Raw genomic sequence first — 72,089 nt, forward strand, 5'->3', positions numbered from 1 at the left:
ATTATCCATTTTTCTTTGAAAAATTGGTGGAGCTGTCTTTAATCCAAATGACATTACTAACCATTCGAAATGTCCTTCGTATGTGAATGCAGTCCATTCTATACTTTCTTCATGCATTCGTACTCGCCAATATCCTGATTTACAATCAAATTTGCTAAATATTTTCTTTCCTTGTATTCTATTTATTAATTTCGTTTTGTCCGGTAACTTATATCCGTCTGTTCTAGTGTTATCATTAAGTCTTTATAATTAATTACCATTCTCTCTTTTTCCTCTTACTATTTCGCTATGGTTTCTTACCATAAATCCCAGATCTATGTTTAGAAGTAGATCTACGTATTACTCCTAAATCTAATAGTTCTTTTATTTGTACTTTAAAATCTTCTACGTCTTGATTTGTTGCTTCAATCGAGGCTGTTTTAATTATATAGTCTGGATTTATTATATCTAATTTACATACAATTCTATTATTTTTCCAATGTTTTAATGGTTTTTCTCCTATAATTTCTATTTCGTCTAGTATTTTTATTATATTGTCTAGGTCTTTCTGATTCTTTATTATTCCTATTCTTTCTATTCCTGTTTTAAAATTATATAACTCTGTCTCTATGTCTATTAAAGTATAATCCTTTTCTAACAAATCTTCTTCTCCTAGAATTTCTTCTTCTTCTAGAGTTAAATTTTTTATTTCTGGCTTATCTTTACAGCATGTATTGTTTTCTTGACACTCTTTACAACAACTATCTTTTTTTCTTATGCGGTCTATGGTAGGGATCTTCTTATGACGGATCCTAGTTTCAGTCTTAAGAACTTGTACTGGCGTATGAGTAATATTTTTTAAGAAAATTACCCCATCTCTAGTAATCATACAGCTGCCATTATTATGTAACATAAAATCCAATCCTATGACAAAGTCTACATTGATATTAAGGTCTCTTACCCATATTTTATCCATTTTATAGCTTGGTTTGTAAAATTCTGAACATGTATTTATAAAGCTAATATAGGCTTTGTGAACATAATGTCTATATATGTTATGGGTTCCATCCATTTGCATTGCTGCAACTGGTTTTTCTAGAATTTTTATTAAATTAGGTGGAACTATTCTTTTATTTATTATGCACTTTGTGCACCCTGAATCTACTAATGCTAACGTTTCTATCTCATAATCATCTATTTTAATTCTGGCAAGTATCTTTATTGTTCCTAATTTTTTGTCTTCATTACATACTAATGCCTCATGGTCTTCTATACTCATTAATTCTCGCTTGCGATTCTTTCCGGTATGATTCTTAATGGTTTCATCATAGGTTGTATATTTGATAATCTTATTTCTTCGTCTTCACTCTCCATTTCTCTATGTTTTCCTTTTTCTAGGTTACATAATCTAGTTTCTAGTTCATTGATTCTTGTTTCTAATGTTATTATTCTTAGATTAATAGTAGGGTCTTCAATTTTCTTATGAGTTGTCTCTTTATTTATTTTTGTTTTGAATTCTTTTTCTATACACATTATACATCCTTCTATATAACAATTTTTGCATTTAGCTCTTTTGTCTCTACTAGGATACCATTTACAAAAGAAACAAGAATTACTATCCAATCCTTTATTTCGTTCGAACTCATGGTTACAGTCTTCGGCTATATTTGCTAAATTATCTATTACTCCTAGGTCTAGATTTTCCAATCCTATTTCATTAATTAATTCATCCGCTTTCGAATACGAGTCCGTTTTGATTTTTTCTTCGGTGTCTACACTCACTATAGAATATATACTCTCGTATCTGACATATATTCGTCTACGTTTATTAATGTTTCTTGGAAATCTTCAATTAGCTGTGAATTTCTTGTCTTATTATTTATTCTTTTTGGACATGTATTGGCTAAGTGCTCTACACTTCCACAAGTGAAGCATTCTAACTTATTTCTATAATTTCTTTCTCGTTCGATATTTTCTTACATGTCTATTTTTGTCTAAATAAGGCTTTCTGGCCGCTGATTTTCTAAGATAATATTTCTTTCTATTATATTGAGGATAGTTTCTATTATATTGTGTCTTGTACTTTTTATGCTTTTTCTTTTTATAATTGTCTTTATCATAGCTTTGTGTAGTGTAAACTACGCTTTTACAAAAGTTCATTTCATTTTGTTTTAGCTGTTTTTGTATCTGTATATGGGTACATTTTTCTTGTAGTATATCCATTATATGTCCTATAGACCATTTTAAATTAGGGTTCTGCACTACTCCGTCTCTCTTATTCCATCTATCTTCTATTTCTCTTCCTAGGGCTTGGTAGTTTGTTAAATAATTTTTTACCTAGTTCTTGATCAAATGCATTTCCACTAATAGTACAATAGTAAAAATAATCGTTTAAAAATTTCTTAATATAAAACCAACTACTTATGCTTAGTTGTTCTAATTTTATTACTGCATTTCTTTGTAGCACTAATAAGCCACTGTTTGGGTCGTCCCCTGTAATTAAAGTATGTATTTTATTAGTAAAATTATATGGGTTTGCTCCCATGGATACTAACTGTTGAAATTCCATTGGAAAATTTTCTTTATAAGCTTCCCATAAAGCTTTGGCTGATTCTCCTAAAAAGGTTTCTAAATATTTATACATTGTTTCTGCGTCTGTATCACTATACGTTTTTATATAGTCTGCTACTACTATTCCTTTCCAAAGGTCTATTACTGAATTCCATCTTTGTGGATCATGTGCTGCTATATTTAATATTTTACCCTTATTACCTCCTTCTTGAAGAATAATAGGTTCTTCTATAGGCATTCTTTTTCCTGATGGTTTAATATTGTCTAAGGGTTCTCCTCCTGTTCTAAAAACTCTTCTTCTAGGTACATTTCCTGTGCTCGTGTCTATAGTGTATTGTTCTCCTGTTGTTCTCTGAAATGGGCTAGAGCTAGATGCGCTAGATTCCATTAATTCTTTTTGACTTATTATTGAGTCTATCTCTATTTCTTCGTCACTATATTGCATTTCTTCTAATATTTTATCAAAATCGTCTGATTTCTTTTGGTATATCTGCTCTACTCTATATCCCCAATTATCGTTGGCTTCACATAATTTGAAATGACTTATGGCTTCTTCTATTGTTAATTCTCCTAACTTACATCCTTTGCATCTAAAAAGCATATTTTTGTTTTCTTTTTGAAGTCTTTTTGCTTCTTCTATAGCTATGTCTACCGCAAACTCGTCTTGTATTAATTCTATATTCATAAAAGTTGTTTCGCAATTTCGTTTTCGTCTAAAGTACTTTCTTCCTCTATGTCTTTTTGTGGCGTATAATTATAATTAGTAAAACGCACGATGTCTCTCCTTAGAATTAGTATACATTAAGTGGGATTCGTCGTAGAATCTTTTTCCTATTAAATTCTTCTAGATTCCATTCCATCCCTGCATATTCTTCAGATTTATTTTAATGGGTTTTATTAGTCTTATTCCTCTATTTCCCATTACTTCTACTACATCTTCTACCTTAATTTTAAATTTGGTATTACTAGTATTAGTCATTTTTCCTAGATATATATATATATATATATATATATATATAATATATAACTGTTAAAATCAATCAACACCTAGTCATTAAATTCTTTCAAACATTTATGAAGCATTGCACCATCCCATACTTTTTCAGTTTATTTATGACTAAATTCTTTTACGCAAAAAATTATAATTTTCTACAAATCTTATTTTTAATAGCATCATTATATTTCTATTTATAACCTTAACAATATTTACAAACTATTTTTCTATAATATTACATTTACACTTAGCCTAACTAATTCTAAATTCGGTCGGTTAACCGTCTTTTAACGGATCTTAAAGGGTGCTTGATACCTTCCCTTTAGATTAATAGAACCCTTACCTAGAATCATTTGGTTTCGTAGACTTTAATAAAATCAACTTTAGATAATTACTTTAATTAACCTTAGGTGTCCTAATTCACCGTAAATAATTAGGTGGCGACTCCTTAACTTTAATTAACCCCGGAATTACCGAGATGTTGTAAACTATTTTGACTTCGGTTAAAATAGGGTATAACAGGCAAAAGGCTACAGATTTAGCATGCTTATACTTAGGCACAAGGCCACAGATTTAGCATGCTCATACATAGGCACAAGGCCACATATTTAGCATGCTCATACTTAGGCACAAGACCACAGATTTAGCATGCTCATACTTGGGGCACAAGGCCACAGATTATGTATGCACATATATATCGGGCCTAAGGCCACAGACCATGATTTTCAGCTAAATAGGTGGTTCTTCATTCAGAACAGGGAGTATTCATATATTTACTTCCTTTGTTCATTTCGCTTATCGCCTATCGATGTCGGGCTCGGCCAAAGACTCTTTACATGTTTATTGATTTGGGCTACCTTTTCCCCGAGCACCCCATTTACAGTTCTTTCTTTCGGTTGCTTTACATACCAGTGCAATTCAAATATACTGACGTCCCCTTTTATTACCTGAGATCTTACATTTCACGATGCAGGTAATGATTTGTGTTGACGATTCAGAGCGCTAGGATTATCGTACCAGCTATTTGATGATTCCCAGTTCCCTCGCGGTGTTATCACACTTTACAGTCTTTTCAATATTTCTAGTCAGTCAGGTATGTCGGGAGCCTTGTTTTGGTAAACGATCAGACTTTATTATTCTTAGAGGCTTCGTAGACTATAGTTGTTGTGAGTCAGATATTTAGCAGGCTTTTGTGTTAGCCTTGTCAGCCACTAATTCAGACTTTCAGGCTTATTCAGTATTTCCGCATTTATGATATTTCAGACAGACTCTTAGTAGATCAGCATGTGTTAGTATTATTACCATTTAGTATGTTTTGATGTCACATGTTGATTCAGCCAGCCAGTTGGTTCGCTTGGTCACATGCAGTCAGGCACCGAGTGTCGTGTTACGCCCAGGCTATGGTTGGGGCGTGACACTTATTCCATGTGACGAATTCATAAATTCACCGGCCGAGTTTACACATGAAAACTTGTAAGCTTCTCAAAAAAGTGTATCATCAATCTCTATATCGAGACATGGATTCCATCAACTAACTTATTATGTCACCGATATATATTATTATCATCCAATCTACCAAGCATATTGACCCATCTCCGGATCTCACCTTTTAATAAATCAAAATGACAATTAATATACACAGCTCATAATAGCTATATCAAGATTAGGAATATAAGTACATTTAATATTTTAGAGAATATGTTTTTGCCAGTCAGTCTAAAACATCTATCTCTACTTGGTTCACTTCAATGCATTCAAAACGCACTAGCACGAGAAGTTAGAACTACACCATCCTCATAATCAAGATAAATTACATTTAATCTCGTGCTACAAATCATTCTGATGGTTTGTCCAAATTTCCATCTATGATTGTGAACTATAACTTTGAACTTATAAGAACCGGTGATTTAATCTTCTGTGTATAAGCTTAAACTCTATACACTAAATCATCTACTATATAAGTTGAGGACGCATATATGACAAAATGATCTATTTAATGCAACATTTTATTGAATTGAATAAATAAATAAACAGTTGTTCCATAAGAAAATACTATATCTAAATGCATGGTTAATACTATATCCTAACAATATATACTGACACAAAAAATTATAGAATTGTAATATAGAAATAAAAAAAGACAGAGTCTACCCCATGGTTGCCATAAGAAGAATAGAGAACATGAGGTCAACCTTTAACAACACCATGCTAGGAATGAAACAACTCATAGTATAGTTTGTGAACATGTCATGGCTTTTAAGAAGCCCTAGTTATTTTTTTTAAAAGACGAGTATTTCCCTTCATACCAAAGACACCGGGAGAACAACCTTAATATTTGCAAGTTACCTTTACATCAGAAGGGCATAGATTAAGTCAAATATAAAACATAGTATGGTATTTTTTTTTCTATCCATCATAATGTAGCACTTTGAGTACAACTAAAGCACAACATTAATATGCTCATACAACTAATTGAATTCATTAACTAATTAAAGGGACAAACAATACTAACACAATCCTTGGAAAAAGATGCCATTGGATCTCCATTGCAAATCTGCCTCGTGCTACTTGACCCGGAATTCTTCAACATATTGCCTTCCTATCGTAGGGCACACAATGTTGATCATCTAAGGATAATACCGAACTGACATCACTGCCACATGAAAAGCTATTCGATCACTCACCAACTTAAGAGAGGCCATTATTAATTCTTCGGGAGCTTGAAGAAGAAACACCACGAATTTTCCATCTTCGGGGAAGCCAACCAAAACGGTAGAAATGAGCTATGGGGACAGGATCAATTCTGGGGAATTCCTATTTAAGATTTTGTGATTGAAACCATCTTTTAGCCTTAAGATCATATGCATACAAGTACAAGTCAAAGGTGAACTAATAGAATGTGTCATTAGTAAACGGTTCTGGTAACACGGTCTAATATAATAAAATTATTACACTTTTCGAGACCTGGTGGAGGAGAAGGAGGACGCCCAGTATGTTTCCACAGAGTAAAGTGATCTTGGTCTTTAAGATGGTTCACTATAACACCCGTAGATTATAGTCCCATCTAGATGGATTGAAGAACAATATAAAACCCTCGTCCAAGGAATAAAACACGATTTGCGTTGGCTGTTGCCTTTTTTCCTTTTTCAATGGGAAAAGCAAGAGTTTTGAAATTGACAGCTAGGTACGTCCATTTATCACAGTCCATGTCATAAATTTCACCACAACTCGTCTATTTTGCAGTGCGTTGCCACCCACAACACATACCTTTTTTCTACCAACAGCCGCAACAATGGGTGACCTACGAGGAATGTTCATGGAAGAAGATGCAATATCCCAAACACTAGGGTTAGCGGCCTGTATGTTATGCTTAATTAAAACTTTACAAAGGGTACGCTTTTTTAGAGCATTCTAGAAGTTCCTAAAGAAGGAATGAGAGCTATTGAAGGCAAAATGGAAGCTTCAAGCAATTTCAAAGTCATAATTGCTAAAGCGGTAGTAAAAGATGCAGGTGCAAGGTCAAGACTCAACAAGAAAAAGCTAAAACCAGAGTACCAACTCTTATTTGAACTGGTCAACAAAGTACTGCTTCCCAGGACTGAGGGTTGCACCATTGCAGACGTGGTGCTTATAGGGCATTGGCTAATTTCAAATCCATAAACATTCATGCAATCATGATTGAGCACATAATCAAAGTGGTGAATGCACCAGAAGGAAAACATGGGCTTCCCTACGGATTCTTTCTAACCAAAGTGTTTGCACACTTCAAGGTTAAGACTGACAAAGCTACAAAGCGATCCAAGAAGCATATGTTCTCCATGGCCACCTTAGAAGAATGTGATTGTGTACCTAGGAAAGATGGCATTGGAAGTACTTCCACAGTCTCACCTCTGCTTAAGGCACATGAGAGGATCACTACTGAATTGTAAAAAATCAAGGCCGAGAATGCTCTTCTTCAGGCTCAACTAACGAAGAAAGAGAAAGCTACTAGCTCTCAAAGTGCTTTAGAGGATATAAGAAGTGAGATTGAGAAGCTCACAGCAGAAAATAAGAGATTGACGCAGAAAATAGATAAGCTCAAGGACTAGATGCTCCGGGACCAGGTGTCCATAGTGAACACGTGGATCGCTTCGATTCAATGCTTTTAAGATGTCCAGTTTCCCTAGTTTCCTTATGTCAGAATCTCTCCTCCCTGTTTTATGTCTATTTTGATTTGACAATTGGCACCTATGACAATCCGTATTTTCATACACTTTCTGACCTGCCTACTATGCCGTGCTTGATTATTTGATTGACTAGTTTTCTTACATCTTATGTTGTGTTGACCTTGTACCTCTAAGTTAGCGATGCTGTAACTTTGTTTTACTTACTTTTCGATGAGGCCAAAAGAGGTAATAATTGGTAAAGAGGGATTGGATTGATAATGTGTACAATTGATGGGATTGATAATTTAATCATTGCTGCTTCTTTGGTTGCTACTATGGCTTGGTTCTCAGAGGGAACAAGTGGGAATCTGGTCCTTAGGGGGAATACAACTTATGTGTTTGTCATCATCAAAAAGGGAGAATTGATAAGCCATGCTACCTTGTGTTTTGGCGTTCTGATGATTTGACAAACCTACTCGAGGAACCTGTTATGATAATAGAGAGACCAGGTCTCCTGAAGTGTTGTACAGTCAACTCTACAGCTGTAAAGCTGCTGTCACTATAGCAGTACAACAGAGCAGCATATAGCAGCAGAGTTGCTTTATGGGCTGTCACTTTCACTCTCCCTCTACATATTCAAACATCATGCTAAAGTGAAGATTTGATTTTTGCAAAATTCAAAAATTGTTCAGATCTAAAAATGCAAGTCTCCACCTATCAAGGTGCGTTCAAGAACAAAGTTTCAACAAATCCAAGAACCTGTTCTCCTATAACTGAAGTTGTGTTAAGTCCTAGGAGTGTTAAGATTCTGTTCTTTTGTTCTTAAACCTGTAAACCGACTCTTTTCAAAAGAAAGTTGTTGTAGGTACACTGAATTCTCAGTAGTCATGCATAGGTAGTTTACCTTCATTCTATTGAGTGGTACCCTTAGCTAGAGTTAGTCAAGGTATATTAGTATGTTTGGCTGGAAGTAGTCAAACAGTGTTGAACTCTTAAAGGCTGCTTGTAGGAAGTGCATCTTCACAAGCATTTGAGTGGTACACTAGGCTAGAGTTAGTCTAGGTGTATTAGTTGGCTTGGCTAGAGGTAGTCAAGAGTTCCTTTCAGTAGGCGTATGTAAGGATGGAGGGATTATGTGAGTTAATTCCTAAATTGCAAGAGTTGTAATCTGAAGTTGCTCGGTGTAGTGGAGTTGAAATCCTACGTGGTAGGTCATGATTTTTAATCCCTTGAGCAATGAGTTTTCCATGGTAATATCCTATGTTATTTACTTACTGCACTGCATCAGGGAACTGGTAAACAACCAGGTCTCTTATATACTGTTTGGTGGACGCACATCTTTTAACAAAACCTATTTCCAATTCCGTGTAAATAGACTTACAACCGGCGAGCCTAAAGATTTTGCTCGAAGCCTCCATCACTTTTCAGATTTAGGGTTCTGTAAATCTAAGAAGCCCAAATTTATAGACCTTGTATTATAGTTATTTTATTTTTATTTTTTTGGCTAAATACCAAGATAGCCTTAAACTTCGCACTCTTTGTCACATAGACACTCAAACTTAGGGAGTTGAGATACTATCAACCACTCCTCTAGGCCATATCAAGGATATTTGGGCATCATGATTTTCTCATTTTGCTTTGAACGTTATTTTGTGAATAATAAGAATGACTTTTTATAAAGTGGAGAAAAAAGTCATGAACTATTGAACAATATAGTCAATTTTTTCAATATATTACAAATTGTGATAAATTTACACGATAGGTAGATCGAATAGTTTTAAGCCTGACCCATCCATCATAATTTATAAACTATTGAGCAATACACGCAATTTTTATATACATTGTAGAATTGGTGGCCAGTTGAGCAAATTAACTTTTTATGACTTATTAAAAAGTCTCAAACTTTTGCATCATAAGTAAAACTGGCTTATCCTAGTTAAGATGAGAGCATTTTGAATAGTACTGCTCCCTCTATTTCAATTTGATTGTCTTACTTTCATTTTTGGTCCGTTGCAAAAAAATGGCTCTTTCTTTTTTTTTGACAATTCTTTAATTCCAACTTTGCACATGACATGTTTAACACAATAATATTAAAAGATATTTTGGTACATTTTACATATCTTTAGTTCAAGAACACAAGATTCAAAAATCTTTTTTACTTTATTAAACTCCATGTAAAGTTAAAATCAAACAAACAAATTGGGATAGACCGAGTATAATATTGTGTCAAGTCAATAACAAACAAACAAATTAACTCCGCCTAACTCCATCTCACCCAAAACCAATTCCCCAATAAAAAAATATCCTTTTTCAAAATTTTGTTGTTTCAATATTTGGTTTTTTGACTAACAAAGACAAAACTAATCTAGAAAGCAAATAAAATGATCAATGGCCACAAGAATGAATACAAAAGAAATTACTCTCAAGTAAAGATCCAATATATTTCATGAATTTACAAGTAAGAGCGAGTGTATGTTAACAGATAATGATTTTTAAAATCTCATTAAAAATCTTCCAACCAAATCAATGAATTTCACTCTAAGCTTTTCCAAGCCTTAAAGTATGATATTAAGCACAACCAATAATATCACAAGTTAACTATCCTATTTCTAGCTCAAGTTATTAGATGGGGTTTAAAACCCCAAATCCTTGTTAATTAATCTTTCTCAACCTCAATTTTCTTCTTTCGAGCTCAAATCGAAGTAAACGAGAGGGTCTTAGGGTTAGCTAATCCTTAGGAAACATGAAAGAACAAGATTAATTAAAGAAACAATGACCCACTTCATTAGGGAAAAAAAGTCATTTAATACATAAGCATTACAAGAATTTTAATCCAAAACTTGGACAATGAATATTTCATAAACAAGATTCAAGTAATGGAATGGATTACTGCACACTTAGATATTCAATACATAACATGCAATTGAAGAAAGGATTAAGAATGTACTCATTAAAGTGCTCCAATCTTCTCTTCCAAATTATTGGTGATGAAACCCTAACTCTCCAAGCTTGAAAATGGCCAAAGATGAGAATAATTGCTCCCAAATCATGCTCTTGTAGCTCCTCAATTTTCTCAAGTCAAAATATGACAAAATAAGCCCCTATCTTTCAATTTTGCAAGTCTGATCCATTGTCGCATTTTTAGCCACTTTTTTCGTTTTCTTCAATTTGGCCTCTTTTGACTTTTTTCACTTGTTTTCTATTCCGATCACTTGTAAATCACATAAACATGTAAAATAGAAGTAAACGACATTAAATGTACTACTTTATCAATCAAACATAACAAAAATTTAAGATTAAAGAAGAAATAAGTTGATAAAATACCAACTTATCACATGTTAATAATTGCAAAAAGAACGGCGACAAGCCCACGTAATCAGAAATCATACTAACCTAGTGGATTTAACACCACATCCATGCTCGAAAGCCAATCATGCTTTCCCCATCAACAACTACATAACACATTAGATTTGCTAATCAAAGTCTAAGAAGATAAGCCGTCACCAACCTCGAAGCTGAGCACGAGCCTCGAACTCCTCAAATATGGGCCTTTCCCATGCGGATTGCCTCCGAACACTTAAAGTCTAGAAATTAAATGATCTACATTAGACAACGAATCTAACGAGATAAATATTACTATGCTTTCGAAAAATTCAAAAATAACCCTAACAAGCGACGCCTGGCCCTCAGGGGTAAATTGGGAAACTACGAGTTGCAAAATGTCAATCTGAAGTTCAAGAAATTTAATTACTAAGCATCAACATTAATAAGTCCCCAATTAGCATTAATTTCATCGATAATAGAAACCCCCAAATTCCATATATTCAAACCCTAGAAATTAATAAGAGATTTAACTTCGCATCTAAATCCCCAATGAGAAGCTTAGAAATTAAGAAACCTTGCCATAAAACTCATTAGAGAATTGAAAGGAAATCATAAAAACAATTTAGGGTTCCTAACCCATCTTTCCCAACTCAAATCATAAACTAGCATGAAATCCAATCCTAAACCATAATTAAATTACAAGAGAAAGTAAAGGAACTTACCTCAAGATGAAATCACCCAAAGGTTCTTCAATTTTGCCCACAACACTCTCTAGGATATGAATTTGGTGAATGGAAGGAATGATTTGAAATTGGGAAATAAAAAGGGTTTTCTAATTCAGCGATTTTCGCATCCGCGGTCACCTTGTATGCAGATGCGGACTCACCTCGGCCTAGAGGACTTTGCATCCGCAGAGTCACTTACCATATCACCACTTCGCGTCTGCGGGCCAAGTCCCCCATGGGCAGACCCGCAGAAGCAAATACATGCCCGCAGAGGCGAGACATCAGAAATGAGCAAAAATCTTGTTTTTCACCAAGTCCAACCCAAAAGCCGACACTCGTCCGAGACCCCTGGGATACAAACCAAATATGCATATCAGCATAAAAACATGCTACAAATTCACCCGCACCCTCAGAAATCTCAACGGAGGTCATTTTGACTCGATCAACCCCCAAAATCTCCAAAGTCAAGTTTCCAACCAAAGACCCAAAACGCTCCCGAGTACCTCAGGAACCGAACCAATCACCCCACCATTTTATAAACGACTCTGCGAATCTCATGGAATTGACGGAATTCCCAAAAAGGTTCGTTTACCCAATAATCAACTATTGGTCAATGAATTTTCACTTTAAGCCTCTAATTCCCTCAAAACAATCCGGATCGCCTGGGGAACCGTGCTACCCATCCCTGTAAGTCAAACATTCTCTAACGGAGCTAGGGAAGCGTCAAAAAGGGTAAAATGGGTGTAACGACCAAAAGGGTTGTTACACATATACTATAAGTCGTTTGGTATGAGAGGTAAAGGATTAATCACGAAATATATCCAAAATTCGCTTATTCCACATTTGTGGTATTATTTTTGCCACAAATGTCACGATCCAACTGGAGGGCCGCGACGGGCACCCGGTGCTAACCCACCCGGGCACTTCTTAACATACTTTCACATTATATCTAGGTGAGCCACATAGTTAAATCATACTTTGCATTCATCATCGTACTAATCCCATTGGGCAACAATTCACTTATATCATCATTAACAACTATGCCCATATGAATGTACATAAGCCGACGGGGCTAACAAAATAATATTCCAAAATATAGGCCGACAAGGCCAAACACATCTAATCATATACACATGTCTACGAGCCTCTAAGAAGAGTATATCATATCATATAGGCGGGACAGGACCCCGCCGTGCCCATAATTATGTACACAAAAGAATCAATACCAAAAGTTGTAGCTCCGAATGAAATGGAGCTCCGCTATGTAGTCCCTGAGAAATATAGCTATGGATCAAGTCTGTCTCCCTGGCCACCAAGGCATGACGCAATATTCACAAACAAAAGGACGTCGCATAAAGAATATACCGAGTATGTAAAGCATGATCAACATCAATATGAAAGCGTAATAGACAACATTTGAGACAGCATAAGATGGGAGATAATAGTATCATCATTATAGCACTTACTTGCTTTTCATAGGGACATTCCATTCTATTGCGTATCCGTGTACATACATCCATATCCGTATCCGTATACATATCCGTACTCATTTACCTTTCATATCCATTTTCGTATTCGTATTCATATTTCCATTCATACTCATATTCATATCATATACATATCATTTACATATCATATACATTGCATATACATAGCCTTTACATAGCATACCCGACCACGAAGGTTCTGTGATTTCACATACCCGGCCCTACCAAGGCTCGTGGTTATCCGTACCTGTTGCGGTGGTGTGCGCGCGCATTATATATACATATCTACTATATTCTACCCGGCCATATAAGCTCGGGGTTTCATAATAGACATACATAGGCACATATACATATAAGCTCATAAGCATCTTTAGCATCATTACTATCGTCGTTCATTACATCTATCCCTAAAGGATTACTCGTCGTATAAGGAATTTAGTACAATCGTATCATAGCGAGGATCATGAGTTAGTAGCTTTTTAGAGATAGAATCATTGGAGAATATCATAGGCTCATAGAAGAATAGATATCTGGCCAAAGAACCATGCCTTATGAAAGAAGGATTAGCCTTACATACCTTTCCGTTCAACTATGCTATCACTTGCACGTTCTTCTTCAATGCTCACGTTTCTACCTTCATTTGAGTACATACTAACATTAGAAAATCGATGGCTTAGTATGCATGACTAAAGCTAGAGAAGATTGGACAGCATCTCCTTTATTTATACGACTTCCTCCATATCATGTATCAACTCCCAAACATCAATAATAACACTCCCAACATCATAACAATAGCCTTTATTCACCTACATCATCCTTACTTCTTAATTCACTTCCGATCACCCATATTCATGGTCATAAAACACAATTACGTTCATTCATATACAACGTCTATCTCATGTTCTCAATATCATTTATAACATGATTATAATCATAATGTATCAAAAATCATGACTCAATCCAACTATTACTCAAAAGTGACACTATTCCCACATTCATGACCCATTTTCTATTTCCTTTTATAATCCAACTGTTTCAACTTTCAAATACCTTAAACAACATGGATATACCATAAAAATTACCTTAGATGGTGTAGGAATGAACCTTGGGTGGAAACACCTCACTTGAACAAAACCCTAGTTTCACCTTCACTTGGATTTCTTGTAGTCTTCTAACCCTTGGAAGCTTTCTAACACATAAACACTTGATTCTAGCCTTTTGATCTTTGTGTTCTTTTGGACTTGAGTGGAATATGCTTAGAGAAGGGTTTTGAGCTCTCAATACTTGTAAAAGATGAAAAATGAAGTAAAAGAACCCAAGGCATCTATTTATATAAAAACTAAAAATCACTTCGTCGGTACTATACTTGACACTTAAACGGTCCGTACAATATTGTACGGCCCGTATAAGTGGCCGTGGTTCACCAACCGTAAATTATCTCTCCCTGGGGAGTTATACGGACCCCTTATACGGACCGTATAAGTGGTCGTATAACTCCATTTCCCTGAAATGGATTCCGTCGTTTCGTTCGATCTCCAATTCTTATGGAACCTTCTTAACACTTGTTTATCACCTCGTTAACAATCTAAGGGACGTTATAACTCTTCTCCAAAACATCAGTAAGTCGTCGTTAACTTGTTACTCATAAATCCTTTCCGATACACATCGTATGCCTTGTCTTCTCTTGGCAAACTTTCTTGTCTAACATCGAATGTCTTTGAAATCTTAATTAGGGTCATCAAATGCTATTTCCCACTTATCGAAACATCGTACACTTCGTGCCCTTCATTAGTCTATTCACTGTGCATCAACGGAAAATTTTCTGAGGTGTAACAACGAATGACACGTTTTCCCTCTCCAAAATTCTTTTCCCCAGGTCCTTTGAAAAAGTTAAGGTTAAAACTGGAAATAAAAAAAAATTATTCCACTTTTTCTAATATAAACCAAACACATGTTTTATATTACGCACTATATATCTCATTATTAGTCTAATAAACCAAAAATCTACAGATAAAAATATGTCCACCAAATAATATTAATTCTATCATTATTTATCCTGGGAGAATTTGTTCACCAACCAAACGATCCTAAAATAATTAAGTTTTATACAACCGTCGGTATATATAAGTCATAATTAAAACCATTGTTGAAAGAGTATTTACTAGGACATATATGAATTGATCATAAGTCCAGCTATGATCCATGAGTTGATTCTTGGATTTCACATTTGCGAGTTGCTTTTCCAACACATCTAAGTTAAGAGATTGCTTAAATTTACAAACAAAAGATGCCAATTAATAAGTTCCAAGCAACAATTTTGCACAAAAAATTATAATGAACGACATCATCCAACCTTTTTTCCTTCACAATTCCTTTTCACGAAGAAGAGAACAAAACTATGATGGCTTTCAAAAAAGAGTACCTTGATTTGTTCTTGGTACCAAGTGGTCTAATTATTATGATTGGTTATCATCTCTATTTGCTCTATAGATACCTTAAAGTTCCACATACTACTGTCATGGGGTTTGAAAACAATGACAAAAGAGCTTGGGTTGAAAAAATTATGTTGGTAAGTTGTATAACTATCAATATATTCTCTTAATTAATTTTATGTCACAAAAATGTCTTGAAATAACATGTTTCAATTTTAGCTCTTTGACTCTCTCTTTTCACTATATGTTTGTATTAACACCGATGTGCTCTGCTTGTTTAATTTGAAAGCTTACTGACTATTATCAATAAGATCTTTATATTAGCTTTTGTTTCTTAATTTGTTGTCATATGTTAAAACTTTTTATGATTACGCTACTAGTGCCTTGTTCTTCGAAAAGTAAGGGTATTAAATTGGTGGGTATATGCTAAATTTGGACGGATTAAAATAGACTAAGTTAGTAAATGGGCGGATTGTTAATCCACCCAAGGCAACTTGGCTGAAATGGGCAGAGCCAAAAGAGGCTAGCTAAACAATTGGTCATAGTCCAACTTGCCTAACATTTACTAAGTTACAATTTCTTTGTTTGGTTTCTTCTAATTTCTTTAACTGCCTAATAAACATTTTTCCTTTTATTATGACTATATATAACATATCAAAATAAGGAAAAATATCTTTTTAAAATATTTTGACAAGGTTTCTCCAGGTCAATTTGAGTTACATACCAACCCAACTTTTAGATAAACTGAATTGGGCATGTCAAAATGAGTTGAGCTAATTCTTTCATTCCTAACCGTAAATTTTTGAGTTTTAGCCTCCACGGTAAATGGCGAAGCTAAATGAAAGGGAGGGGATTTCAGTCGAATCCCATTAGTTCATAAATCACATATTGCAAGTAGGAAAAATAACTTATGTTTCATATATATGAATTGTTGAATGCCCTCAACACAAGGGCAACTTCTTGCTATAACATTTTTTTGCATTTTTTTCTAAATTTCCTAATTAGAATTTCTGGTTTCATCACTGTCCACAGTAACTATCAATATGTTCAATGTTTAACTCGAACGTGTTTTGAATTAACATTTAATTAAACTTTATGAGGAATGTTTGCAGGATGATAAAAAGAATATTGATACAGCTCTAACTGTTCTAGGATCTAGTCTCTCTGGAGCAACATTCTTGGCATCTGTTTCACTAAGTTTGAGTTTTCTCATTGGAGCTTGGATGGCCAACAAGAATGTTTTTAGCAGTGAATTAATATATGGCGACACAAGATTAGAAACTATGTCCATCAAATTCATTAGCCTGCTACTTTGCTTCATGCTGGCGTTTTCGTGCTTTGTTCAATCTTCGAGGTGCTTCATTCACGCGAATTACCTAATTAGCACGCCTGATACTGATATACCGATTAGCTATGTTGAATTGGCTGTTATTAAGGGAGGTGATTTTTGGTCGCTAGGACTTAGAGCACTTTATTTTGCTACGCCTTTGTTGTTGTGGTTTTTTGGCCCGATTCCTATGTTTGCTACGTCGATTGGAATGGTATTCCTACTCCATTACCTTGACAAGAACACGAAACAATTGCATAGACATCGGTCTTCTGTAAAAGGAAAGCAGCCATACGAGAGACTCGAGTAGGAAAGCTGATATCGAGCGTTTAGTTATGTGAAATTTCTGTGTAGTGTGAGAGATATGCCCGTGAAGCTTGTCAAGATATAGACTGTTCATATCATAGAATGAGCCACGTATATAAGTGTACGAAATATGGATTATATTCTATGGTTATCTGAAGTAATGTAAGCAATTATACACCCTTCGTCCCAATTTATGTAAAGGTGTTTGATTGGGCACGAAGTTTAAGAATGAAAAGAAGACTTTTGAAATTTATGGTCTGAAATAAGCTATAGATATTTGTGTGGTTATAAATTAGTTCATTAAGGGTACACAAAATGGAAAGTTTAAAGTCAAATTGTTGCTTACTAAATTTAGAAATGTGTCATTATTTTTTGTACTGACTAAAAAGGAAAGAGTGTCACATAAATTAGAATGGAGGGAGTATTTATCTGAGGTAGATATTCATGATGGCGTTTTCGTGCTTTGTTCAATCTCGAGGTGCTTCATTCACGCGAATTACCTGATTAGCACGACTGATACTGATATATCGATTAGTTATGTTGAATTGGCAGTGATTACGGTAGGTGATTTTTGGTCGTTAGGACTAAGAGCGCTTTATTTTACTACACCTTTGTTGTTTTGATTTTTTGGCCCGATTTCTATATTTGCTACGTAGATAGGAATGGTTTTCCTCCTCCATTACCTTGACAAGAACACGAAGCAATTGCATAGAGATCGGTCTTCTGTAAAAGGGTTGCAACCATTCGAAAGACTCAAGGAAACAACAAAGAGGAAAGCTGATATCAAGCATTTAGTTATGTGAAATTTCTGTTGTGCCCCTGAAGCTTGTCAAGATCTTTATTATTCATACCATAGAATGATCCATACGAGAGACTCGAGAAAACAACAAGTAAAATGCTTTCTCATAATGAGTGACAATGAGACTTGAACCTGAATCTCTATATGTACCATATTGAATTGTGTGATCGAAAATTTTAACCTTTTAGATAAGATAGTCACACAATTCCAACATAATTGACAAGTTGCAGCCAAAAGCTTTTCCATGTATATTCATTGATTACAGTCTTCTTCATAAAGGCTATAGATTTTATCATCCTCAATCTAGGAAAGTGTACATATCAAGGCATGTAATTTTTGATGAATTTAACATGCCATTTGTGTCTCCTAGTTCTACGTTGAATGCAGATTCAAGTTCCACTCATTGTACTACTTATAAAGTGTTTCTGCAACAACATGCCAATTTTTTTTTTTTTTTTAATAAACCATAATCGGCTTCCATTTTATTCATCTCCCTCAAAAAGTTACAAAGCATTCGGGGATTTGAGGTCGCCCTGCACCTCTTTGGATGGAAAACATTCCAGCTTTGTAGGATTTCATGTACGCTTCAAAAAGATCTAGCTATTATATATGGACCTCCCATTCTAACTGAGTTGTTCACACATCAAAAAGGAAATTCCTATACATTGATCTATACATGCAGAAAGAGTTTTTAACTATGGAATTCCTAAAAGAAGGTATTTGCATTTTGTCAACTTTCAGTTGTCCTCTTGTTTCTCTTGGTAAGTCTTGAAAGTTGTACATCCATATGGTGTGTCTGCAGCTCAGTCCCCAGTTGGCAAGGCTGCAACAACATGCCAAATGAACATAATACTCCATCCTCTGTCCAAAGCTCATCACAAACATCATCTCCTATTACATATACTGACTCACAAAATTATAGAATTGTAATATAGAAATAGAAAAAGACAGAGTCTAACCCATGGTTGCCATGAGAAGAATAGAGAACATGAGGTCAACCTTTAACAACACCATGCTAGGAATGAAACGACTCATAGTGTAGTATGTGAACATGTCATTGCTCTTAATGAGCCCTAGTTATTTTTTTTAAAAGACGAGTATTTCCCTTCATATCAAAGACACCGGGAGCGGCAAAGAACAACCTTAAAATTTTCAAGTTACCTTTACATTAGAAGGGCATAGATTAAGTCAATATAAAACAGAGTCTGGTATTTTTTTTTCTGTCCATCACAATGTAGCACTTTGAGTACAACTAAAGCACAACATTAATATGCTCATAAAACTAATTGAATTCATTAACTAATTAAAGGGCCAAACAATACTAACACAACACTTGGAACAAGATGCCATTGAATCTCCATCCTTCCCATCGTAGGGCACACAATGTTGATCATCTAAGGATAAATACCGAACTGACTTCACCGCCGCATGAAAAGCTATTCGTTCACTCACCACCTTGAGGGAGGCCATTATTAATTCTCCGGGAGCTCGAAGAAGAAACACCACCACGAATTTTCCATCTTGGGGGAGACCAATCAAAACGGGGTAGAAATGAGCTATGGGGACGGGATCAATTTTGGGGAATTCCTCTTTAAGACTTTGTGATTGAAACCATCTTTTAGCTAGCCTTAAGATCATATGCATACAAGTACAAGTAAAAGGTGAACCAATAGAATCGGCAGCTAGGTACGTCCATTTATCGCGGTCCATGTCATAAATTTCACCACAATTCCTCCGGCGATCAACAGAACTAATATACTCGTCTATTTTGCAGTGCTCAGTGCCACCCACAACACATACCTTTTTTCTACCAACAGCACCAACGACGGGTGACCTACAGGGGAATGTTCATGGAATAAGATACGATATGCCAAACACTGGGGTTAGCGGCATGCATGTTATGTTTAATCAAATCTTTACAAAGGTACACTTCCTTAGAGCATTCTTGTACACACCACCACCCCAGTAAATGTCGTCACCAATAACGGTTCATCTTCCTGACTCACCACTATCCCAACTTAGCTTCGCAACGGGATAAAACTTTTCTTTTTCCCTTAAAATATTACCATCATCAACATTTGTCAACAACGGCACCTCGATGCAATACCAATATAGTCAAACCTATTTCCAATACCGTGTAGATAGACAACAACTGGCGAGCCAGTACTCTCGCTCGAAGCCTCCATCACTCTTCAGATTTAGGGTTCTATAAATCTAAGAAGAAGCCCAAATTTATAGAACTTGTATTATAGTTTTTTATTTTTTTATTTTTTGGATAAATACTAAGATAGCCCCTTAAACTTCGCATGCTTTATAACATAGATACTCAAACTTGAGAGTGACCATATAGACACTTGAACTAGGCGGAAGTTGTGTCTTTTAAACACCAGTAGGTTTTACACCTCCTTTCCTTTATGGACTTGATGTTTTATCGAGTTTTATTTAGCCCTTGTATTAGGAGAGACACATACTCTGATATCAGGTATTATAGTTGGAAGTTCAATTGTTGAGTGAGATACTATCAACTACTCCTCTAGACCACATCAAGGATATTTGGGCATCATGATTTTCTCATTTTGCTTTGAATGTTATTTTATGAATAATAAGAATGACTTTTTATAAAGTGGAGAAAAAAGTCATGAACTATTGAACAATATAGTTAATATATTATTACAACTTGTGATAAATTTACACGATAGGTAGAACGAATAGTTTTAAGCCTGACCCATCCATCATAATTTATAAAATATTGAGCAATACATGCAATTTTTATTTACATTGTAAAATTTGTGGCCAATTGAGCAAATTATCTTTTTATGACTTATTAATCATAAGTAAATCTGACTTATCCTAATTAAGATGAGAGCATTTTGAATAGTACTGCTCCCTCTATTTCAATTTGATTTTCTTACTTTCATTTTTAGTCCGTTGCAAAAAAAAAACCGTCGTTTTTCTTTTTCGATAACTCTTTAATTCCAACTTTGCACATGACATGTTTAAACACAATAAGATTAAAAAGTATTTTGATACATTTTACATATCTTTAGTTTAAGAACACAATTTTTATTTTTATTTTTTTTACTTTTTAAAGCTGTCCATTTAAAAATCAAACAAAAAATAAATTCCATGTCGTAATATTGTGTCAAGTCAATATCAAACCAACAAAATTAACTCCGCCTCATTCCATCTCACCCAAAACCAATTCCCCAATAAGAAAGTATCCTTTTTTCTTCCCCAAATTACCCTTCATAAGTTACAAATTCTTTCCTCATCGTGCAATTTCTTGCTTGGCACAAAAGCCAATTACGAACATTCTAGTATTCTGATTTCAATGGCACTGGGAAATGAATACCTTGTGTAATAAGAACTTATGAGAATGATTTGACTCGATTTACGTTAGTGGGAAAAAAAAAAAAACGATGTGGAGAAAATGATAAAAACTGGCCCTTTATGTTTGGAGTATGTTGACAATAGTCCCTAAAATATACTCTAAGCAATTTTGGTCCCTAAAGTCTCCGTCAAATATTTAATAAATTTATCTGTTAAATTGACGTGAACTATTGAAAAAACATTAGCGGAAACCAGTGTTTTAAAAGGTGTGGGCGTAAGGCGAGACATTTTACATAGGGTCCCCAACAAAAATGATGCAAAAAAAATTTTTTTTAACCAAAATACCCCAACAAAAAAAAATGTTAATATACCTTTAGCGCAGATTTTACCGCACGCCTAACCGTAACGGAACCCGTTAGTTGCTTTCGCAAAAAATAATGCGCTAAAGAACTTTTCCAACTTGGCAATATAGCGCATTATTTTACTGCGTTACAATATAACGCAGTAAAATACTGCGTTATAGTCATCAACATAAACGATCGGGTTCCACCACTGGTCCCCTCAAGGGTTGAAAAAAAAAACGGCCATTGACGATTGAAAAGAAAGAGGTGGTCCCACTTCCAAAAACGTCACTTTCTATTAAATTTCGTCGGAAAGTTTAGATTCTCGGTATAATCGAAAGAGATTCTAAGTTCAAATTTTGGGGAAAAGCGGCGTAGAACTCGATTAAATAACTCTACAAAAAATCTTCGATTAAGGTTTTTTACTATGAACTTTTGTTATTATTTTGTTATATACATTATATTAAGCATGCTTAACATTTAATCCTTGCTATGTTTTTAAAAAAAAAAACAATTTTTTTTTGTTCTTTTTTTGGATCGGCGTGGCTTTTGCCTTCGTTCGATTTTTATTTTTTTTTGGTTTAATTCAATATTTGTTAAATGTTTATGCATTGTTAATTTATTAAATGTTTATGAATTGTTAATTTGTTATATGTTTATGAGTTGATAATTTGTTAATTATTTATGAATTGTTAATGAATTATTATTTTGTTAAATATTAATTATGAATTTATTAGTTGTTAAATATTGTGTATGAATTGAAAGAAATTGAATGGTAATGAATTATTATGTTGTTAACACTTTGATTGGATGATTGTTATGTATTATTTTGACATTTTTTCGTATTGTGTCATATTGTATAGGACCAAATCAATGATTACATAAAATAGGACCTTTCGTCGTTACATAAAAATTATCTAAAAAAGTAACAATCAAAACAAACATTGTATTTAAATTAACAACATAATATAATACAATAGTAACAACCATCCGGATAAGTTGTAAATGATTATGAATTGTTATCTATATAATTTTAAAAAGCGTGAATATATATATGTTAAATAAAAAAAGATTATCTAAAAAAGAATAGTTAAAGTTCTTTTTTTCATAAATACATAAGTTAACGATAAAAATGTAAAGATTATCTAAAAAAGTAACAATCAAAACAAACATTATATTTAAATTAACAACATAATATAATACAATAGGTAACAACCATCCAGATAAGTTGTAAATGATTATAAATTGTTATCTATATAATTTTAAAAGTGTGAATATATTTATGTTAAATAAAAAAAGATTATCTTAAAAAAAGAATAGTTAAAAGTTCTTCTTTCCATAAATACATAAGCTTAAAAAAAATGTAAAGTTTGTAGGAAAATATGTGGTCGACGAATATCTTCTTTTAGTTTAATTTTATCGTAGTTGTGTTGGCTATTTGGTCAATTAAAAATATATCACATATTCAAAATAGAGTTCTAAACAAATAAAAGCCGAATTTCGATTCTCAAACTAATTAACTTAAGATGATTCTCAAAAAAGTCTTTGCCATCACATATGTGTCCTTACTATCACATATTAAATTTGCCGTATATCCATATTAATTATTCACAAGATATAATACTACATAATTCACATATTCCCTACAAATTATTAATTAGTTAATATAATTTATCTTTCATTTCAAAAATAATGACTAATTTAGTTTTGTACCAAGAACTTTTTCATGGATCCGAATGTTCCCCCGGCCCGATGTTCCGGGGGCCGATGCTCACGAGGGCCCTCATTCACCCGGACCCTCGATAGATATTGTCTTTGACAATCGCGCATGGACTTATGGGTCGGTCTTGTAGGGATATCTGCTAGGCTCCGACCTAACGAAGGTGGGCTGCTTTTACGCGAGCACCCCCCACACCCTCGCGTTCTTGGAGATATAGTTTCGTTGCGTGTATGGTCAATATCTCATCCATCCTGAGCGGTTTTATACCTTCCATCTTGATCGCGAGGCCACAATCCGGGATGTGGAGGAGGTCCTATTTGACAGATGGAAACCATTATACACTCGCTACGCAACCTCCGGTCTCGACGGAAGTTGACCTACTATGCCTTGCTTGATGTATTTGCGGATTAGTGCACTTTTTGGAGGGTCTTGATTCTTGACATCTCATCGTCATGCCCGTTTGTATCTCGCTATTATATTCGGGGGGCATCTTGTTCCGGAGTCGTCGGTGCCTTTGTACTTACGTTATTTTTATAAGGACACTGGGAGACTACGAGTGGGGGCTTTTGCGTATCTTCTGAGATGTCCCGTCTTGGGATTGATCACGGTACGTGTGTGGATTTTTTTCGTTCTCCGTAATATTTTAAGTATGCCTTCTTTAATGTAGACAAAACTTTTCGACTTAAAAGTTTAATCATTAGTCTGGAGTTATGGGCATGGGAGGGATGTTGCCTTTTCGGCCCGTACCTAGGCATCACCTCGACATTGACATGCGAGGAGGAGGTGGACAGCGGGTTTTTTCGGGATGTGGATACACAGTGATACACTATCTCCGGTCTTGATCACCGACGATGCGGTAAAACAATTTAAATTTACATTAATAATTTAATTAAACGTCTTCGACTTGGTGATTTGTCATTTGTATGTATATGTTATGCGGCTATTTATATGGACGCCGTACGTGCTATATTAGATGGTTTGCTACACGTAGGGCGAGGTCGGGGGTTTGGATGTTTTTGAAGGATTTGGACAAATCTACCCCCTCGTCGGGTCATGAGCTCAGCCCGACACCACCGCGGGACGATCTCGTTGATGATGATAATGTTCGGCCCCACCGTGGGAGAACGAGGGTTGGACACCCGAAGTCGTCGGCCATTTGACTCCCTACAACATTACATGCTACTGGGTATCATCTATCACACGCCGATTGATAAACCCGACTGCGTCCCGGGGATGTAGGATACTGACACTCGCCGGAGCGGCGGGCATTGGTAAGTTTATCGTATTTAGATTTATTTAATCGCATTGAATGTTACGTTTTAAAAAATAACTTTTTTTGTTGAACACAAATGCGGGCCGTCACTTTCACTCTCCTCTACATATTCAAACATCATGCTAATTAGGCGTGAGGAGCCTATTCGTGAGGCCGACTATGCAAAGTGCCGAGAGGAGGACCGGGTGCTCCCGCAGGTGGCCGTCTTTGTGCAGAGGACGCCGTGCTCCGGGGACGCCGTAGCGTAGAGGCCGCGTGGGCGCTCGGCCAGAGGACTGGTGGTGGAGGACACCATCTGGTAGATGAGGCGGAGAGGCCTATCCCAAAGGGCGTTCACGGTCCTGGTCCATCCGTTCGGTTCTGCCCAGCCGTTCTCCCGGGGACTCACCTACGTTACGCGGCGCTCTTGCTTGGCCGAGATACCCGGGTCGTCATAAGTGCCTACATGGAGGAGCGTGATAACGTTGATTGAGGCGGCGTTACGCGCTGGGCATGAGCGGCGTGGGCCCGAATTTAGAGGGACCCGTGATTCTGACTTCGGCGAGTTTTTGATCTAGGTTAGTATTTAAAATGCTTATTTGTTCATTTAAATTATTTATTTAAATATATATATATATATATATATATATATATATATATATATATATATATATATATATATATATATGTTACTCATTATTATTTTATATTTTAGGATTAGAAGTGGCGACGGGTCCCCTGCAGCCACCCACTCAAGCGTTTTATGGGTCCGTCGACCCGGCGTGTCTTCCCATATGACCACCGAGCCACGGTGTAAGCTTTTTATTACAATTTCTTTATTCAACATAAGTCAATATTTAATATATATATTTTATTATTTAAAGTACTTATTTTAAATATGTATGTTACTTATTATTTCGTTATTTTGATATTTTAGGATTTGACGCCCACGGTCCGCAAGAGCGACCCACTCGGGAGCACTTTGGTCGACCGCCGAGGTAGGCATCTTCTCATGAGAACCAGGCGCATGTAAGCTTTTTTTTTTTACTTAAAACTACTTTTATTCAATATAAAGTAAATATTTATTTAATTTTTATAATCTTTACTTGGACTTCGACCGCATCTCGTCCAGAGACTACCTCATATTCACCACCACACCCATCCGAGGAGCCTAGTACCCATCTCGGTGAGCCTACCGTGCACCCGTTGGACACACAGGTGTTGATTAAATAAATAACGTTAATGTATTCAATATAAATAAGAAATGGTACTAATTATTATATACTTTTAGGTTCATCCTTCAGCCGTCGAGGTAGCGACCCGTGAGTTGAGTCTCCCGCACCAGCTACCTCGAGGTTCATGGGAATAGATTTTAATCCCTTGCTAAGGGAAAGGAGACGATCATGACACTTGGAGCGCCCTGCTGAATAAGAGGGAAGGAAGGACGATGGAGACCTTTTGTTATTACGAGTCTTAGGCCTGTGGATAGTCTCCCGCATACTACATGTGGGACCCATCCTCGATAGTGTATATACATTAATGTTGTACAATTTATCGTAAATATATATATATTTTTGCATATTTATACATATTATCTTAGTTTTTATTATTATTTATAGTTTCACACCCTAAATTGACGACACGTTCGAAATAAAGTTAAGCATTAATTTAAAAATAAGACGAAAACCTAAAAGATAAATAACGTAAAGCTAATGACTACAATTCAAACAAAAAAGGACTTGAAGACTTTTCAACCACTAAAATGACAATCCAAAGTATTGCGTATTCTTTATGTATCGAGCCTATCTTATTAATTGTACAAATATAAGTAGGGTTCTATATAAAATATTGAAGTTCCGAGTCTCAAAGCATGATTAATATACGGCTAAACTACGTAAAAAGGAGTGAAAATAGGTGGTTTTGGAAAATGGCGGACCGATATATACAAAAAGATTTTACCGCGCTATAGGCCCAGACAAAACGCCCTTTAAATTTTACTGCGCTAAAGTACTGCCGTTACGCTAAGTGATTTAGCGCAGTATAGGTATATTGGTAACATTTTTTTTTTTTGGGGTATTTTGGTTAAAAAAAAAAATTTTTAAGCCATTTTTGTTCCGGACCCTTTTACATATCCCTTAGCAGGACATAAGCCTCAAGGCATGGGGCGTAAGCCCCATGGATATTTAATTTTTAGTATTTTATAAATTAATAAAATAAACATATAAATAAAATATATATCAAAATTATTTAAAAAAGGCAAAAAATAATAGAATTAGTAGAAAAATGTATATTTCTATTATTAACATGCTAACATGTGCATAAACCATTAAAAAACATCTTGAAAAAGTGAATGACGTAAAGATTCATTACACCAATAACATGACTATGATTAAACAAATAACTAGAGTTGTAAAAATGATACTCTATCCTAATAATCAAAGATAAAATGACAATAATATAAAGTTGTTGTTTTAAAATCTAAAACTAAATAACAAATTAATACTCATTTTGATATAATTACATCATCTAAACTAGAGGGATACTAAAAGAAATTATAAAACTAAAAAATATTTTGAAAAAGATAAAAGGAAGAATGCTAAAAAGAGTTTGGATAAAAATAAAGCATGAAAAAGGAAAATGCAAGCATGGAAGCATTGTAAGAATTGAAGTATAGAACTCTTTGCTTTTATAATTGGAACTTTGCATACAAAGGTCTAACGTGTATCTGTTACTCCGTAAACAACAAAGAGAAAAGATTATGAAAATAGGAAAAACAATTAATTTTTTTTTTTTTACTGTTTGAGATTTTTAGTTTGAGAATTTACTATAGTATGAGTTAACTTTTTGATATTTAAATTTTAAAAAAAAAAAAATTATTAAGCAATTTTTGCTCAAATTTAAAAAGGCTCTTGGGGCTTACGCCCTAAATGAACGCCAGAATGTTAGGGCTTACGCCTAGGCGAACGCCCAAAAGGTTGGGGCATACACCCCACGGTACTTACGCCCCGCATGTACGCCCCGAGGCGTTTTTGGTACTCCTCGCCCCAAAAATGCCTTTTAAAACACTGGTTGAAACTCACATTTGGAGGTACAATTTTTTGAGTTTCTGCTATTTTGGTTTCTTTAGAGTTTGGTGCAATATCTGTTATTTTGTGTCTATTTTGGTGTTTAGTATTATATTTTTTTTGGTGTTGTAGTTTCTAGAATTTGTTGGAATTTTCTAATGGTTTTTTATTAAATCTTTTTTTTCTCAAAGTTCGCGTTAAATCTAATTGACAAAATTCGTTAAATATTTGATGGCCCAGAGCGTTAACTTGCCAAATATAAAGGACCAAAATTGTTCAAAACATATTCCAAACATAAGGATCATTTTTGTCATTTTCCCAAACATAAAGTTCATTAAAGATAGAACTTCTGTTTATTCACACCCGGTACCTTAACAATGGCGTTCACACTCACTATATCTCCAATCACAAAATATCCTTTTTTCTTCCCCAAATTACCCTTGAGAATTCACAAATTCCCTCGCCCTACCATTTGAGTAGTACACTAGGCTAGAATTAGTCTAGGTGTTTTATTTGGCTTAGCTAGAGGTATTCAAGAGTTCCTTGTAGTAGGGGTACTGTAAGGATGGAGGGATTATTCTAGATTGCAAGAGTTGTAATCTGAAGTTGCTCGGTGTAGTGGAGTTGAAATCCTACGTGGTAGGTTGTGGTTTTTAATCCCTTGAGCAAGGAGTTTTCCACGGTAATATCCTTTGTTATTTACTTATCGTTGCATCGTGAACCCGAAACAAACTGTGTCCCTTATATACTGTTTGGTGGACGCACATCTTTTAACAAAACGTATTTCCAATTCCATGTAGATAGACAACAACTGGCGAGCCAGTACTCTAGCTCGAAGCCTCCATCACTCTTCAAATGTAGGGTTCTGTAAATCTAAGAAGAAGCCTAAATTTATAGACCTTGTATTATAGTTATTTTTTTTTTTTTGGCTAAATACTAAGATAGCCCCTTAAACTTCGCATTCTTTGTAATATAAACACTCAAACTTAGGAGTGACCATATAGACACTTGAACTCGGCTGAAGTGTGTCTTTTAAACACACGTGTATATTTCAACTACCGGTAGTTCTTAGGTTTTACACCTCCTTTCCTTTATGGACTTGATGTTTTGTCGAGTTTTATTTCGCCCTTGTATTAGAAGAGACACAGTCTGATATCAAGTATCATAGTTGGAAGTTCAATTGTTGAGATACTATCAACTACTACTCTAGGCCACATCAAGGATATTTGGGCATCATGATTTTCTCATTTTGCTTTGAATGTTATTTTGTGAATAACAAGAATGACTTTTTATAAAATGGAGAAAAAAGTCATGAACTATTGAATAATATGTCAATTTGGTCAACATATTACAACTTGTGATAAATTTGCACGAGAGGTAGAACGAATAGCTTTAAGCCTGACCCATCCATATAATTTATAAACTATTGAGCAATACATGCAATTTTTTTATACATTGTAGAATTTGTGACCAATTGAGCAAATTAACTTTTTATGACTTATTAAAATGTATCAAACTTTTGCATAAAACTGACTTATCCTAATTAAGATGAGAGCATTTTGAATAGTACTGCTCCCTCTATTTCAATTTGGTTGTCTCACTTTCATTTTTAGTCCGTTGCAAAAAAAAAAAAGGTTTTTTTCCTTTTTTGGTAACTAAGTTTTTTTTCTTTTTTGGTAACTCTTTAATTTCAACTTTGCACATGACATGTTTAACACAATAAAGATTAAAAGGTATTTTGGTACACTTTAAAGATATCCCGGGACAACTTGTTCCCCAACCAAACGAGTCCTAAGATTAAAAGGTATTTTGGTACACTTTACATATCTTTAATTTAAAATCATAAGATTCAATTTTATTTTATTTTTACTTTCCCGTATGGAATATAATAATGTCAAAAATCAATCAAACAAATTGAAACAAACTAATATAATATTATGTCTTCCCCCAAAAGTCAAAATCAAACGAACAAATTAACTCCGCCGAATTCCATCTCACTCAAAACCAATTCCCCATTAAAAAAAAAAAAAATCCTTTTTTCTTCCCCAAATTACCCTTCATAACTTACAAATTCTTTCCTAGTCGTGCAATTTCCTGCTTGGCACAGAAGTCAATTACGAACATTCTAGAAGCAGTTGTAACTGGTTTCAATGGCACTGAGAAATGACCTAGTGTAAGAACTTATGATAAATGATTTGACTCGATTTACGTTAGTGGGAAAAAAACGATGTGGAGAAAATGATAAAAACTGACCCTTTATGTTTGAAGTATGTCGACAATAGTCCCTAAAATATACTCTAAACAATTTTGGTCCCTAAAGTCTCCATCAAATATTTAATAAATTTATCTGTTAAATTGACGTGAACTATTGAAAAAACATTAGCGGAAACCAAGCGTTTTTAAAAGGTGTACAGTAATGCATTGCTTTACATATGCCTCAGCAAGGCATAAGCCCTATGGATATTTAATTTTTAGTATTTTGTAAATTAATAAAATAAACATATAAATAAAATATACATTAAAATTATTTAAAAAAGGCCAAAAATAATAAAATTAGTAGGAAAATGTATATTTCTATTATTAACATGCTAACATGTGCATGAACCATTAAAAAGAATCTTGAAAAAGTGTATGACATAAATATGCATAACACCAATAACATGACTATGATGAAACAAATAACTAGAGTTGTAAAAATGATACTCTATCCTAATAATCAAAGATACAATAATATAAAGTTATTGTTTTAAAATTTAAAACTAGATAACAAATTAATACTCATTTTGATATAATTACATTATCTAAACTAAAGAGATACCAAAAGAAATTATAAAACTAAAAACTATTTTGAAAAAGATAAAATGAAGAATGCTAAAAATATTTTGAGGAAAATAAAGCATGAAAAAGGAATATGCAAGCATGGAAGCATTGTAAGAGTTGAAGTACAAAACTCTTTGCTTTATAATTTGAACTTTGCATACAAAGGTCTAATGTGTATCTGTTACTCCGTAAACAACAAAGAGAAAATATTATGAAAATAGGATAAACAATTGATTTTTTTTTTGGATCTTTTGAGATTTTTAGTTAGAGAATTTACTACGAGTTAACTTTTGGATATTTAAATTTTTTTAAAAATATTGATCAAGCAATTTTGGCTCAAATTTTAAAAAGTTCTTGGGGCTTACGCCCTAAAAGAACGCCTGAATGTTGGGGCTTATGCCTAGGCGAACACCCGAAAGGCGGGTGTGTACACCCCATGATACTTACTCCCCGCATGTACCCCTCAGGGTGTTTTCGGTATGCCTAGCCCAAAAAATGCCTTTTAAAACACTGGCCGAAACTCACATTTGGAGATACAATTTTTGAGTTTCTACTATTTTGGTTTCTTTAGAGTTTGGTGCAATATCTGTTATTTTGTGTCTATTTTGGTGTTTAGTAGTATTTTTTTTTTTTTTTTGTGTTGCAGTTTCTAGAATTTGTTGGAATTTTCTAACGGTTTTTTATTAAATCTTTTTTTCTCAAAGTTCGCGTTAAATCTAATCAACAAAATTCGTTAAATATTTGACGGCTCAAAGTGTTAACTTGCCAAATTTGAAGGACCAAAATTGTTCAAAACATATTCCAAACATAAGGATCATTTTTGTCATTTTACCAAACATAAAGTTCATTAAAGAAGGAACTTGAGTTTATTCACACTCAGTACCCTAACAATGGCGTTCACTCTCACTATATCTCCAATCACAAAATATCCTTTTTTCTTCCCCAAATTACCCTTGAGAATTCACAAATTCCCTTGCCCTACCATTTCCTGCTTGGCACAGAAACCATATAAGAACATTCTAGAAGAAGTAACTGATTTTAACGGTGCCGAGAAATCTATCCCTTGTGCACGAACTTATGAAAATGATTTGACTCGATTTACGTTAGTTGGACTGGTGAGTTATTTTATATTATACTTGTATATAAGGGAGGATGGCAAGGATTTGTCGTCCTCACAGGGGTTGAACAGGAATTTCAATTCCTTACACGTGGCTGCTGTAATTTAATTTCCTTGCATTTGCTAATCTCTTGTTTGCAGTGGGCCCACGTCCAATTCCACTTGCTATTTATGACCCTTGCTTTTCATTTTATTACTTCAGTGCTTTATATTATTTACTTATAATGAGAGGGAATTTAAATATTTTATAGTCACTTAGCGTTAGGCTTTTTCTTTCGACTTTCTTAGCCTATTCTCATTTTCTACTTTATTTTCTTATCTATTGCTATGTGAGTTTCTAAAATTGGTGTATATTAATATTTATAATATTTTTTGTGAATCTTTTTTATATGGTACTTTTAGTTTTTATATTTAGTCAAAATAAATATTTTTTATATATAATTAAGAAGATTTTAATAGTTTTATATATCAAATTTATCATTATTTAGATAAGTGAATTTTTACACAACTAAAAAATCATATTAAATGGGCACTCTTTAATTGAGGTGATTTAGTAAAAATGCTTCTTACTTTCTAAGGATAAGTGATTTCTTAAGGGGTGCGCCCAAGCTAATATGGACCGAGTCGACTATTAGATTACCTTTCATATTATTTGTCATTGTACATTTTGGCAAATTTTAAGCAACTTTGGAAAGTGCATGCATTTGTTTGAAAATAAAAAGGAAGTCTAGATATACTCTAAGAAAAATATTGTTTTCTAACTTACAAAAACTTCTATATGATTCAATATATTAGAAACATTGAGAAAGTGTTGAACTACTTTTACAACTAATATAATGTTACAAAAGCAAAATAAAAAGCAAGAGTAGCAAAAAAAAAAAAAAAAAAAAAAAAGTTGTAAATATAAATTTTAATGTAGCGAGCCCGGGCCAAACGACACTAGTATTTTTGTATATAAGACAATCTTTACATGCCATTCTATAAAGCTTAAACACCATTCTAATCCTTCACAAATTTGAGTCGCTTTTTATTCTACTCTCTTCGTCCTAATTTATGTGGCACCGTTCGATTTAGCATAAATTTTAAAAAGAAAATGAAGACTTTTGAAATGTGTGATCTAAAACAAACCTTAAATATTTATGTGGCTACAAATCATTTCATTCAGGGTAAAAAAGGAAATTTTAAAGGTAAATTGTTTCTAATTATAGAAAGATGACATTCTTTGTGATAGACTAAAAAAGAAAGGGTACTACATAAATTGGGACAAAGAAGTATAAGTTTACTTGGGATAATGTAGTGCTTTAAATTTTTATATTTAATCTAAAAAATTATATTTTTATATAACTAAAATGGTAGTAATTTTTGTAAAAAAATTTATCCTTATTTTAGATAAGTAAATTTTTACATAACCTATTAAATTAGTATTATTTAATTAAGGATAATTGTGAAGAAGCTTCTTACTTTCTAGGGTACGAGTAATTGCTTAAGGGGTATGCCCAAACTAAAAAGGGCTTTTACTATGGACTGGAGAAAACCTATTTTGCTTTTTTAATAAGCTCATATGTGCTTGCAAATATAGAAGGTAAAAATTATTGAATGGTGTCGTGTAGTGTTGAACGTTGAAAATGAAGGTAGCGTTATCAATCAAGATCGAATTGTCTTTAAAATCTCTTATTTGGTTAACTAAGAATTAATCTTGGTCTCTAAGGAAGAACTAAGTTCATTTTTGAAGTTCATTTTAATGAGTTTATGTTATTTCTTGAATTAAAATCAAGGTTAAAATCACATCTAACTATCATAAAGCCGCGACACATATAACGAGGATTGAAAAATTAATAAATATCAAAAGAAATCTATTTCTATCTATGAATAAATTATATGCTCACAAATTCATAAAAATAACAAATATTTCAAATTATAATCTTGGTCGAGTTGTAATTATCATATTTTATCATGTTAGTTTGTAGAATATTGAATCACTTAGTTTATAGAATATTGAATCACTTGTGTCCCTTTGATATTTGCTAATTTTCCTACTAAACTTACTTCCTCATAATAAATTTTCTTTAAATTATTCAATTATATGATGAAGAAACTTTAATAATTCAACAAGATATGATTAATCTGCAGTTACATTAAATTGATTATGTAGTAGAAAAATGTGACACAGATTATACTTATGTAATAAAAGTTACGTACTATTTATAGTTTGAGTTTAAGCATGGGTCTTCCGTACCTAGTATATATATAGAGGCGCTAATTTTAGTGTGGCATAAAGACCTTTTCGTTTTATTTATATATGGGACAAAAAACTATGTGGAGAAAATGATATTTATGACCCTTTATGTTTATAGTATGTTGACAATGGTCCCTAAAGTCTCCGTCAAAAGTTTAATTAAAAGAATATTTAGCGGAAACTCATATACGGAGATACAATTTTTTAAAAGTTTTTGGTCTCTTTTTAGAGTTTGGTGTAGTTTTTCGGCTTAATTTCTGTTATTTCTGGTCTATTATGATGTTTAGAGTATAGTTTTTTTGTGTTGCGTTTTCTAGGATTTGATTGTACTTTTCTAGTGTTTTTTATTAGTCGTTAAATCTAATGGATAGAGTTTATTAAATATTTGACAACAGATAAAAAATTTCAGCAAATTTAAAGAAATAAAATTGTTCAAAAAATACGTACAAACAAAAGGGACATTTTTGTCATTTTATCCAAACTATAAATAAGCCCTAGCCTCTGAAAACCCTCAACAATGGCATTCACACTCACTCCCTCTCCACCAAATTCTCTCTCTACGAACAGCACAAATTCCCTAACCATAAAATGTCCATTTTTCTTCCCGAAATTACCCTTCACAACTTACAAATCCCCTCACCGTCGTTCCATTTCCTGCTCGGCTCAGCAAAAGCCAATTTCACCAACGTCAGAGGAGAACATTCTAGAAGAAGTAGCTAATTTTAACGGCGCGGAGAAATGGATACCTTGTGTAAGAACTTATGAGAATGATTTGGCTCGACTTTCGTTAACTGGTGCGGTTGATTTCCAGCAAGCACTTGCTGCTGCTGCTGCGGACGGTGGTGAAGCTGCTGGACAACATATTTCCTCAGGCATGCCTGCTATGGTTGTTGAAACGTTGTTTCCTGGGAATTCTAATGACCGCAGTACTGTTTCTACTAGACTGGTGAGTTTTAGTTGAATAATTAGATTTGTTTTTTTTTTATCACTGTTATGTTGTGGCCAGCTTGTGCTCACCTCGATTACATGTAACAGGTAATTATATCCACTAATGTTCTAGATAGACGACAAGTAATCACGTACTCCCCCGTCCTAGCCAATTTTTTTTGTCCCATAAAATATAAATTGACTGGTTCTTTCCAATTCTACCCTTAGACAATAAATTGACTGGTTCTTTTCAATTCTACCCTTAGATAATAAAGTACTCCCTCCAGATTGAAAAAGAGTCCACTTAGCCATTTGCATATCCCTTAAGAAAATACTATAAATTGACTGGTTCTTTCCAATTCTACCCTTAGACAATAAAGTACTCCCTCCAGATCGAAGTATACCCCTTAAGAAAATACTATAAATTGATTGGTTCTTTCCAATTCTACCCTTAGACAATAAAGTACTCCCTCCAGATCGAAAAAGAGTCACTTAGCCATTTGCATATCCCTTAAGAAAATACTAACTCCCAGACAAAAATAGGTAATTTGACTAAACTACCCCTAATTAAATAGGCATTTGGATTTGATCATACAACACTTAATAGGGGTAAGTATGAAAAAACAAGGTTAATCTTTTCTTGATTTGCTAAGTGGACTCCTTTTTTGATTCGGAGGGAGTAACATCTGAATGATGATTGAAAAAAGCCATATAGTAACTTGGTATTGTTAGATTCTCAATGTCAAAAGGTTTAATTCTTGTGCATGTTCTAATCAAAAGGTAAAAGTAATTTATTTTTATTATATAGGGATAATTTGGTAAACTTGACATTGCATTACTGGTTTCTCAATATGCGTGTTTTTGGATAAGGTGACACTTATTATGGGACGGAGGGAGTAGCATTTTTGCTTTCACAGGAAATTAAACCTGAGACCTCATGATTCTCAGTCAATTTCATTGACTAGTAGTCCACACCTTTTTGGTGCTCTATTTGAATAATTAGACTTCACTTGTGGGAATGAAGTGGAAACAACCTCTTGCAGAAATGCAGTGTAAGGCTATGTAAAAAAACCCTTGTGGGTCTGGCCCTTTTCGGGACCTGCGCATAGCAGGAGCTTAGGGCACCGGGTTGGGTTTTTTTTTTTTTTTTTTTTTTAATTTTTTTTAATTTTTAAATACCTTGTGGATATGCATAATTAACTTCATTTGTTTAATCTACTTGCAATTTAAGTTTTATTCTGTTTATCCGCCTGTATGCCTGCTATGGTTGTTGAAACATTTCCTGGGCCTTCTGATGAGCATAGTTACTAGACTGGTAAGCTAATGTTGAGATACTAATATAATTGTGCTGATATTTTGAATATTTAGAGAATTTAAGCTGAAACGAAAAATACTACCTCCTCTGTTCTAATTTATGTGATAATAGTTTGACTGGACACGGAGTTTAAAAAAAGAAAGGAATATTTTTGAAACTTGTGGTCTGAAACAAATCATAGATATGTTACTACAAATCATTTTATTAAGGGTAAAAGAGAACTTTCCTTTTTGGGACAGACTGAAAAGGAAATTGTACCGCATAAATTGGGACAGAGGGCTTACTTCCTCCGTTCCAATTTATATGTCATACTTCCCTATTTAGTCTGTCTCAATAAGAATGTCACCTTTCTATAATTAGAAATAATTTAACTTAAAACTTCCGCTTTTAACTATTGACGTGATTTACAGTCAGAGAAATTTCTAAGGTTTGTTGTAGACCACAATTATCAAAAGTCTTCCTTTTTAAACTTTGTGCTTAGTCGAACGGTGCCACATGAATTGGAACAGAGGGAATAGATGGTTTGTTCAATCTTCATCAAAACAAATAGATGGTTTCTTCAATCTGTCCAAGCCTTAGTGGATAGAGTTATTTCGTATCTCGTGGAATTAGTCTAGCTGCGCGCAAACTGGCCCGACACAAAAGTTATAAAAGAAATAGACTTTACCTGTGCGTATGTAAATGTAACTTCATTTGCTTAATCGACCTGCGGAGTAAGTTTATTCTGTTTATCCTATATCATTTAGCAAGGTCTAGTCTTGAGACAATGGTAGAATTGCTATTTCCGGGACGCACCAGTCGAGGTGTGGAAATTCTGTTTTATATCACTCGATGACTTGATTGGGACATTCTTGTTTTAACACGTGAAGATGGTGATGAATCGTTCTCATATATTGCGAGAATCTTTTATGACATTTATAAAGAGAGTGATTTATCCAACCTGGAATAACAACCAAAATAACTTCTTTTCTTTAGAGTGAAAAACAGTATATTCAGTTGAATCTGGATACTCTAATAATAAGATCAAATTCAAATTGATATCCCGGAGAAGGGACGAGCACCTACATAACATAGCCAAATCCGTAACTAATGCAGCGTCAAGTTAATCAGTAACCACAACTTCAAGTTTGGTTATGGTAATGATGGAAACAGCCATTTTGTGGAAATGCACAATATATGCCCACTGTTCCACTCACCTTGCAGTAGCTGGGGGCACTCATGGATGGGTTAAGCCATTTATCCTAATTCCTTCATCTTTTAGCTCCCTGTCAAACTTACGTTGTTCCACCAGACGTAGAATGTGGAACATAAGAGACTATTGACATATTCGTTTTGTCAATCTTTAGTCACCTAATTTGAGAATTACGATTCATGGAATTTTGAAAAGAGAGTATGTAGCTCAGATATATATCATAGATCTCTCATTATAGGACAGTACCATCTCAGTTTCTTAAGTCACTTATTTGTATGTTTTTTCTAATAACCGAGAAATTTCTAAAGGCCAGCTGGTGCATGGTTCGAAACGCGGTGTATATTGGGCTCACACCCTCCTCTGCTAAAAATACCAGACTTTTGTTTGTGACATGGTTCGAAATCATGACGTGCGCATAATCCACATCTCGTGCTGCTCTTTTCCCAGTAGACCAAAGCCCTCTGCCTGTATTTGCTGTTTCTTATATAGCTCGTAGAATAATCTAGCTGCTGTTATCAAAGGTGAAACATTTACAGCACAACCAATGATCCTTTTCCTTCAATTTATAAAATTTTCTCGTAGTATTGGAAGTAGGGTTTATTGTTTGAATCCTTTATTTTAAAGAAAAAGGTGATGCTTGAGTAAAAAATAAGAGTAGTAGATCATATCCAATGAAATAAAAAAATAGGAAAAGAATAATTGGATTTCATGTATAGTAGTGGTCTTTGGATGGATTGTAATTATTCAATCTCGTTTCTTCTTAAAAGTATTTGTACTACTTTTATTATAGCAGTTGATTGGCATTTTTCTCATAGGTCGTTATGTCTATTTAGTTTTAAGCTGTTGCTTCTAGCTTGAAGCCTTGTCCTTGAAGTTAATAACTTTGTAGCTGATTTTTATTTTCCTTGAAGTTTAACGCCTATTCTCTGAGACATTGGTAGACTTCTTCCTTACTTTTATTTTGTTGCTGCTCTGTTTATTAGAATAATGTTATCATGAAATATGGTTAGTGTATCTAAACCTTGACATTCTGGCAGTTCTTACCAGCAAGAAAAGTTATGGAGAAAGCCCAAAAGCTTAAAAGTACCCTAACTAAAGAGATGCTTTCTGGCACGACTTCTACAAATATACTTGCCATGACATTTAGACAAGTGACCCTGCAACATCTTTGGAACTTTGAACTAGTGGTTTTTATACCAGGAGCAGAAAGAGATATGGATGATCTTGAAACACCGAGAGAGGTGGGGAACTTTTTATTATTTAATGTGTTACCTTTCCCACTCCCTCCCTGTCTATGTTTTCTATATTTTTATCCTCTCTTCCCATTCATTATGCTCTTTTGTAATACCAGATTTATAATGTCTGCCTTGCAGGTGCTTGGCGATACTGATAGGTTGAGTTCTGTTATTCTTTTCCTAACAGCAGGTACCTCCGTCTTTTGCCATCACCTCATCAGATGAACGAGTCATTTCTGTTATTGCAGAAGTTATTTGTCTTTCTGCTCTCGAAAGCACTAAAAGACATTTGTTAAGTGAGACTCCTGGAGGAGCAACAAAGAAGTTCTTCCCCTGGTTTCACAAGCATAAAAGCGTTGTCTCAAAAGATTCCTCTGTCACTCTATACAACTTACTGGAATATGAGATAGTGGCAAATGCCAATATTTTGCTCCAGAAATTTTCTTTAGAAAGGGTGAATTACAGACCAAGGGAGGGAAGATGGATAAGCAATTGGTTAAGTTCTACTGCATACTCCAAATTGGAACAAATTGGAGGCCCTGAATTTATTGCTTGGCTGAGTGAGTATGTACCTGCTTACAAATTGCAGATTGATGCTGAGAAACTTGGCAATGTGAAATTTGAAGGGTGGAAGAAATCAGCAACAAGTACATGGGAGGTTCTTCTGACTCACTCACAAATGGTAAATCCATGGTCCATGCATCGCTGTTGCTTGCATCACATTTACGGTTAATGGAACGTATATTATACAGCAGATACTTCATCAAAAAGTATCATACAGAGATAACTTATAGCTCCTTTGCCTTTAGGCATCTGTTAGTCATGAGTTACTCAAATAGACATTACTTATCACTGGTGTTGTTTTTGTTTTCGTATTTGTGGACAATTATCAAGAGATCCATTTGTTTCACTGTCTTGTGCAATGTGCATTCCTTTGTTAATTTGATTAATTCACAACCATTAAATTCTCCAATATTTATCTGTGGTTTGCCAGGCACTAGGAAAAAGAACCTAGTCACCCTCACCCTATGGGGTAAGCTAATGCATTGGCGGTGAATTTTCTTTCCGTCTATGGCTACGCAATAAAAGGTTGAAAAGTTGATTGCCTTAATCTTCGGAAGATTTACCACTAGGAATGCACATATGAAGAAAACGTTTAAAACATTTCTGCTGGTACCGAATCTTGAATGGTCGGTTTTGCTGAGGCAATTTCTTGTATGTTGTTGGCCTATAGACTGGTCTTGCTATGTAATTTAAGCTGTTAGGGACATTATAGAATGTTACAATGCCTACTAAGCAGTAATTTAATGTGTGTTCGTGGATTATTTTGACAAACTTGTAGATGCTGAAGATATGGCCACTTTAGTCTTCTAGCTCCTCGGTTTTGGTCTTTCATACATGTTTTTATCCCCAAAGCATAAGGTTCAAAAATTTGCAACCTTGACTTCTCACAGTGCGACGTAAATTAGGTCATCCATGTTATTTTAGTTGATGAGCCTTTCTAGTAGGTGTGTATTTAGTAGTACAAGAAACTGGAGGGTTTGAAGCCAATAGACTATGAACATCTCTGTCATCAAGGGATTATATTTTCCAAGATGTTTCCAAATGCATTTCCTTTCCGGTCTGCATATAAGACTCAGATTAAGGTTTGATGTGATCTACTGGAAGAATTTTCATGCAAAGTCCATGCTTGATGGGCATTATATTATTTCTATTAATTTGTTGATCTTGTTTTACTTTTTCAGGTTGGTCTAGGTGACATTCTAGATATGTATTATGAAGATGTCTATACGCTTCCCTACAAGCAATTGTCATCAGGTGTTGTTGCAAAATCTTTCAACTCGCCCTCTAGCAAGGTATGGCATATACAAGGTCTTTACATGCCCGCTTTAGTTGTTATTGTCCATCCAGTGATAATTTCTTCTGTAACCAGTCTTCTTTTTAAGCTATTTAATTTATAAAAGAATATAGTTTTAATGGAGCACTCTCATTAGTTAGCTAGTTGAAGTATTTGAAATCCCTTTAGGAAGAGTGTGTGTGTTTGGGGGGGGGGGGGGGGGGGGGGGCGTCCTGAGGGGAAGTTTGTGTTTGACTGACACATGAGGCCCTGTGGCTAGCTGGTGTCTTCTTTGATCTTGCCATCCTTCACATTCATGCATTCTCTATCTGTTGGGAGTATGGGATATGAATATAAGTTTTCTTCTATGTAAAAGTGATCGCTTTAAGTACAACAGATGTCTTGTTTAATCAAATGGACAATAATATTTTCTCCTTGTGGATTCTAGAGAAGCATTTCTATGTCAAAGGCAATCTCCATGGTCCTTGCAAGTGGAATTTTTCTTGTTGCTATAAGAATTCTTGGTCAACGTTATCTCCCCAGTAAAAAGCACCATCATCCGGATATTTATCCAGTCAACTCATCTGACATGATCTCTAGTCAGCATCAGTCCATGAAATCTAGCAAGGTATGGATGTTATTAGTTCATCTAGTCTTGTCTCTTCCAAGTTCATTTGTTGACTGTACTCTGGTTGCTTTTGGCTGCTTCATATGAGGGTAGAGAAGTATCTTGTGTTAATTCTCCTTTGAAATGTTTCCACCATCTCCAAATTTCTAAGGATTGTTCAGCTTTGAACAATTACTTCTTCAAAGTACTTCACCTCATATGTGTTTAAAATGCTTGGACTATTTATTGTATCATTCAAGAATTAATTAATTGGTGTTTCTTAAGAAAGAAGATGAAACTAGTTCAATTCAGTTCTTTTACTTGTCATAAGAAGTTTCTATATTCACATTTGTTTGTGCGCCGTTTTACTAAAACGGTTAAACGGTATAATGGATGACACATGCTTTGCGTTATTGGCCACATCAATTGTTTTTGACACTTTTTTAGTTGATTATCACTTCATCCAAGCTATTCTGTCTCTTTTTAATAGTAGGTAATTATTGTTCAATCGTTACAGTGCCAAGTGCTCTTTGTTTCTGTAGTTGGAAGATTACTGTGCCTCTGTCGTTAGGAGAATCAAGGAATTTTACTGTTGGCCTGGAGACATAGTGATGGGTTCTGGCAGCTCTGCATGGATTGGGGAGCTTCCGATATATCTGAAGTATGAGATGGGTTCCAAACATTCAGATCTTAATTCCAGCTCCACGCCATCAGAGGGAATTGAAGATGAGATGAAAGCAGCTGCACAAGATATTGCCAGTTATCAGGTCTCTTTTTAGGAAGCAGTTTCTGGGTTTATTTTCTCGTTTTTGTCGTTGTGAACTTAGAAACACTGCATTAATTATGATAAGCAATTGTCATATTACTTGCTAGTCATGATGAGAATCAAGGACACGGAAAGGCTTTGGTCTTCTGCGAACATTTAACCATATATATTCCATTGGGTATAAGTGAGGAATATAAGAGGTAACCACAGCGTTTTATAGACATGCACAATTAAACAAGCTAGCTATCAAAGCTTGAATACTCGATCTAGCTTAGACCACGCAATATAATCCTGTTCACAACTATAGGACCCCCTTGATAAATGATTCAAAATGAAATGAGCTAATTGGAGTGGGATTTGTCTCTCTGTGAGATCTCTGAATTATAAAATTTAAGCGCTGAAGAACCTGTTGTCATTCCTACACAGTTTTTCCTCAGCTCCTAATGCTTTCTTCTTTCGAAGCTGGATTTCAACTCTTGCTGTTTGTGTTTAGGTTACTTCAGACCACTTCTAGATCATGTGTATTTCTTTTCCAGCCACTTCTAAAATGTTCTTTCATGTCAATACTAGTTTTGCTCATGCTTAGTTTCTATGGTTGGGTGTTCCAAGTTTATTGTTGCTAGTTAAACATGGTTATAGATTTGCCATGAACGTTTTCAATTGACTAGTTCATATCTTCCTGGAAGTAGTTGATTTAGATGTGTTTGTCATAGTTGATGTGCTTATATATGTATGCCAATCAGGTTGTTATATCTACGGATGGTAAAATTGTTGGCTTCCAGCCTACAAGTCGAGTTGCTGTAAATCAATGGGCAGCAAACCCTATAGTGAAAGAGCTCTATGGAGGGAAAAAACTCTCTCCAGGTATACAAACATTCATACTAGCTGTTTCTTTATTTGATTGTCGAATCCTATGAAGATGTTAGTTACTTAGCTAGGACGGTTCTTGAATGTAGGCTTGATAGAACGAGGTCTCAAGATAAGCCGCCCCAGTGATGTTGTTGTACTGGAATTATTGATGTCAGCAAATCCCCAAAGTTCTTTCGCTTTGATAAGGCCAGTTACTGAAAATTGTTGAAGAACATTGAACATCTTTGCACCTCCACATTCAATATTTGTAAATCTAGTTACAGTGCTGGGCAAGACTTTTTCCAGGTACAAGGAAAATTACAATTTCTTTTGTTGTCTTCTACATTGGTTTCCTCCTTAATGATCTTTCATAAGAGTTTGGTTGGCATCACCGGAGCATAGTGTGGTTGAAGAACAAGGTTCTCTCGCATTAATGCAGAAGCGTGTTTGATGAGTCACAATGTGTACAGCCAACTTTCGTACAGAAAAAGACATAAAAGACTTGCTCACAAACTATACTTTTGTCTATTAATTGCATGCACAAGCAAGGAAAGCAGAAAACCACTGGGTGGAAGGAGGTAAAACACCTGATCCATCCCAAATCTTTCGAGCCGCTACTCTTCAAAAAGGGTGTCGTGATCCTTCAAAAGTGCGTATTTTGTAGAAGTCGGCATAAGCCCCTAACTATGTAAAATCGAAGGCCCTCCACCCTTCCCCCCCACTAAAGGAAGGCCAACATTTACATGTATAAAAACTTTTGTTCGGGCAAGAACTGCTTCCTCCTCTAAGAGTGTGATCTTTTTGGTTTTGACTGAAAATAATTGTGCGTCTCTTGAAGTAAAGATGTTATGGAAAAATTTCACCGTGAAGCCAGACCTATAATTAAGTAGGAAGAAAAAAGATTCAAGTGAATTTACTCAGTTCCATGACTTTTACTTCATTTGTTGCATTCACTCTAAATTTAATATTCTTTAAAAAACTTGAAACATATGTGGAGACTGCGAATTGCCCTTATTTTGGGGTGGTATTTAATTTTTGCCCGTGGTCTTTAATTTTTGCCCTTCGTTAGAATTCTTTGGTTTCGGGTTTGAATCCCGTTCAGTAAAAAATTAAAAAAAAAAATTGTAAGACAGAGGTTTGCATGCTTTAGGAGTTGCAAACTCTACCTTGGGTAAAACTCTGCCTTAAGGCAAGGTAAAATTCTGTCTTGCAAATTTAAACCTCAGTCTTATGAAATTTCTTCTTCTTTTTTTTTTTTTTTTTTTTTTATTGAGCTTGGGTTCGAACCCAGAATTTCGGGGTATTAGACGAAGGACAAAAATTAAAGACCATCAATTTGAGGGACAAAAATTAAAGACCACCCCCAAAGAAGTGAAATCCGCATAAAAAATGAATTATTTCTACGAGTGTTTGTTTATCAAATTGACCCATTATTTCAAACTTCAAACTTGAAGTTTGAAAAAGAGGTAGTAGGAGTGTTTTAAGCTTATTCATAAATATTCAACTGTGTTTTCATGTGCAAAGGTTATTTGAACTTTTCGCATAACCTTTTTTAACTTAACTTTAAATATTAGTAGTACTTTTTTTCAAATATAAATCAATTTATGTCCAGACACCTCGTAAATGTTGATGTTACCTTTAACTGGAGATCATAAAAGTGCAAGAACATAAAAATTGCATAAAATCGAGAGCTTTTTGAAAGTAATAGTAGTACATTAATGCGTCTCAATGTGTACTTCGGAATTTTATCATCTACTCCCTTCAGTTTAAAATAGTTGATGTTTTAGTCTCTAAAAATTGATCCAAAGTTATTGATGTTTCACCAAACTAAGAAGATAATTCCAAATTCACCTTAGACATAATCCTAATTTAATGATAATAATATCAACTTAGGAAGAAAAGAATATCATAATTAATGATAGTTTAATCAAAACCCCTCTTAATTTTAGGAGTATGGGAATTCTTTAATTCAAGTGTGCAAACTAGAACATTAATTTTTTTTTTTGGTCCCATCCGATGTGCGGCACCTTGATTGGAGCCCGATTATTTCGGATTCGCGCTACATAGGGTCCATTTGGGAGAAACGCTCTCTATCAAGGATTTTGTCATACACAAAATTTCAACCTGCACTTCCCCCTAAGCTTTTAGGATACCCGTCCGCCGCCCCCACATCCCTTGGTGCTAAATATCAATTACTTTGAACTAGAGAGAGTATTAATTACCACGACCAATCAATTTAATTACCGCGCAATTGTTTGGTTGGCCAATACAAATATACCAAATTCATATAGGCTCGGCAGACGGCACCCGAGGGTGTGGCATAGTAATCAATGAAGTTGGTTGAGCACCATGAGGTCTCAGGTTCAATTCCCAACAGAGACAAAACATTAGGTGATTTGTCTCCATCTGTTCTAGTCTTAGTGGACTGAGTTATCTGATACTTGTTGCTGGTGAGAGGTGATAGGTATCCCGTGAAATTAGTTGAGGTGCACGCAGGTTGGCTCGGATATCATGATTAGCAAAAAAGAAAAAATTCATATAGGCTCGTGTATCTCAGGCGTTTGTTTGCTAGCGATTTAATCCAAAATGGAGGTATACGTGACATTTTAATTTTGATGGGTTATGACTTACCTATTGGATTAAATGAGTTAAATTAGTGTAAGTCGACAGGTCAACATGTAACTCAAACATACGAATCAAATTTAGCGATCGAGAAGTATGTGAATTTGAAAGTAAGCTAATAGTTTTAGAAAGATTCATTAACTCTCACACTTTTTCTTCCACAAATCAAGATAAAAAAAAAAAAGAAGGGAAGGTTGGGTCAAGTTGAGTGGGTTAAGTTATTATTTGTTTAATATATCCATCTTAATCTTAACCAAATCAATCTTTGGGGAATTTGAGTCATGACACGTTTATTGATTTGATCCGTTTTGACTCTTTAAATTTGATTAAGTTATTTTTGGAGGTAGAAATATGAATCATTCAAATATCATCAGATTAAAGATCATTTCTCCATTTTTCTTTCGCGACCATCTATTAACTTATTTTTTTTTTTTAAAAAAATTCTGGAACCTATTTGCTTTTAATAGGTCTAAATCATATAGACCGTGCACACAGTCTTTAAATCATTAAAATATCTGATTAATGACTTTTGTTAAAATATTTTTACCATTGTCCTATTTTATTTATTATAAGTGCTCGCTATCATCCTCAACCACTATTCCCTCCGTTCTTAAGTTATTTATCATTGTAATTAAAAATAATTGTCTCAAATTATTTGTCTTTTTAGAAGTTCAAAACACAATTAGTTATTTTTTTTCTGTTTTACCCTTAGAAAATTTTTGTCATAAATGAGAGATGACACATAAATAAACATTTAATGGAGAGAGATTATAACTTAGACATAAATAACGGTAAAGTTTCAAATTATTTCTTAAGAGACGTTTAAAACAAAAAAAAAAAAAAATTACAAATAATTTGAGACGGGGGAGTAGCATAATTTGCTATGACCATACAACCACCAACCAATCAGCAACCACTACCAATCACCTCTATAACTACATTTTACCACATGATTGCCACCTTGAACCATCGATTTTAATGAAATAATTACCTCCATAATCAGCCATAATTGATAACCACGTCTACCTTAATTATCAACCTTCACGATAAAAGTACAACCATCCCTCTTAATCACCTTCACCATTAATTACAACTATCAATCACTTTTCCATCAACCTCTGCAAAACCACCAACCATGTCAATCACTATTGTACATCGATTACGGTGAAAATTTACTCATACCGGTTGTTTACACCAAATCAATAGATGCATGAAATATGTTTGAATATTTATAACTATCACTTAACCATAATTGATTGTTATATATATTCAGTTCATTAAATCACTTAATTATAACAAATTGCATTGATTTGATGTAAATATCCGATGTGAGTAAGTATTTCAGGCCCCTTCACCAACAGTGATCATCACTGGCCAACACCATACATCACTGACCACCAATACTACCAATTATTAGTGCGGGTAAATTTTTAAAGTGTGATTTATCAAAAGAACAATATATACAAATATTTTATAATATTTTTGTGAATATATATTTATTATTGATTTTTTTAATTCTATAATTGCTAGTTTTAAAAATAAAGATAAATTGTAAATATTTATATGTTGAGAATATAAATTATTTTAATTATCATATATTTAGAAAATAAGATATCTTAACAATCAAATGCACATCAAATTCGTACGTCTTAATCTTAACAATAACTAACAAGACTTAAGAAATTCCTGGAAAATATGGACCTAAAGTAAAATAAGTGATGCAAGGTAAAATTATAACTACTATACTGCAACTTTAACATTTATTAATTTGTTTTCAAGAACAAATATTACAAAGTTTATAAAATAAAACATTTCTATAAAACTTAGGTAATTTACAGGGGCAAGTCAAGGTTGAGGCCAGTAAAGCCTTTTCTTATGCCCCCAAAATTCTTAGGCCTCCAATTTAATACTGGAGTTTATAATTTTATTTTCACTTAGAGAATTCTGAAGATTATAAAATGATCATTAATTTCATAATTGTAATGGTGTGAAAGGCTCCAAGTTGTTCAAGAATAAAAAAAAATGTACAAAATTTATATAAAAAAGAAAGAAGGGAAATTTTTTAACAAAATATATTAGAACTTAGAATTAAACTACTCAGATATTCATATTAATGAATAAATTTTTTACAGCAACATCCAAGTTAATGTATTGCAAACACATGGCTAATATCTTAGTAATTGAATTAGCTTATTATTATAAATATTATTACTATGTAAAGTTCAAGACTATATATCTTCTAAAAATACTACATTAAAACAACAAGTATAAAATTTTTAAAAAGGGAACACATGGGGGAGAAGGTGAATTATCTCAAGAAACAATAGGCATGGAGGAGTCATTTCTAATAGTTCGATGGCATAAATGAGCCAAACTATTGACGAGTGACATAAATGAGCCATTTCTGATAGTTCGATGGCATATTTGAGCCTTTTTCCTGATACAAGGATTTAAAAAAAAATGCTTGAGACAGAAAATTCACAAAAGCTTAACAAGCAGCAGTTGACTATGTTATAATGCACTTCAAAAAATATAGCCTATTACGGCCCGTTTGGAAGAATTTTTGAGAGGTGGATTCTTGAAGTTCGTCAACATGGTTTTTTAACAAGTTTACTTCATCACATTAAGAATTAAGCAACAATTCCGACTCCACTAATTGCTTAGTGAAGTCGGAAGTAGCATATACAGATGACGTTCAACTGTTTCTTGAAGTTCTTTTGTCTTTCTTTTTTTGTTTTTTTCTTTCTTTCAACGGAAAAGGCTCAAATATGCCATCGAACTATCAGAAATGGCTCATTTATGCCACTCGTTGAAAGTTTGGCTCAAATATGCCACTGCCGTTACCTTTTTGGCTCATCCATGCCATTATTCACTAACGGTGGTTTTAAAATACCAGATATGCCACGTGGCAAAAATTTATTGGTCCACGTCACTTAAATGAAAACCAGCCAAAATAAATCCTAATTAAACCAACCCGACCCGTTGACCCGACCCACCCATCTTATACCTATTTCTTTGCCCCTCTTTCATTATGTTATAACGATTAAGCCCTAATCAAACCCATCTCCTCTCCTCTTCTTCCAACATCCATTTCAAGCAAACAAATGTGACTTTCCAACTTTTTTTTGAAGGATTAAAGGAATAGCTCATCAAGGTTAGTTCTTATTTAAACTCAAAAATGGCTATTTAATGTGGTGGGTGGGGTTTAATGTGGTGGGTAAAGAATCTGTCTATGTGGGGTTCATAGCCATGTGATTTTCACGTTTTTTGTCGGTGTAAAGGGATAAAACTATTGCTTAACATGTGAAGTTTCATTCTTTTTATGATTTTGTTCCTCTCTTTTGTGATCCTGAAATGTGTTGTCATTTTAGGGCATTTTATTCACGTTTTTGTCTTTGTAAATGGTGTAAAAGTAGTTTTTAATATGTAAAGTTTCTGTCTTTTTATGATGTTGTTCCTCTCTTCTGTTGTCCCGAAATGTGTTGTCATTTTAGGGTATTTTATTCACGTTTTTGTATTTCCTATGTATGTTGCTGATGTGGTCCCTCATTTTTTCTTTTGTTCTTTTCTTTGCACGTGAACTTTATTGAAGAATGATTGACAAAGTGGAAGTATTATTCAACTTTGGGGGTGAATGGGTCTTTACTCCTCAGATATTATATAATAAGAATCTGGTACATTATTGGCATGGGTTTGACCCAGATTTGCTGTCTTATAAAGACTTATGTGAAGAGTTTGAAAAAGAGATGAATTTTTTTAAAGTTAAACAACTCTTAGTTACTGGACCATCTGGTAGGTACTACATAATTGATGGAGATGATGGTATTAGGGCTTTGCAGTGCCTCCTTTGTTATGAGTTTAGTAAGATTAACTTGTTTGCTGTAGATGATACTGATTTGACAGTCCATACTCATAACATTCTTCAACATTTAGAAACATATCATGTAGATGTTGAGATAGCATCTGATGATGAACTTGGTCTTGGGGACTCTAATTCTCATGTTGATGCTCCATCTGATGTTGAGTATGATGAAGAAGAACGTGAGGGTTTTAACAACCAAAGGAGGAGAGTAGTAAGTGATAGGTTGGAGAATTTTAAGGAATTGGAGAAGGGTATGACATTTTCTGATATTGTGGAAGCTAGAAGAATAATGAATTACTATGCAATGGCTAATGGTTATGGCTTGAAGATTAAAAAAACAGATCCCACTAGGCTAGGTATGCTTGTAGAGATGGATGTCCTTTTAGATGTTCTATTTCAAAGGATAAAAAGAGCTCCACTTTTTGTATCCAAACCTTGAAACCAAAGCATGATTGTGAACCATGTTATAAAAATCCAAGGGCTGATGCTAAGACATTAGCACAATATTTTAAGAGAAAGGTGCAAAACAATCCAAAATACACTGTTAAGGACATGAGAATGGAATTGGAAAAGGATTTCAATTTGAATGTGACAAGTTCCAAGGTTAAAAGGACTAAGTTGATGGTCCTTGAAAAGTTAGAAGGCAATTTCAAAGATGATTTTAACAAGCTTGAAGCATATGGGGCTGAATTAAAACAGTCTAATCCGGGGACTGATGTCGCAATCCAGATTTCAAAAGATGCCTTTGAGCAAGGTAAAAGGAGGTTCTTGAGGATGTACTTGTGTTTTATGCTTTGAAGCTAGGTTGGAAAAGTGGCCTGAGACCACTTATTGGTTTGGATGGTACTTTCTTGAAGGGAAAAGTCCAAGGTCAGTTGTTGGTTGCCATGGGACAAGATTCTATGAACCAATTCTACCCAATTGCATGGGCAATGGTTGACAAGGAAACCACCAGAACATGGTCATGGTTTGTGGAGCTTTTGAAGAGGTCTTTGGATTTAAAAGATGGGGCTGGAGTGACCTTTATTTCTGATATGCAAAAGGTACAAAAATCTTTTTTTTTTCTCATTTTCATTCTGATTTTTTTCAAGTTATTTTCTCTTTTATCATTCTGATTTTTTAAAGTTCTGTTTGTTAATTTTGATTCTGGCAGGGGTTATTGGATTCTGTGAGAAATGTTCTTCCTCAAGCTCATCAAAGATATTGTGCTAAACATATTGAAGCCAATTGGTTAAAAAAATGGAGGAGTGGGGAAATGAGAAAGTTGATGTGGTGGTGGGCTTGGAGCACATATGATGAAGAGTTTAAAGATCAACTCAAAAAGCTAGGCAAATTGGATGAAGTTGCTGCTAAGGACTTGGTAAGGATTTCACCTGAGGCATGGTGTAGAGCATACTTTGATACCAACTGTAAGAACTCAATGGTTGACAACAACTTCACAGAATCCTTTAATTCTTGGATTCTACAAGCAAGGGTATGCCAATTATCAAAATGTTGGAGGAAATAAGGGTCAAGGTAATGGCCTTGCTAGGAGATAATGAAGACAAAGCTAGGAGTTGGAAAACTAATTATAGTCCACAGTGCATGAAGTTGTACAATGATTATAGGGCAATAGCACATGGATGCATTGTTAACTTTAATGGTGATTATGGCTATGAGGTGTCAGAGGGTGATGATAGACATACTGTCAACTTGGAGCAAAATAGATGCACCTGCAGGATGTGGGACTTGTCTGGGATACCCTGCCCTCATGCCATTAAGGCATTTTTGCATAAGAATGTTGATCCAGTGACACAAATTCACTGGTTTTACAGTAAAGAAGCCTATCTGCTGACATACAAGCATAAAATGCAGCCTGTTAGAGGAGTACAGTTCTGGAAAGTTGAACCTGCTCATGCAATGGAGCCACCTGGAATAATCAAAACAGTTGGAAGACCCAAAAATAGAGAGATTCTTAAGAGGAAGGGTGAATCATTGGGATCTATAATGACATGTAGTAAATGTGGAGAAGAAAATCACAATGCAAGGGGTTGTTGGTAAACATTTAGATAAAGTTCTTTAATATGCAATATATTTTACTGGAAGTTTGGATGTTGGATTTATGAGTCGCTGGATTTAAATAGTTGCTAGTTATTGTGGTTTGCTGGTAATAGTTGTTGGATTTGATTTCAAAGCTTCAAGCTTTATTAGTCTCGTAGCTTCATTTGTGACCCTTTTCTTGATTTCAGATTTCATTTATCTAAAGCTAATTCTAGTTGGTTAGTTGCTGATCATTTCAAGTTGTCTTATATTAAAGTTGTCTCATTTTAAAGCTTGTTTGGTTGACAGAAGGAAAAAGCTGGACAAATTCCAAAGAAGGGGAAGGGCAAGGAAAAAACTGGCCAGACCTCAAATGGAACTCAACAATCTGGCCAGAGCTCAAGAAGCAACTGTTATGAACTTGAATTTGGTACACAACAATCTCAACAATCGGGCTTTGAAACTCAAATTGGTACTCAACTATCAATAGCATATGGACCTGATATTGGCGATGACGAAGACCCGACATTGAGGCCAAAAGTCATATCGGAAGCTGATACATTGCTGGCCATGAGGAAGACAAGAATGAGGCCACCAACTGGTGGTAGAAGGATTCAATTCACTGGAGATCCAAGCGGAGTGTCAACTCCAACCAACTTGCCTTATTCACCGACAAAGACAACTTGGAGGGGAAATGAAGCTGTTACATGCACCCAGTTACAAGGTGAAGTCGGGAAAAAGCGTATCAAGATGAAGGCAAGAAAGGGGCAAGGAGAACCAGCCCCTGATGACTGTGACATTTGAATGTTGTTTATTTTGTGATGCTTAAACATTTCAAACATCCTAGCATTTAAAGGTTAAAGTGGTTAACAGTTGGCTTTTGTTATTCTAGTTAGTTTAACCTTTAAAGTTAGCATTCAAATGTTAAGTATGTTATTAGTAAAGTTAAGTATTTTGTGAATGACAGGGAATTATATTAAGTATGTTTTTAGTGAAGCTTTGTGTTATGGAATCATGTTAAGTATGTTGTTAATGAAGCCTTGTCTTGTTAATATCGTTTGTTTGGTGAGGCCTTGTGATTTGGGATATTTGCAGTTCTTGACTTGTGTTTGTTGGTTCATTTTTCTTTGTTGATTCATTTTTCTTGTGCATAGGGCCAGATTCTGATTTTTCACTTGAGAGGTAAAGAAAACATTTGCCCACAATTTCAAGCAAAAATCAGGACATCAATATACTGGACAAAGGGATTATCCGATACATTTTGACAACTTTAAATGGCAACTACAGCACTGAAATCAAAAGATCGATCAAGATTTGTACATATTACCAAAGGGCAACTAGTGCTTCCCCAATATATAGTTAAATACTTGCATCTATGAGAAAACACAAAAAATGTATCTTTATCTATCATTGGTTTCTTCTATGTTTAACCAGTGCGCGAACTCTAGAGCTGAACAATTAATGAAGAGGCTTTATAGTTTGGAAGTTAATAAGTTCTTCAACTCCATTCTAAGAATCTTTTCAGCTGCAGACCGGGTATTGAAGCTCTGAAGTAAACCCTTCTAATCTTCTTGTATGGTACAACCTGGTAGAAACAAAGTCTTCACATCTGCTTGGGAAAGTTCACATCAATCTCTCTTGACGACAAATGCAACTGGAATTTCCCCAGCTTCCTCATCTCTGGCTCTGAACAATCGAATAAGAACAAAGTGGATGAGCACTAGCAACATATAAGGAAATGATGTTATGCAATCCTTTAAAGCTCAGCACAGAAGTTTGGTGATAAAGGACACATAAGCCAAAATAAGTAAAGAAAAAGCTCCTTTTCGTATTGTTGTCATGATTCAATGTCATTTACTGCATAACAACTTGGTATTTTGATTCTCATATATCAAGTATTTTGATTCTCATACTTGGTATTTTGATTCTCATACTTGTTGTCACAAGTATTTACTGCAAAAAAGAAATGGACCGGCTTATCAGAACTTTGTGACAACTTTAGATAGGCTGAAAGCAACCTCTAGGCAATTATCTGCAGCTGACAACTTTATATGTGTTTAAATAACAAAATACCACACACATCATCATATTGGACTTAGATCACATGATATGTGATGAGGCCCAACTCTCACTTTATTAGTATATGAAGGAAGAGCACAAAGAACACAAATAGTCCAAGAGAATAAAGCATTCCAATCTTGCCATAAAACTATTCCAAAGTTACTTAGAATAATCCTATTGCTCTGTTCCATAATCCACATTCAGTAGAAACCTAAAAGATATTGTAATCGAGGACTTACATAAACTACTAGCATATTCACTGTAAGAATGAATTCAATTAAAAGGAGACTTTAGTTTAGGACCTTCCAAAATATTAGACACAAATAAATCTCTATCCAACTTTCACCAATCTAAGAATTCAAATCCATTTAATTACAGTGACATGTTCTCTATCAAGCTAACTTTCAACAATTAATTTACTCTTTTTTCCGTTACAAACTGATATAATACATAAGGCAAAAATGAATATCTTAAAACTCTGTGCCAAAATCGAACACCATCATATAATTTGGATAGGAGAGAGTAGCTTGACACTAGACATGTACCAATGAAGCTACGGGACTAATAAAGCCAAAATCAAGAAAAGGTTTAATCAAGCTATAATTTGGTACATGTCTAGTGTCAAAAAAATTGACATACAAGCCAAATTTAGTTCAAAATTCCAAATTCTTGAAACTTTTCAGCAAAAAAACCATTACAATTCATCAATTGAAAAGGTTTAATCCAAAAAGTTTGGATCTTTACACCACCCCAGATACAAAATTCCAAGTAAACATAAAGCGACACACAAAAAAAAAAAAATCGAATGAAGCTACGGGACCATTTGGACTAAACTCTGTGCCAAAATCGAACACCACCACATTAAACCCCACCCACCACATTAAATAGCCATTTTTGAGTTTAAATAAGAACTAACCTTGATGAGCTATTCCTTTAATCCTTCAAAAAAAGTTGGAAAGTCACATTTGTTTGCTTGAAATGGATGTTGGAAGAAGAGGAGAGGAGATGGGTTTGATTAGGGTTAATCGTTATAACATAATGAAAGAGGGGCAAAGAAATAGGTATAAGATGGGTGGGTCGGGTCAACGGGTCGGGTTGGTTTAATTAGGATTTATTTTGGCTGGTTTTCATTTAAGTGGCGTGGACCAATAAATTTTTGCCACGTGGAAAATCTGGTATTTTAAAACCACCGTTTGTGAATAATGGCATGGATGAGCCAAAAAGGTAACGGCAGTGGCATATTTGAGCCAAACTTTCAACGAGTGGCATAAATGAGCCATTTCTGATAGTTCGATGGCATATTTGAGCCTTTTCCGTTCTTTCAATTCAATTCAATTCAATTGTGGGAATGAACTTATAATTACCGTTAGATACTATATATAGTACTAGCAAAACTGCGCAGTCATATGAGAAAGTTAAAATGTTTCTATTAATTGTTCTTTAATAAACTACATTTTGCATGAACTATTATAATTGATAAATGACCTTTTACAATTGGTAAAATAAACTGACAATGAATATTTTTACACTTTTGTTGTTTCTAATATATCTCCTTACGACATTAAGCTTTCGGCCAAAAAAAAAAAAAATTGAATGATTAAGATTAAGACCTTCATTAATTACAAACAAATGAAGTTTTAGTACAAAAAAAAAAATCTACGAATGATTCCGCAATTACAATATTTATATTGGGAAAATTGATAAAATAACTTTTGAAAGAATTTCATAATAGTCTATAAGTTAAATTATGATCTTTAAAAAATTGGAAGTGAAATGCAAAACTTCAAATTCAGGACCTCTAGCTTCATCTAAATACAACAATCCTCCATAAGTATTTATCAAGCAAATAACATCATTTAACCCTTCAAAATAGAAGCTTTGTAGATACACTCTTTTATCATAGAGAAAAATTCTATGAAATATAGTATAGCATACATGTTATGCCGTTCAAATTTTTTAAGAAATGAAAACACTTGTTAGTAGCTACGAAAAAAATATAAATTCAACACATATATAGTGTTTCCTTTACTAATGAAAGCTTTGAGGAATTCTGCCTCAATGATCATTTCCTTCTCTCGAGCCATTTCAGTTTTGCTGCCTTGTTTGGTTCAAAATTCAATAACAATCATAATTTCCATGTTTTCACCATAGTAACTATCCACAGGAAGAGGAGCACCATCCACAACATTGCCGCTCCCAAGAATCTGGTATTACCATAAATTAGACCATAAAATAACCTTGATCCTATATTGATTGGACATAATTTTGGCATTGTTCTTTCCATTGTATCATGAGCTACACGACATTGATGTTTCATAACAACATATACTTCAATCTCCTCATACTATAATTTCCTTTGGAACTAACAATACATCCAACTCGAAATTTCAAGAGGAAAGAAAGATGTCATGTTCGAATGATCATAAATCTTTCTAACATTGCTTCATTCAAAATACATTCATACTATTCAAAAGAAGGGTGTACCACTTTTTTCCCAAATTTATATTTTCTCAGTAGTTATTAAACTCGGGAAGCAAATTTCTGTTAACATTTGAAAGAGAAACCACTATAATTTATACTCTCATAGTAGGCATACTTCTTAATCTGAAACTTTCATGGAAATTCACAATTTAGTGGTCCATTGGCGAGCTTGAATCTTCGAGTAAGTTAATCAGTTCTTGGGAAGCAGAAAGATTAACTCCAATTAGGTTGAGGCAAATTAATTATGGAAAACATTAGTAATCTCAAAATGATATTTCCAGAGAATGTTACCTAAGGTATTTTTCTTATGTTTCTGTTAGTGCGCTACTTCGTTAATAAATCATGATTATCTAAATTGTAAAGAATGACGAGATGAAGAAACGCACATTAAGTAATCAATTAAATTTTAAGTTATCATAATGTATAACCACCAAACCAAATCATCAGAATCACGCATGAATTAACATTTCATGCAAACATATATTTTTACAACTGATTTTAGTCTAATTAGTATATATCGGATAGAATTGAAAATTAATGTATTCGTCACCATATATAAGGAAAACTTTTAAAGTTATTATGTAATCATGAACGAAAGAGAGAGATACGGTATCCTATCAACACCGCACAATCACATAAGAAATGTTATTCAGGATTAAAAAGAAAGCAAAGTTAAAATTTTGGAGCATTAGAAAGTCTACCTTATTTGGGATGGAGTATTACTCCTAGCTTGTTTTCCTAAAATCCCTCATAGACTTATTGAAGCAAAACTCTTGCCGCCTTTTTTCCTGTGCAAAACTCTAGCAGCTTTTTTCTCGTTAGGACTCATACCATGAGTGAGTTGTATAAGCAAAGATAAAAAGTGAGAAACGAAAAGCTTAAAGAATATCCAAGAAAGGATTAAAATTTCTCTTGCTTTACGCAAAATAAACTCTAAAACAAAGAATTAAAATCAAATAGAATATTCACAAAGTAGTCCTGAAAAGTTAAGCTATACACATTGCCGAATCCCAATAACTCCTGAATTTTTGTTTCGCCATCCATAGTTATACATTATTTAAGTACTATTCTTTTGTGCACAAAAATATTCACAGCATTAAATTTTTAAAGAATAAAAAAATGAAAGAAGCTTGACAATTATTCAATTTACGTATCAAGGAAAATGAGCAAAAAGATCAATATGAAACATGCACATAAACAACTGAAAAATCAAGAAGGAATGTCGATATGAAACAAACATACCTTACAAATGAGAATAATGTGGAAGAAGAACAATAAATGTAAAGGCACAATTGCGAGCAATAAAAAATTGTGAGGAAATTAGTTATAAAGGGTCATTGCAAAATGAATAATATATATATATATATATATATATATATATATATATATATATATATATATATATATATATTAGAGGTAAAAAAAATGTAGCTATGCCATATATTAGTTGATTCTGTCATACTATAATGGTTGAGTAATTTTCTAAGAAAGTGGTTAGTTCGTGTATTTTAAGGAGGAAGATATTAGATAGATGGCCGATTTGACACTTTAATAGTACCAAATTAACCATTCTGAAATACGAAAAGACAGTAATTTAATAATGATGCATGAAATCAAACACCAACGGAACATGAAATTGTGTGCCTTTATAGATGTTTTACGGACGTAAACTTCTTCTCCTCTATTGATTTCTTTTTTGCCTTGGCTGTCAGTGGAATTGAAAACCTTAAGGTTTTAGTTTGAAACTTCACGACCGATGGGCAAGATTGTTCTATTCTGTTGATTAACCTTTCTTCCACGAAAGTTGACACTCCTCTATGATTTGATTGATTTTTTTTTTTTTTTTTTTTTTTTTTTTTTTTTTGAAGAGAACGTTAGTGACTTAGTGGTGAAAAAATAATATAGATGATTGAAATTGAAAAGAATGAATGGGAAAATTTTTCCAAAAATACCAGGCTGGGTTCTAAAAGTGTATCAGCGAAGAGAAGAAAGAGTAGGTGTTTGGGCAAACCATGGCTGGGTCCTAAACGTTGCTCTGTGCGGTGGCTTCTTAGGTGATCGTAGAGTACCAGAGATGCCAACTCCAAAACCCCCTTATGTTGGCGGTGGAGTGTTGATTGATCAAGTTTCAACCATAAGTGTGTTGAAAAATACGTTAATATCTCAAAAAGAATATTGTAGAAATTCATTCTCTTTACACCAAGTTAATGAGTCTTTAATATGTCAATTATTGTTTATCCAAATTCTAACATGTTATTGGCATTTGTGAGACAAATATTCAAAACCATAAAGAGCCTTGATTAGCCAATTCTAACGTTTTTTTTTCAACAATAACAGACCGTTGAATTAGCTTTATTATGTGATAATATTCTCATTAATCACTAGCCCTTTATTGTCTTCATTATTTAGCCTCTTTACTGTCCATTGATTTCATATAGCCGTTGGAGTATTCAACTATGTTATGGGTGGTTTTCTGATCTATATATTTAACACAAGTCCTCCTCATTTTAGATGAACAATTTGAGACAAAAGCTTCCTCATATAATATTATGTGTGCTGGGTTTTACAATATTACTTAAAAATCTTTGTTAGTTTCTGGCTTCTAGTTTTGTACTAGAAGAGCTTGTTGAATCCTGGGGGATACACCTATACCGGGTGAAATATCCTTAAGGACAGTGTCTTAATTGACATGCCTCAAGCTATGGAGAATTCTCTACAACGTTCGTGATCAAGTATTTTCCGTAAGATTTTCAACAATCTTAAGGATATTTCTCGCACTATTTTTACGGAAAATTGAAAGAGAAGGTAAAGCAGAATAATCCAAGTATTGAAATGTATTTCTTCTCATGCATCTTTTAAGTTAAAGAAAACATTGCAGTCCATCTAAACATTGCCTTTAGTTGATAAATTAATTATTTTGAAGTGTCAATTTATATTTGCATCATTGCCTGCTTCACTTGTTGTATTAGAATTCTTGAAACACGTGTAAGTAAGTTTTTCTTTGTGAGTGGATGAGTAATGGGTGTGAATTTTTTTTTAAAGACCCTTTTGAAGCGTATGTTTGATTTTTAAAAAGTTTCAATTTTCAATCTCATGAATTGATAAATATGTTAGGATATAAAGCTATTGTGATGTCTGTATACGGTAAAAACCGGGTATATACAAGACCGGGGGCCGAGGGTAGGGCCAAATGAGCACGAGTATGTTCGGTCTTTTCTTTTCTTCAGACCGGGGGATTTGCACCGAAGGCGGCTGACCCGAGATGAGAGAAGTGTATCCGTTGATCCGGCGTCACCGAACCAAACTCAACGTGGCCGTTGGTCTGATTTCTCCAAATCAAGTTTACGTGGCCGTTAGTCCGGTTTCTCCATGTCCGAACTTATCGTGGTCGTTGGTCCGGTTTACCAGTTGCGGTGCTGCCACGCGTCAAGACCGTTCTATCATTTTGTACTGACAACCAATACGGGTGTCAGACCGTACGGTACTACCTTATCCTTTTAGGGTTTCTTTATTTTAAAAGGCTTTGTATTGTATTCAAGGCCCATGAGGCAAACCTATAAATAGAGGAGATTTCTCTACTTTTAGGGGTTGGCTTTTTAGATCAAGAACATTGTAATAGAAAAATATATTGAAGCTCTCTCTCTCTCCCTCTCATTTTAGTCCGGATTTCAAGTATACTTTGGCTTGTTCATCCACTCAATACAATATAACGCCATATATATACTTAGCTCAATCACCAATATCAATATATTTATTATAGGCGAAAACTCACATATCTATATATATTATTACAAATAAGTCTATGGAAAAGGGCCAAATATACCCCTGTACTATTGGAAAAGGGTCAAATATACCCTTTGTTATACTTTGGGTCCAAATATACCCCTGCCGTTATACTGTTGGCGCAAATATACCCTTCATCCGTTAAAATTGTCCACCTTGGACATCTTATCCTACGTGGCAGTGACATTTGATGAGGTGGATGCCACGTGGCATTGCCACCTCATCACCCCTAACCCATTTTACTCCTCCCCTCTTCCACCACTAAAATTTTCACCCCTCCGCCACCATGGCCACCATATACTTACCGCCATATACTCCAGGCTCTATGGAATCATCCTGCTGGATTTTTTTTTTTCTGTTTTTCTTTTAATATTTTTTTACTAATTGTACATTTTGCTTAGATTTAAATCTACATTTTATACCTTTTGAAATACAAAATTATAATTGCAGATTGAATTAAATAACAATACTTTTGGAAAATCAAATATTTTTGTTGGGTGTGTGTGTCAATGGCGCGGGTCAAAAAAATAAGAACTCAAGTCCATAGGGAATTGTGGCTACGTAGTTTCAGGCTGTTTAAAGCCTTCTCGGTAATTAATGCAACTCCCAAAAACATGAACATGGAAAATAAGTGGCACTTGCTGCCCATGATTTTTTCATGAATCATAACTTGCATGTACATGGATATCATTCATAGTATTCTTGCATGAAAACTTGTAAAATATGTAGAGTAGTTCTTGAAAATAATATAATAATTCATAAACTTGCATGTAAAAACCCATGAAATGCAAAGTATGGGTTTTCATGGATTACAGACAGATTCTCAATAATCATAATGAAATATCAAGAACTCAATGAAGAATTAATAATGATTCAATACCTAATATATTCATGACATGGACCTAGGGTTATCATGAACATGGTTAAAAACCGTAGTTTTTGTAAAGCTTCATACTTTCGTGGAAGAAGAGGCATGGGGAAGAACAATGATGTTCCCACACGTAGATAGTAACCCTACATACCTGGTAATGCTCCAAGCTTGAAGTAAAAATCTAAACTTGGAAGAAGAATTCTAATCCTTGGTCTTGGATTCCTTTAGGTGGGTTTTCTTGAAAACCCTATGTTAAGAACATGAAATTCCTACTTAGAATTCATGGGTAATTGATGGAATTCACTTAGGACGGTCTTAAGGAGCTTACCATGATGCTTGGAGAAGTTGAGAGGAGGGAACTTTCGTGTTAGGGCTTGAGAGGAATGGGACTTATGAAATAAAAACTGAATTCCCTTATTTTAAATTGTTGCAGTTACGGTCCGTAAAACTGGACCGTAACGTGTGCCAAAATTCCAATGAGGGTCTGATTTTTGAGGTTGGGTTACGGTGACCTATTACGGGCCGTAACACGTGTTACGATCCGTAACGATGAACCGTCCTTTGGTCCTAGTTACGAGACGGTGATTTTTCAAGCCATACCCGTTACGGTATGAACGACGGTCCATCCCTTGTAGCGTAACGCGGTGTTTTCTGAACTAAAACATATTTTGACTCCAACACTCTCCTTCTTGGGTTTCTAACCTCCTAAGTCATGAATATGGTTTAGTACGGATTTTACGAGGTGTTACAACCAGGACACGCACATGGCCTCTTAGCGCAATCCGCGATAACGACAAAGATTGTGCGAGTATAATGTGATAGAATAAGATCATGGACTTACAAAAGAATTCTTGGTTCATAGAAGTTTTAAACTTTACCAATTGTTCTGTAAGTATAATCTTATTTTATCTAGGTCTGGTTCATAGTCTATGCGACACCAGATTCGATGCATTGTACTCATATGTGAAAACCCAACAAAAGGTTCTTTCTCCTTCTTTCCTTTTGAGATATGTGAAAACCCATCAAAACTTCTTATTTCATTCTATTCCTTATTATTCTTTTTGAGATATGAGGGGGGCTGTCGAAAAATATGTTAATATCTCAAAAAAAAAAATATTGTAGAAATTCATTCTCTTTACACCAAGTTAATGAGTCTTTAATATGTCAATTATTGTTATCCAAAATCTAACATGTTATTGGCATTTGTGAGACAAATATTCAAAACCACAAAGTCGCCAATTCTAACGTTTGTTTTTCAACAATAACAGACCCTTGAATTAGCTTTATTATGTGATAATATTCTCATTAATCATTAGCCCTTTATTGTCTTCATTATTTAGCCTCTTTACTGTCCATTGATTTCATATAGCCGTTCGAGTATTCAACTATGTTATGGGTGGTTTTCTGATCTATATATTTAACACAAGTCCTCCTCATTTTAGATGAACAATTTGAGACAAAAGTTTCCTCATATAATATTATGTGTGCTGGGTTTTACAATATTACTTAAAAATCTTTGTTAGTTTCTGGCTTCTAGTTTCGTACTAGAAGAGCTTGTTGAATCCTGGGGGATACACCTATAGGTGAAATAGTGTCTAAATTGACATGCCTCAAGCTATGGAGAATTCTCTACAACGTTTGTGATCAAGTATTTTCCGTAAGATTTCCAACAAAGTGACACTTGAACAATTGTTTTGTTTCTTGGGAGTCCTCTCAAACCTTTATGCCGGAGGTGTAATTAAAAGACCTAAAAGAAGGTGGTGTTTCACATTGTTTGGAAACGGGAAAATAAAGTGGCGTTTGGAATTTTTTTCCGATGGGCCAGTTAGTATTTTTTTTTAATAAAAAACTTTTAAAATTTCAGGAAAAGGCAAAATCCTGAGGAAAAAGATAAATGCGAATGCTGCCCTTAGAGAGTGCCACATCACCGGGCTTGTGTCCTCCCTTTATATAGGTATATATATTCGGAAAAGGGTCAAAAATGTTGGATCGTTAAGTGGTTGGGGGTGGTGTGAATGAGAAAGGGAGGAAAAATTAAATATTGGAGCAAAGTGTTTTTTTTTTTTGGATGACAACTTTGTACAAAATTGGTGCGTTATTTTTCAATTTTCTAATATTATTAATTGGGAAGAATTTTAAATTTTGCGAAAATTAATTTCAGCTAGTTCCTGCTACTAATAATGTTACTATTCGGTTGAGTTGATCGAATGAAAGGGATAATCGGGCGAATGGTTAGGGGTGTTCTGGTTCGACAATTGGGATGTTCGAGGTGCTAAATCAACGATGAGGTTCGAATTAATTCAAGTTGTAGAGAACATTTCGGAATTTGAGTTAAGGGAAATTGAGCAAAGGCACCTTGGTGGAGGTATGTGGGGAAATTAGCAGGACGGTGTATGTGATAAGCGGGTTTTAGAGAGTATTCAGTTTTAGAGTTGAGTGAGTTAAGGGAACTCTAGTGTGTAGAATGTGTGACATGCTACTATCTCCAGGATTGAATCGGCTAGTTTGCAAGACTTGTGATTATGTGGTATTCTATGGAGCGGGTTCGAGAAATGGTTAGACGGTGACGATGATTGTGATTTGATTGGATTTGGGGAATTGAAAAGTCAAGAAAAAGTATAGTTGATCGAGAATCGGTAAAAATAAGGTACATCTTCGGGATTACTTGGGTCAGTATAGGTTGTGGAGATGTTGTCTTTCATATTTCAAATGAGGTGTGATCGTGAATACGCTTAAAGAAGGGATTCTACAGAAAAGGACTAAGTGATATAATGGATTAAGTGATATGAGGAAGTTTCATGAGGTTTCGTGATCAGCAACTTGTGAGAAGAAATTTTCAAGTAAATGATGTGTTAAGGCCAGGGGCGGATCCACCCTTTAGGGTGGGGGTGGCATGACACACCCACGATTAATAAATTTTTCATATACTTATGTTGTAATTTGCTTAAATTAGGTTAAATATTTGATCCTGCCACCCCCAGTCGTAAATCAGACAAAGGTGCCACGGCTAGTAGACACAAGTTTGAATCTACCTTGAACATATTCCGACTCCTGTTTTTCTTTGCGCTTTTCACTTCCTTTGTACCAGTAATTCCCTTTTCAGCCCTCCCAATTTTCTATTTATCTTTTTATTATTTATATTGTCTTTCTTCTTTTTCTATTATTTTATCTGTGATCTCTAGCGAGAACACACAAATAGAAACTTCAAAATCCCTTAAATTAAGCATTTCTCTTAATCTCAAATCTGTGAGTATTTAAATCGAAAAACTTGGGTCTCAATGGGAATTTTGGATTGAGATAATTTTTTTTTTTTTTTATAATTTCTTTTGTCTATTACTCCCTCCGTCCATGTTTACTTGTCTATATTTGACTTGGGACACTCTTAATAAGCAATAAATAAAATGAGAAATGAATTGAAGTACTTAATAATAAGGGTAAAATGGTAAATTATATCTTGATTTTTCAACCTATATAACTTACAAGTAAAAGTGGACATATATTTTTAGTATAATGGACAAATAAAAATGGACGGAGGGAGTGTATTATAAAAATTGATGCTACTCTATAATTGTTAAATTCAATTTAAATCACTTTACTACTTAAATTGTGATGGAAATTTCGGAAGCACTGCTTAGAAAAAACATGAAATTTATGATTTATTTTTGAGAACTTGTAGTTTATCTAATTCTACATTTACTTATGGGGTGTATTTACCTATTGAAGAGTTTTTCTATTATCTCGTCGATTCGTTTAATCTCCAATCCTTATGGAACCTTCTTAACACTTGTTTAACACTTCATTAAAAATCTAAGAGGCGCTATAACTCTTCTTTAAGACATCATTAGGTTCACGCTAACTGGGTGCTTTGCAAACCCCTTTTCCAAAACACAACATATGTTTCGCCTATCTTAAGGAACTTTCTCCTCTTACTTCCAACGTCTTTGGAGTCTTAATTACGATCATTAAGTAGCCTTCCTTACCTATAGGAACGTCGTATACTTCTCGCACCACGTTGGTCTATTTACTATGCAACGACATGGAATTTTCCGAGGTGTAACAGTTTTATCCTGAGCCTGCAATGCATCACTATACTAAACATTTCATTGGAATTGTACATCTTGCAGCAACTGTCTAGCCTCCACTATCCTTTGAGATATATTTTTAAATTCCTGAACATTGAGGTTCTTAAACACATGCTTAAGAAAGTGAAACTTCTTCCATATAATCTGTAAAGGATCCCCAGTTGACTTACACTTCCACACCTTTGCAATGAGCTCCAAGAACTTAGGATGCTGACTCCACACATTGAAAAACCTGAAAGGAACTTGAGGACTCTTTTGATTATCTTCCATACTTAGGATCATAGGAGAGTGGTTTGAGATATTAGGTAAAGCATACTCAGTTCTGATATGACCCCGTTTAAGCATCCATTCATGATTACCAAGGGCTCTATCTATTCTACTACACACCCTATTCACCCATGCTGCTTATTGGTCCAGGTGTAGTATTCTCCTTTCCATCCCAATTCAGACAAGTGTAGATTATGTATACATTCTGCAAAATCTTTCATTTCATTATAAGTAATGGGATTGCCCCATAACCTATCTTGTGGATGCAAAACAACATTAAAGTCACCACACAACAGCCAAGGAGTGTTGATACCTTGAGCTATTGTATGAAGTGCACCCCATAGTTCTTTTCTTTGCTCCACAGTATTCATCCCATAAATGACTGTTAGTAAGCAAGTAAAATTACCTACCAAACTAGTCACTTCACAGTGTATGGCTTGGGGTAACACATGTAAATCCTTCACAATATATGCATTAGTATCTCATGTCACCCAAATTCTTCCATTATTAGCCCTTGGTAGTTAGTAATCAGCCCCCAATGTGCTACAATCTTACTCCGAATCTTTTTACTATTATGTTCTTTCACCCTTGTTTCAATAAGTCCAGCTAGCTTTATTTTGTTACTAACTATATAGTTTCTAAGTTCCTTTTGTTTATACCTCTTATTTATACCTCTTATATTCCAAAATAACTAATGCATACTTTAATGAGGTTTGACCCCTCCCCCCCCCCCCCCCTTAATCCAGAGGCAAAGACACTTTTCTTCCATTCCCACCTTGACTCTTATGTCCTTTTCTAGGTTTCTTTCTCAATATCTCAGCTGATAACACTGGAAACTCAGCCACATTCAATTCAAGGCTAGACTGAACTGTTATAACAGGGCTCTTCATATTAGGATCACTACTACATGAACCCTGAGCATCCATCATTAATACATTAGGCACAACAGTAGTGTGAGGGTCACTCACCCTCACTTCAGGTACTGTTTCCACTGGTGTCACCACTAGTTGAACAACTCCAGTGGCCTTCCAAGCCTGCACTGTCTTTTCATGTTGCACAACTCTAGCCTGTTTTGGTGGAGCTTTAACTTGAGGTGGAGGAACAATACACCTATGCCCAACTTGTTGACATTTCTCACAGTATTTGGGTCTCCAGTCGTAATTCACCACCTGATTGAATTGTTTCCCAAAAAGATATTTGACAGTAATATCATCAGGCAGAGGTTGAGTAATGCCAACTTCAATCAACATTCTAGCATAGGATGTCCTTGTCTACTTTGTTGTACATTCATCAGCATATATTGGCACACCTACAACACTTGCTATTCATTTCATACCGTTAGCCGCAGCCCTATTCTTAGTGAACAAGTTTACCTATGTCTTCTTAGGTCCAATATCACCAACGCCTTCGCAGCTGTTCCTTGTTCCTCCAAAGTGGGATTGGTTCTGGGTGGGTAGATTTTCTCAACTCACTTGGGGTCATCACACTTGCCACCACCTCTGAGAGTGCAGGTTGGAACCGATTACTTTATTCAGTGACCGGTGTTGTTACCACTGCATCTTCCACAATACCTTTTGCTCCAGATGAAGATGACACATTAGGGTTTGGATTTTGAATTGGGGCTTTCATTTTCGCATTACGTTTGGGGGGATTGTTGTTACCAACAGTACTTCCAAAAGCTATAATTTGTTCTTAGCGAGGTCTGCGTGGCCTTTTCCACGCCCTTTCGTCATAGCTATCCACTTCCAGTGCCATTCAACTAACATGTGCTGAGAGCATGGGAGGAAAGCTAACGTGCGTCCAAGCTTTTATGTCGCGTATTTTTCTACCCTGGCCCTACTTCTGGTCTCCTTTCTGTCCTTTTTGAGTATTGGTGGCCACAGAGGCTGATTCAGAATTTTGAGTTTCTAAGTTCTAAATAATAGAGAAGGCAACTTACTTGATTTTGTTAAAATTATCTTTACATAGTTAATTCATTTCTTAGCACAAATGCAAGGTTTTGGGTCAAAGCTAATGGTTTCTTAAGACTGTTTCTTTTTGTTCATCTAGAAAAGAAAAAAAACTTTACTTCTATTTTTGGTTACTGAAGCAAAATGCAACTTCTTGTAACATTCAGTCTATTGCAAGTATTATGTAGCAACAAGAAAGTTTCCTTAGCTGAAATTCCCTTGATTTACAAATACACATGAAAAAATAAACGAAGTAAACTTATAAGCTAAATGTACTTCCATCCCGGCCCCTTTTTCCCCACAAAATAATGTACTAGTAATTCTTTTGCCTAACTTCCATCCGTTGTTATATATATATATATATATATATATATATATATATATATATATATATATATATATATACTTGCATCCCTGATTAAATCAAGTTGGTTGAATCATCAGCTAGTTAGTTGATCGATCGATCAATTCAGAGGCGGATCTAGGACAGGTTCAATTATGTAGATGTATACCAAAAAAAAGTTCGCACTCATTCTGAACCTGCTGACTCTAGATTCTGGATTCGCCTCTGGATCGATCCTTTTGCTTAACCGGAACAACATCCACCCTTCTTAACAGCAGATACATCATCTTTGCCAATGTTAATTGTTTGTCCTCTTGGCACAGAAGTCGGATCATCTCCTATATCAAGAGCTTTTCGACTGACGACTCGATAAATCTGAGTGAGCACTTCTGTGAAGGCATTTTCTACATTGAGAGCCTCTAGTGCAGATGTTTCCATGAAGAATGTGTTCTCTCTTTCTGCAAAACCACTCGACTCGCCCGTGGGAACGGCTCGGAGGTGGCGAAGATCCGCCTTGTTTCCGACAAGCATGACGACGATGTTTTGATCTGTGTGGTCTCTGAGTTCCTTGAGCCATCTTGCTACATTTTCAAATGTTACATGGCGAGTTATGTCATAAACCAGTAAGGCACCCACTGCTCCTCGATAATATGCACTTGTGATGGCACGGTACCTTTTATGAGGCGAGAAAGATGATTAGAAACAACATTCAAGACAATATAAAGGAGAGGATATATTGTAAAAGGGCAATATAGTTAGACCTCTCTATAGCAACCATCCTTTATAAAAATATTTTAGTATAACAATCATGTTTTCTAAATATATTAGATAATTCAAGGCAATATAGGGGGGAAATATTGTAAAAATGCAATATAATCAATGAACTAGAGGAAGTTGGAGAAACAAAATTCTCTTTTAGTTCCTTGAATCTTTTCATATTCAACAAAAAACTTTGCTTCTTCTCTTCCCTCTTTATCCCTATGCGAAGAGAAAAGGCTATGTCTAATAGGGGAAGATTATGGCAAAAGGATGTCTGCTCAATGATGGCTAAGTCATACACACCGATATTTGACGATTGATTTGGTCTTGTCGAAAATGTTTGGATTCGAGGTTTAAATACAGAAGATGTCAAACATGTTCGGATACGAGTTCAAACACAAAAGTGCTCTAACCGAGATGAACTGGTTAGTGATGGAAACAATTCTCATGAATCGCGGGAATAAAAGGACGTCTCAGGAATTCTAGCAAGGGGACTCAAGGAGATGTAAATGCAAGAATATCACCCCCTATGATTGGAAAATGTGACTTAAAGCAGCTTTTGAGCCACATTCATCACTACGCTTCTCGCTACAATAGAGGCGATCCTTTTATCGAGAGGATTAAACAATATATACAAAAAATTGTATTTCTCCTATTACATAAGTATAAATTTCTGCCCCATCACCAGGGAGTTTCCCTTGTGGAGGAGGTGCTATGGAAATATAATCCTTAGTTATCCTGAATATAACAGGTTTCAGACAATATATATATATTAAAAACGATTATTAAGTTTAATTTAAAACAATGGCAGCTCCAATAATAGATTTGTCGGTTCGGAAGAATCTAATGTTTCATGATCAAATTCCGTACATATGTGAAAAAACAAATGCAGATGGACTTAGATATGCATTTCAAAAAACGCATTTTAACAATGCAAAATCCACAATGTCTAAATTCTGATTACGCTATTGTTACGAATAGAAAGTAAGAGATTGGATTTTCTCAAACGTAATCGCAAATATAACAATGAATGTACGTATTCAAATCCACTCTGTCATCAACTCAAAACGGGAAACGTGTAAATCCTGGATCTGTCACGATTTAATCAGATAAAAAGAGCATGGTAAAAGTTAAAGAATGTCACCTTTCTTGGCCAGCAGTATCCCAAATCTGAGCTTTGATAATCTTGTCATCAACATGTATGGTACGTGTTGCAAATTCAACACCAATTGTAGACTTAGATTCTTGGCTAAATTCATTTTTTGTAAATCGAGAAAGCAAATTTGATTTGCCAACACCAGAATCACCTATAAGCACAACTTTAAACAAATAATCATAATCTTCATCAGCCCTATATGCCCCCATTTTCCCTTAATTAATATTCTTTGTTGCTAATAATAATCTTTTTCTACATATGAATTTAGAAAATACACTTCCTTTTTTTGAGTTATTTATTTTTCTTTCACCCTCCCTTCAAATAACAAGCTTTTTAATGTTAATTGTTTTTTTTCCTTTTGGATTATGGATGTGAAGAGAGAGAGGGAGAAAGAGAGAAAGTGGGAGAGAGCTAGAGAGAGAGAGATTATAATAGACTGAATTAATATTAATGGATTAATAATTTTACCTAAAATGAAATAACAATTCACCTCTCCTTTTGTTTAGGAAAGACGGAAGGTAGGAGTTTTTTCAGTTTAGCATAAAATGTTTTTTTGTAGAATTAAGCCTATTATAAAGATTCCAAAAAGCGCAATGCACCTAATGGTGATTTTAATGGTTCCCTTAATTCTTCTTTTTTTTTTTCTTAGAAAATGTAGAGGATTGAAAGGTGCGTTTGATCGGAAGGAACCTGATGTAAAATTGGTTTTTTTTTTTTTTTTTCTTGAAAAATGTTTTCCTACATAAGTGAATTTCATACTTATTTTCTCATGTTTGGTAAGTAACCAGAAATTATTATCTCAAGAATATTTATATATAATCTAAGTAAGCACTAACAAATGTTAAATCTTTTTAACTTTCCTACTAAATAAAGGATAGGAGTGGAAAATCTTAATTATTTATGAGATATAATTAGTGTCAATTGTGTAAGATTTTCTCTACATGACAAGTGCCCGTTACGGTTTACTCAACTACTTGTTCTTTCCCCCTTTCTTATTTTCATGAAGATGCCGATGACATATTATTTTTTGACTCTGAAAATTTAATTTTTTGGTGATTTATATTTTCTGGACAAGTAACACACAGTTTAGTGATTTAATCCAAAATTAATTTATAACTTTAGTATAATAAATAGTTAATTTAATGACTTTACTATTACAAAAAATAGTTTTGTTACTTTAATATTACAAAAATTAAGGATAGTAACTATTGGTGAAATTAATCCAATGAAGCATCCATCATAAAGATCAAGATTCCACCTATGACTTCTCTTTTTTCTGCATTCTTTCAAGGCCGTAACATAAAAAATCATAATTTTATTAACACAAAAAAATTAAAATTCCGTTTGCAATCAATACTTTTCTCTCCTTTTATCCATGCCCTTTGTAAGATAGTGACCACTTTTGTACTGTAGCCATTTTTAAAAGTGACACAAAAATGGCTACTTTTCTAAAGTGATCATTTTTTGAAAAATGGACATAAAATGGTTATTTTTGCAAAAATATATTTCTTGCAAAACGATTGAAAATGCAAGTTTGCAAAAATAATAACTTTTTGTCATTTTTCAAAAAATGATCACTTTAGAAAAGTAACCATTTTTGTGTCACTTTTAAAAATGGCTACAGTGCAAAAGTAGTCACTATCTTACAAAGGACACATTGCAAAAATGGTTATTTTAATACTTCACAAAGAGGCTATTTAAAAAAAAAAAATAGATACTTTTGCAAAGTAGTTAGTTTTTAAAAGTAACTACTTTCACAAAATGACTATTTTCTAAAAATGACTATTTTCTTAAGTTACTACTTTTGAAAAATGACTATTTTTGAAAAGTAGCTACTTTTCGCAAGTAATGTTTTTAGAAAGCAACTACTTTTGTAAAGTGATTACTTTTGTAAAGTTGCTATTTTTGAAAATTACTACTTTCACAAAGTGCTTAGTTTTGCAAAATTGAGAGACAAGGTGGTGGTGGTAGGGAGGTGAGAGGTAGGGGGTGATAGGGGTAGGGGGTGGAATAGGTGGTTATAGGGGTGGGAAGGGAGGTAGTGGGGGTGGTGGGGGAGGAGTGGTTAAGTGGTGGGGGTGATTAGGTGGTGGGTAGTTTGGGTGGTGTAGGGTGGGAAGTGGGGTTTTTGGGATAGCGGAGTGTGGGAAGGTCCAGGGGTAGGGGTTAGGGGTGTTGGCTGGTCGGGGAGGAGACAATGAATTTGCAATATTACTTGTGAAACTTGTTTTTCCTATTTCCATTAAGAAAGTCATTTTCAAGGAACTTGTTTTCCTAAAGAAAATGTTTTCCAAGACATTTTGACCAACCAAACATGAAAAAATCGGAAAACATTTTCTGTCTCCTCCCTGTTTTCCTCCATACCAAACACACTCTTAATACTTCTCGTCTCTGTAAATTCAGTGTTTTGCCAAATCAATCAAGAACATATTTCAGCTATTTATGGGCTACTTTTTAAAGGTTGTGGAGTGGGATAAATCAAAAAGAAATCTCCACCTTTTTCGGATGTATATCTTAATACCCCTTTTCTTTTAATTTAACAAAATAAGTTTGGGTCCCTAGGTTTTATATGATTTTATCATCAAATAATAGTAATTAAAGACTAGCAGCACAAAAACACAAAGACCTCGTATTTAGCAAATAAAAAATGACATCGACAAGCCATAGTAATGTATAATTCTTGTTAAAAACAAAATGTGGAGTATTATGATCAAGTGTATTATCAAGCTCATCCAGTTATAAAGTGGAACAGAAAAAATAGAAGGACTTGGGATAAAATAAGGTCTGTCATCTATATCGCCTGCCGGGAGGGGGTCGATCTTTTTTTTTTTTAATTGTTTTTTATTACGTTGGGGGGAAGGGAAGGGGATTACAATGCAGGGATTCGAACTCTCACCAACAAAAAAAGAGTTCAGGTAGCCAACCAACTGAGCTACTAGATCCCTACGGGAGGGGTCGATCCATTTTTCCTTGCCGCTCAATTCTTTTGCGTGGGAACCTTGTCATATTTCTCGCTCTGTACTAGCCCACAAAAAGAATAATATAAAATGAGTTCTTCTTGATTAATGACGGACACTCTCTTTTGAGGTATTTACTAACTTCTTCAAATAATTTTTTCATCAAGTTATAACTTCAA

At 34.5% G+C, this 72,089-nt stretch overlaps 4 protein-coding genes and 2 long non-coding RNA genes across 8 annotated transcripts; 4 read left to right on the forward strand and 2 right to left on the reverse strand.

Moving 5' to 3' along the window:
- Positions 1–15,571: 15,571 nt before the first annotated feature.
- LOC132036659 (uncharacterized) lies at positions 15,572–18,024 on the forward strand. The gene is made up of 2 exons (XM_059427041.1): positions 15,572–15,794; positions 16,770–18,024. Exons 1-2 carry the CDS (start codon positions 15,624–15,626, stop codon positions 17,292–17,294), a joined length of 696 nt encoding a protein of 231 aa, XP_059283024.1. The 5' UTR covers positions 15,572–15,623; the 3' UTR covers positions 17,295–18,024.
- Positions 18,025–34,472: 16,448 nt separating this feature from the next.
- Positions 34,473–43,211, forward strand: LOC132036246 (uncharacterized). Of its 2 annotated transcripts, none has more exons than XM_059426529.1 (8): positions 34,473–34,916; positions 38,442–38,645; positions 38,827–39,321; positions 40,385–40,495; positions 40,925–41,104; positions 41,626–41,850; positions 42,593–42,713; positions 42,806–43,211. In XM_059426529.1, the coding sequence occupies exons 1-8, from the start codon at positions 34,488–34,490 to the stop codon at positions 42,925–42,927; spliced, it is 1,887 nt and encodes a 628-aa protein (XP_059282512.1). In that variant the 5' UTR covers positions 34,473–34,487; the 3' UTR covers positions 42,928–43,211. The 2 variants fall into 2 exon arrangements, with proteins under 2 accessions (XP_059282512.1, XP_059282513.1); XM_059426530.1 differs by having other exon boundaries at positions 38,830–39,321.
- Positions 43,212–48,030: 4,819 nt separating this feature from the next.
- LOC132037002 (uncharacterized) lies at positions 48,031–51,121 on the forward strand. 2 transcript variants are annotated; one of them, XM_059427436.1, is made up of 4 exons: positions 48,033–48,474; positions 49,254–49,936; positions 50,040–50,225; positions 50,336–51,121. In XM_059427436.1, the coding sequence occupies exons 2-4, from the start codon at positions 49,898–49,900 to the stop codon at positions 50,687–50,689; spliced, it is 579 nt and encodes a 192-aa protein (XP_059283419.1). In that variant the 5' UTR covers positions 48,033–48,474; positions 49,254–49,897; the 3' UTR covers positions 50,690–51,121. The 2 variants fall into 2 exon arrangements, 1 of the variants encoding a protein (XP_059283419.1); XR_009409726.1 differs by having other exon boundaries at positions 48,031–48,474; positions 48,913–50,225.
- Positions 51,122–51,217: 96 nt separating this feature from the next.
- LOC132036280 (uncharacterized) lies at positions 51,218–52,253 on the forward strand. The gene is made up of 2 exons (XR_009409549.1): positions 51,218–51,334; positions 51,495–52,253. It is a non-coding gene; the product is annotated as an uncharacterized LOC132036280 (long non-coding RNA).
- A 180-nt stretch (positions 52,254–52,433) lies between these two features.
- On the reverse strand, positions 52,434–54,584 carry LOC132036539 (uncharacterized). Its single transcript, XR_009409606.1, has 2 exons — positions 54,179–54,584; positions 52,434–52,887 (listed from the first exon to the last, which is right to left on the reverse strand). It is a non-coding gene; the product is annotated as an uncharacterized LOC132036539 (long non-coding RNA).
- A 12,504-nt stretch (positions 54,585–67,088) lies between these two features.
- LOC132037547 (ras-related protein RABA1f-like) lies at positions 67,089–69,390 on the reverse strand. The gene is made up of 2 exons (XM_059428071.1): positions 68,942–69,390; positions 67,089–67,711 (listed from the first exon to the last, which is right to left on the reverse strand). Exons 1-2 carry the CDS (start codon positions 69,160–69,162, stop codon positions 67,282–67,284), a joined length of 651 nt encoding a protein of 216 aa, XP_059284054.1. The 5' UTR covers positions 69,163–69,390; the 3' UTR covers positions 67,089–67,281.
- Positions 69,391–72,089: the final 2,699 nt, after the last annotated feature.

The sequence above is a fragment of the Lycium ferocissimum genome, chromosome 11, assembly GCF_029784015.1.
Source record: "Lycium ferocissimum isolate CSIRO_LF1 chromosome 11, AGI_CSIRO_Lferr_CH_V1, whole genome shotgun sequence".
Taxonomy (NCBI): Eukaryota; Viridiplantae; Streptophyta; class Magnoliopsida; order Solanales; family Solanaceae; genus Lycium; species Lycium ferocissimum.

Excerpts from the sequence above, each read along its gene's own strand:
- LOC132036659 (XM_059427041.1), top strand. The coding sequence starts at position 15,624 with ATGATGGCTTTCAAAAAAGAGTACCTTGATTTGTTCTTGGTACCAAGT. Across the intron at positions 15,795-16,769 it reads GGGTTGAAAAAATTATGTTG|GATGATAAAAAGAATATTGA; the intron begins GTAAGTTGTATA and ends GAATGTTTGCAG.
- LOC132036246 (XM_059426529.1), top strand. The coding sequence starts at position 34,488 with ATGGCATTCACACTCACTCCCTCTCCACCAAATTCTCTCTCTACGAAC. Across the intron at positions 39,322-40,384 it reads TTCTGACTCACTCACAAATG|GTTGGTCTAGGTGACATTCT; the intron begins GTAAATCCATGG and ends TTACTTTTTCAG. Across the intron at positions 41,851-42,592 it reads AAGATATTGCCAGTTATCAG|GTTGTTATATCTACGGATGG; the intron begins GTCTCTTTTTAG and ends TATGCCAATCAG.
- LOC132037002 (XM_059427436.1), top strand. The coding sequence starts at position 49,898 with ATGTCGCAATCCAGATTTCAAAAGATGCCTTTGAGCAAG. Across the intron at positions 49,937-50,039 it reads AAAAGATGCCTTTGAGCAAG|GGAAAAGTCCAAGGTCAGTT; the intron begins GTAAAAGGAGGT and ends ACTTTCTTGAAG. Across the intron at positions 50,226-50,335 it reads TTATTTCTGATATGCAAAAG|GGGTTATTGGATTCTGTGAG; the intron begins GTACAAAAATCT and ends TGATTCTGGCAG.
- LOC132037547 (XM_059428071.1), bottom strand. The coding sequence starts at position 69,162 with ATGGGGGCATATAGGGCTGATGAAGATTATGATTATTTGTTTAAAGTT. Across the intron at positions 67,712-68,941 it reads GATACTGCTGGCCAAGAAAG|GTACCGTGCCATCACAAGTG; the intron begins GTGACATTCTTT and ends GCCTCATAAAAG.